Source organism: Sinohyriopsis cumingii, chromosome 12 (assembly GCF_028554795.1).
Source record: "Sinohyriopsis cumingii isolate HCF-2022 chromosome 12, ASM2855479v2, whole genome shotgun sequence".
NCBI lineage: Eukaryota > Metazoa > Mollusca > Bivalvia > Unionida > Unionidae > Sinohyriopsis > Sinohyriopsis cumingii.
In genome coordinates, this window is record NC_142972.1 from 97,990,710 (window position 1) to 98,062,798 (window position 72,089).

General features: G+C 34.1%; 2 protein-coding genes across 2 annotated transcripts; one reads left to right on the plus strand and one right to left on the minus strand.

Annotated features, from left to right (window-relative positions):
- The first annotated feature begins 2,596 nt into the window (after positions 1 to 2,596).
- Positions 2,597 to 12,332, plus strand: LOC149787055 (uncharacterized). The gene is made up of 8 exons (XM_089976030.1): positions 2,597 to 2,799; positions 3,636 to 3,771; positions 5,044 to 5,337; positions 6,162 to 6,823; positions 7,768 to 7,851; positions 8,264 to 8,386; positions 9,486 to 9,568; positions 12,132 to 12,332. Exons 1-8 carry the CDS (start codon positions 2,628 to 2,630, stop codon positions 12,330 to 12,332), a joined length of 1,755 nt encoding a protein of 584 aa, XP_089832156.1. The 5' UTR covers positions 2,597 to 2,627.
- An 8,339-nt stretch (positions 12,333 to 20,671) lies between these two features.
- Positions 20,672 to 36,455, minus strand: LOC149787056 (uncharacterized). Its single transcript, XM_089977596.1, has 7 exons — positions 36,349 to 36,455; positions 34,791 to 34,853; positions 32,542 to 32,623; positions 30,209 to 30,307; positions 29,715 to 29,834; positions 27,949 to 28,032; positions 20,672 to 22,414 (listed from the first exon to the last, which is right to left on the minus strand). The coding sequence occupies exons 1-7, from the start codon at positions 36,364 to 36,366 to the stop codon at positions 22,269 to 22,271; spliced, it is 612 nt and encodes a 203-aa protein (XP_089833722.1). The 5' UTR covers positions 36,367 to 36,455; the 3' UTR covers positions 20,672 to 22,268.
- Between the last annotated feature and the right edge of the window lie 35,634 nt (positions 36,456 to 72,089).

Below are 72,089 nucleotides of genomic sequence, written 5' to 3' on the forward strand. Positions count from 1 at the left end.
GCATTGGATATATAAATGTACCTGCGATGTAACTAGATCCGAATTTATAGAATGCTGTGGAGAAAGGATGCATGTACTATACAGTGGTAAAAAAATAAAAATGATTTCTCTGCAATTTCAATCAAATCATCCACTTTAAAGATGCATATTCCAGTTCTGACATTATCACAAGAAAGTGAGATATAGCAATAACTTTGCCCAATTACATGGTCCATTTTGTTTTTGTTTTTCCCATTTCTGTCTAAACTATTTCTTGAGTTATGCATGCAGTTTCATAGAATTTTACTAAAATAACAATTCACAATTGCAAATAGTGTTATACATCAAAGTCAAGTTCAGTGTGTCACTAGGAATTGTAGCTTTACAATCAAAATAATATTGGGCTATGTAACTTTTGTTCAGCTTTGGAGAAACCTCGTATAAATCAATTCTTTGTGCATTACTGATGCCATTGTTCATGACTTGGAACAATTATGTACCACTACAGTTTGGTTATGTAAGTGGTGTTTCTGCATTTGTTCTTTCTTAATAGGAAGTTTTATCCCATGTACGATGACTCATACTTTACATGGAAAGTTTTATTTGTCCAACACTATTTGTTGTTTCTGAAATATAAAAATTTAATCTAATATTATAATTACCTATTTATGTGATTACAGACAGTTTTTTTTCCTATTATTATTGCCCACTTCAGTGATCATGGTTAAATTGTTTCATCCCTTATTAATTATTCAGCAGCTCAGTGGCTTGGATTATTATAACAAATTATGTTCACTTGTGTAAGGACACGTTTTTTATTTCAGATTTTATTCAGATTTTATGAGGAGAGTGCCTGGATGCATCCACGTAAGCACATTGACAACCATTTTAGACCCTTTCGATGCAGTGAACCAGATTTTTCCGACTCTTTCAACAGGTATATAAATAATATTCCAAGTGCCAATCAGTATTGCAAATTACTGTGAAACCTAAGTTGTAAGGGTACAAAGAGAATGATATTATAAATAAGTCATGTCATGACCAAAATTGACAGTCCATCCTTACTTTGTGTTTATTTTAGTGTTGCACATGTATTTGCATTTCATCTGAGGCATTAGCATTAATAACTGACTGATATAATAACTTCTGGTAATCTGATTTCTGTAAAACAGTGAAGCTTTTAAATTGTTTTCTGTCAGTGGTGATACACATGTACAAAATTAACATTACATCAACGAAACTCACGACAATTACACATTCAGATATGAATAATAAGTAAATAGCCAAAATTTAAAGCTGACAAAATTGACATTTATTCGATAATTACCAACTGCATGAATTTGTAATAAATGGTTCATTTTTCAGCCTAATGTTATTGTTTTATTTAGATATTTAGTAAATCTTGTAATATAAGTTAACCCATTATCAAGACTATTTGCTATATTTACTTTTGAGTTTTCGTTTACAAATTCTTCACTGTAGTATTTTCAGTTTTATGAATATTACATTTCCGGTTAAAATTTCTGTTTGTCACCATGCCCAATTATTGCATCATGGACTGTCTGGTAATATGTAGAAAAATATGAAAATGATTGCATTGTTCAGAGTATGTATTTGCTTTTAAGTCACTTCACATTTTTCAGATGATAATGAAGAAGATACAAATGAGTGTGATACATACGCAGATGTAAGTTTAAATTTTGTTAGGTATTAAATAACCTGCCCAACCCCACCTTAAAGAGTATGGTTTACATTCCAATCTAATACTTAAATTTCCCTCATCATAAAAAGGTATGCATCACTTAAAATTGTTGTCTATAATTGTGTTTCTTTTAGTAAGATTTGAAAATATCTTTGAAAAGTAAATGACAGGAAGTTATGTTTTGAACAATAAACTCATCTAGCCAGTATGAAGTAAATATCGGTAGATAATGCAAAAGACATGTCACAATAAAATATGGGTAATTGGCTATCTTGATCTTCAGGACTTTAAGACAACATTATTGTTTTTAAAAATCAGTTCATACAGTAATGATTTCCTTTCTTTGTAAATTGAACATAATTTCTTTAACTTAGAGATCTGAAAATAATGGCTTGGTTTCTTTTATAACTTGTATATTTACATGATACTTTTATTTTCAGTTGAATAACAAATTTCCATGATTGTGTGTCTGTTACAAACATTGAATTATTCAGTAAACCTTCTGTGATAACATTATTTTCCCATCCTCAGTGCAGATAAGTAGGTACCAAATATTTTTTTATAAAAAAAGACTGAAAAATTATATGAACCAAAATTGTTGAATATTCAAATGCGATGAATTTTAAAAATATATATATATATATATATATATATATATATATATATATATATATATATATATATATTTAATTTTTCATAGAAAATAATAGAAGTGAGGAAGGGGCTGTTCTGTATTGTTATAGAACATTGTCATGGTGTAATCGATGTCTCAAAAGAAACTAAATGCTTGACCTGTGGAACCACCATGAAGGTCAAGTGCATACGCCTTCAGAAATTTTCTTCCCATCATGAAGAACTCTGTCAGACAAGTGGGAGCACACATCCATCATGATATGAGCCCAAATGTTTGTCAAAGAGGAAAATACCATTTCATTCCTCCATCCTAATGCAAGCTGAGTATAAGAAACCATTCACAGAGAGATTCATATACGATGGTGAATATGTCATCTTGGTTTCTGATAACCAGCTCTGTGATGTTTGCTCTGGTAGACTGCAGGAAACCAGCAGCTACATACAGGCCAACATATTTGGTGTCCAGCAGATATTAAGTGCTAAAAGTAAGTAAACTTGAAATTTTAACTGGAAATTTAATTTTACTTTCATGGGACAGTTAAGCTCAAACATTTTGTGCTATCTCAAAAGGTTCTTCTGGGCATATGAGTGATTGATTGTAGGTGCAAGTGCAGTTTGATTATGGTATTTTAAGGCTACATATGAAGAAAGGTCCCAAATGTTTTAAAAGACGAGCTAAAGAGAGACAATCGTTTTTTATATTTTTGCACTATTGAAATAAACAGAATCAGTTACTTTTGTTCCACTTTCTTATTGAATTCAATTTTTATGGCACACTGAGAGGACAAAACTATTACCCAATTCCCCACCTCACCCTTTGTTTTGCTCGTTTCTTTTGATTAGCCCCCATTTTTTTCCTTCTTGACAGTGCCTAAATTAACCCAATCATAAATGTAATCCTGTTGCTTAAATTAACTGCTTTCATTACATCATACTATAAAACTGAATAATTAGCTTGTTACTCAGAACTGGTAGAATGGTTTTTATCTGTTTTGATGAAAAATGCTTTCTTATACACACAAATTAAATTATTACGACTTTTTCATGAGAAAATGAATAGTGTGTCATGTGCAACAGTTCAAATTTTCAGAGAAAGTTTGTAATATAATATGAAATGTTAAGTACAGATATATGGAAAGATAACAGGTACACTTCATTAAGAGTAAACATTGAGAATATGTTATCATTACCTACTGATATAATCCTTAAGCCTGTTATATTATCCAGTACCACTGTAAATAATACATGAACATTTTACATGTCTCTAATGACTCATGTATTTATTGAAATGTAACAGAGTTATGTGATATTTGATTTTCAGTCTTCTCCAAAACATGCATGGAATGTGAGAAAACATTCCATTTGGATGGCCTGGAGCAGTGTGTGCTAAATATGGGTAGATACATCATATGTCATGAAGTCCTTAGAAGATTCATGTATTACTTCTTAACTGGAAAGTAAGCATATCGTATTCTCTGAGTATTAATTAAAATATTCGCTTTATTGGGGTTTTTATCCCTTGTAATTAGGTTCTTCTTTTTCAGCCACAGCAGCTTTGTTAAATAGCTCATGTTACTGTATTAAAGTTTATGAAAGCCCTCTTAATCATTTCCTTTATTGAACTGCATGTGTATGCTTAAGATATTATCATTGCTATTAACTACCTGTTTTCTTGGTCATGTTTGATATAATCTTCAATTGTTTGCATATACATATAATTATATATACAGATCATGCTTTTGGCCAAAAATTGTATTGATTCCATGTTCATTTTTGAAGCAGATGAAGAAGAAATTTTTTTTTTGAAGCATCCAGTTTAAATATTATTCTTGGGGGTGGGGATTTGCCTTTTACTTGCAATTGTCTCAATATTCTGTAGTAATATTTGCAATTATTACAACAATGCAGTACTGCTTCGATGGCCTAGTCATTAGAGTGGCTACCTCGGATGCTGTAGGTCGTATTATTGATCCCTGTCCGAGTCATACCAAAGACATACAAAAATGGTACTAACAGCTGCCTCGCTTGGCTCAGCATTAGGAGGTTAGTATTATGACTGGTCATGATGATGTGACTGCGTGGGACCTAATGCTACATGTCTGCAGCATGATGCCCAGTGCTAGACAGCACTATAAACTGCCACACTGCAGACATTGTAGCGATATGACTGAAAAATTGTTAAAGCTACATTAAAAATCCAAATCACACACACACACACACACACAAATACATTTGAATTCGTACAATATTATAGTTGTAACACTTGGATTCATTTGAGCTAGCCAAGGTTCCTATATGACAGCCCATCTACAACTTGGCATATCGTGCAAATATTTCTGTGCTGCGGGTCTGTAAATTTCATTGGATATGGCAGCAAGCCACTGTATCCAATCAAAATTAAGTTGTTAAAATTTTAACACTGTTCCTACATGACCAAGACAAGGGGAGAACACAACTTGCATGGCTGATAAATAAGCAATTTTCCAGTGCTGGTCCATGTTTGCACAAATGCCTTTCACTCAAATACACCTGGAACTTTGGCTAGCAAAGATCCACATGGATTATTTTTAATATCACAATTGAGTATTTGCAAACTGGACGAAAGTAAAACTATGTGCTAATATCTTGTCCTTTGCTCTCTCCTTATAATTAATGATATCAAAAACTATTTTCATCGTTCCTTTTTAATTGAATACTGGAATATTTGTTTATAATTTTATTTTGCACAGGTCAACAATTTTCACAGAATACACAGTCCTGTGTAAGATGCACACAGATGCTGGACATGACATTCAGGGAAAACTCAGTTATGGTGAATTTAAATCAGCATGGTACAGCTTTTTGGATCTGCTTGAAATAGATTATTCCAGTGCCTTTGTATGCCTACACTGTGGCCCAGATCCAGACACTGTAGTAATGGATGCAACGTCAGTGTCATTCCGAAAGGAACTTATGTCTTGGCAAAATATACTGTCTTCAGTTAACACCGTGGACAAACCATATGATGCTAGAGATGCACACAGGTAATAATATGAGAGTATGTTAACATTTATTGATGTTTATCCATCTGCCAGAAATTTGGAAGGGACATATTGGCTTTTACCCTATCTTTGAAAAATATCTTGCATTGTTATTGGTGAAGTGTGTTATATTAGACCTGGCAAAATGCCATTTGAGGTCATTAGGAAATATAATAGGTCAGTGTGAGTTGATGTCAAAGATTACAGCATTTGAGCACTCATTCACTTATCATTGCTTAACAGTGTCTCCACAAATAATCGTTTGAAAATAATTAACACGTTATTTGTGGCAATTGTCAGAGTAAATTATTGGCATGGTTTGTTGCAACCCAGTATTGATTGATAGTGTCATCTATATATTATAACATACCAAGATTATAATAAATAATGTAACAAATATCCTACATGTGATTTTTAGTCGGTCATTTTCTCCACTTTAGCCAAACGAATGAGTATCATTTCTTATAATTATTTATATATGCAGATTTGTATGGTTTCATGGACACTATTGTTTCAATAGCATTATTGCTTTGCACTGCAAGTTCACAATTATCACTATACAAGACAAATAAAGCTTGATTCTAATTGTGCATGTGTCAGTATATAAGTCAATAAGACATTATGTGGTTGAGAATCATTAAGTACTTCAACTCTAATAGCAAAGTAAGTTTTGTTTTACTAAAATATATTTTAAATCTGATGCTATTATTGGTGATTCTAATTCCTGAGTGACAAATGTTCATTCCTTTTTTGTATCATGTTCTGTGCCCTCACTTTCATTTTATCACAGAAATGGCGCCAATATATTACCGTTTCTTTTTTAACAGAGCCAAGGAGCGGACACTTTTTTCAAGGATAGTGAGATCTTTCCTGCTTGACTTTACATCAAGGGGAATAAGTTTAGAGCAGAAAGGGAAACTCCTTCAAACTGTTCAAGAAGAAAATCAAAGTTGTGAATTGTTGTCTTTCTTAACAGTTATACTAGAAGACTGCATCAACAGAGGAGACAGAATTGTAGCTAAAGGATATTGGAGGGAGCTGATCAAAGCTTTGGCTTCCTCAAACCTTTTGTGTAGTTTTTTAGCTCCATCAGAAGATTTATTTGATTTTCTGAATTGTTCTTTGGCAAAACATGTTTCTATCTTTGAAGATGACACCACTCTTTCCAGAATTCAGAAAGAAATACCAGTGTTTTTCAACCTTCTTTCAAATTTGAAGGAGAAATTTCCATTTGACACGCTACAAAACATCCTTCCCTATCTTAAACAAAAAGTTTTTGATCCATTCGTTAAAAAAACATGCCCATCAGAATTACCAAATGAAGAAGATATCGATGATCTGGCATTTTTTCCTCAGCTTCCACAGATTAGAAAGAGAGGAACATTTGTTGCAGATAAGAAAGGGTCTAGACTGAAGGACATTTGCTCCAAGTTTGCCAAGGGACATCCGCATCTGCTGCCAGGAGTGTTTACACTGTTTTGCCCACATGGTAAGCATAAGTAAGATGTTGTCAGAAAAACAAATTGAATCATGTAACAGAGTATATTTTACCCGAAGATTGTCTTAACACATTAACCCCTAGCGACAACTTTACGGGGCAGGAGGTAGTAGCCTACTGCCGAGCTCTGTAGCGTCATGGTCATGGATGATACACTAAAGTGGGTGGTATCATAGAAAGGTAGACAGATGTAGCTCTACAATGAAACTAAATAATCTGGAATATCTAGTTGCACTTCAAAATACAGATAGAAAAACCTCATTTTTTAGACCCAAATTTTTTTAACCCAAAATTTGCCTGTGGTCGGAATCCGATTTTGTGTCTGGATTTTAGACTTTTTGATATCAGATCTAAGGCAAACCAGTATGAACTGCAAACAGATGAGTTTTGTAAAAGGTAGGATAAGATGGGCATGTGGAATAAAGAGTGGTCTCCATACAAAAATAATGGCTCCGTTTAGCAAAAAAATAAAAATAAAAAGAAATTCCAACTTTTACTCCTCTGCTCATGTGCGAGTCAAATAGCCAACAAATAACGATGTTTTTAACACAACTAGGTAGTATGTTATTGAAAGATGGCTGGGGATTTGGTGTTTTCGAGTCTATTCAGAAATAGCTTTCAAAATGTGTTTCCTACTCGATTTTCAGGCAAAAATGACAAAAAGCTCCAGGGGTTAATGTGTTAATGGCATTAAATTAACTGCACACTGGTATCACCAGACTCCAGTTTAATGAGTTCTTATTTGCTCAAAAGGCTACCAAGTTTATCACTTTCAGTTAATCATTGTTTTTAGCCGACATTTCTTCAGAATTGTTATTGTATTAATAAATATTTTTAAACTAAATCACTTGCATGTACATGTTTTAGTTTGTTTATGTACTGTTACCCCATGATTTTGTCAAGAAAATATTTAAGTGTCTTATTTTAATTTATAGGAATTTGCTACGGGTTCCAGGTAATGAAAGTGCATGAATCACCAGATGTTCCATTCATCCTCCTGAGGACCAGATTTAGGAAAGGTTAGTTGTGTGATTGGCTGTTATAAACTTAGATCTTTTGTTTCTTCTTTGAGCATGTGACAAGATATAAATGTATATTTTCAATCATTATTCAGCTGATGGCTATATCTTAATAATACCTTTAACAACAACCATTCAATAATCTTTTCTTTGTTGACAATATTAATTATAGAATGAAACAAATTTTGCCGTTTGGGAATATAGATGGTGTTGTGGATAAGTTCCTTGAATTTTTATACCATGTAATATGGATAATTGTCAAAGGTTATAATATTCAGCCTTTTTTCTACCATTCATAGTTAAGCAGTTAAGAAAGAAATGCTTGAGATTCATATACTTTATATACAAATTAGCAATGATAGTTTTGAAGGCATCATTCAGAAATAGTATATGAGTGTGATTTTTGTTTCAGCTCCAAAACTGGTAGTTTACGATAATGCCTGCTCTCTCCATGTTTACAGCCTTAATAGGGATCCAGTATTTTTCAAGGACACATCATTCCGAGTGGACAGTTTGCATTTTAGAAATCATACAGGTACATGTATTTAAATGAAGTTTTGTTTATTGAATTCCTATACAACATTCTGTGCTATCCATCCTGTTATAGCATTATTTTTATCTGTACATTGCAAACTACACTTCATACCAAAGACTTGGTACCAGCAGCTGTCTCACTTAGCGCTCAGCAGTAAAAGGTTAGTGTTAGGACTGGTTGGCCTGGTGTCAGGATAATGTGACTGGGTGGGACATCATGCTATGTCTGTGGCATGATGCACCAGTGGCAGACATCACTATAAACTGATACACTATCAACATCATAGCATTCTGACAAATATTGTTAAAGCTACGTTAAATACCCAAATCACACACACACACTCAAACTACTCTTGATTTTGTGGAAAATTCTGTTTATCTTTCTTCTGAAGTTTTACTATTGTTTTGTTATGAAAACAGAGACTGTAATCTTAATTTTGGGGTCCATTCTATATTTTATATTCTGGAGTTTACTTAATTTAAGGATTTGTTTTTTTCTATATTTACAACATGTGGTCCGAGTTACGAGTTGAAGGCATATCCACAGTATTGTAAATTAAATTCCCAAGTGGTCGAACAGTCCAACTCAAGATTGCAGAGGTTAAAGGGATCCCTGTCTTACATGACGCAAAATAATTTCATGAAACACTGTAAATTTTACTTGTGGGGCCAAAATCAAGAGATCCTTTCTAAAAACAGATGAACCTAAAGATTGCAGTTATTGTTGGCATCAAGCAGGACGGTTATTCCATGAAAAATTACCCAGAGATCCCCAGGCTGTGATCTCTGATTATCATGACATTTTCTCCATATGTACATCTGTGTAAATGATGGCAGCATGCACATTTTCAGTACAGAATTTCAAGTTACTTATAAAGTTCTAGCCAGTTGAAATGGCAAGGGGTAGCATAGTGTGTTTACTTGCAAAATCGTCGGCTGACAATGACGGGTTTTCAGTGCCTTTAACTTCTCACATTATCTCAATATTTACTGTACTATGTATTTGTGGTCTTGGGAATTTGAGGCATAGCTCAGACTTTAAACATCTCATATTTATAGAGATAATACACCCCTAAAATTTGGCCTTTTGTTCGTTACAGATTTTTGTCTTCAGATTTTAAGTTATCTTTTGCCTGGCTGTCCATCACAAACATTAGATATGAAGATTACACCTGCATTGGTTGTATCCAATTGATCTCATCTGATCATGTTTATTGTTAAGCTATACCTGGGGTTCAAACACGAGACTAATCACCATGCAAACTGTGTATCCTCTTTACGTATGTGGTTTGACCATGTGGGCAATGACCTAGCATAATGAATTTTTATATGATCGGAATCCATAGCTGTATTTGTACCACTGTTCCAAGCTGGAGCCAATGGATTTTGTTATCATTACTGAAATTTCCACAGGGAACTAATCAGTACAAATAAAAAATTAATCTAAGATACCTTCAGAGATGACTTCACAGTGAAGTTCTTGTGATAAGTTCACCAGAATTTCTTTGAGAGGCTGGATTGTAAACAAACCAATGTGCGATGGAACACAGATTTCACTTCTGGATCATCACCAATTCCTTATTACTCACTGTACACTGTTGACAAAATACACACAGACAAAATGCACACAGACAAAATACACACAGACAACCATTCCCTAAGCTCATATTCTGAAGACTAAACGAATACCTTTTAATCTATGCCAAGAATGACTAAATTTAACTCTTGTAACACCAACAAAATGAGGACAAAATACTCCAAAAATAGACTAGGACTACATTCGTGGGCACTGAACTGGAAGTACTAATTGTGACCTGATTCCTAATAGGGTAAGAAAATTTTAGCTGAATGTAAAAAAAACTTTCATCTGTAATAAAATGTGTCTGAAATAATGCTGCAAAGTTTAAGGAATTTGATCCATGAATATAACATAGGTTTTTATTTGACTCCATTGTAACAGAAACACAAGGAAGTGGAAAATGGCAGACTCAAAAATGCATAAAACTTAAAAGTATAAAAGTGATTTTATTAATCAAGGTAAACACTGGAAATAAACTGTAATTAGTTTTGAGCAATAACAAATATTTGGAAATTGCTAGAAATTAAATTTGTCTGTTAAACTTTACTAAAAAATTCAATTTTAAAAACTGATACACATTTTTGTATGGCAACTTTAATTCAAATTATATTTTCTAGAGAATTTAAAACCTAAAGTTGAAAATTTTTGTTCTTTGACAAAATGTCTCCATTCCTTTATCATGAACATCAGTGGTTTTCCTTATCAGGTGTGAAGTAATTAAACTTGAGCCTGTCAGTAATAGGCAACACCTGAAATCTCTTATCATTGAAATACACTAGTTAGGGGTACTGATCAAGGAAGTGATGTCATTTCCATTGATGAAGGGGAGGAGCTCACAGATGTTAAGCTTCCAATAGTATTGAAGAGTTGGTGGAGTTCTTTGAAAATCAAGGTATCATGCCTCTTCTAGCTATACAAGTGAGAGAAAGGATACTTGTACTTTACATGCGGTTATTGTAACTGAAACCATGAAAGTGTACAACAAGAGGAAGAAGACTTTATTTTAAACCTGGAAATATTCCACATAAAGTGGTCGCATATCTGATTGATAATACTCTACCAAATTCCAGTGCTGCATCAGTTAAGTGACCAGAAGAATAGCAGGGACAAAGCTGACAAATGAGGGTCTTTATTCAGTTGTGGCACCAGACAGTAATGGTTTGGGTCTTCTAGAATTCTATGGCCATCATCCACAACAAAACTGGACCTTAAATAGATGGAAATGAATCATTATAATGGGGCACGTATGATCTGTAGGGGGAAAAAATGTTGAAAAGTTTAACCAAATCATTCATGGACATGGCAATCCAGATAGCATATCTGAGAGACCCAAGTTCCAAATTGTTGATGAAAGAAAACAGAGACTTGCTTGGAAGCATATAATGATGTTTAAGAACTGCAGCTTTAAGTCAGCAGAGTATAAGTTGTACAAGGAGATAAAAACAATAAACCTGGGCCAAATCCTGATGTTGCCAATATGATGCTTCAAGCTGGACTACAAGATACACCAGTGAGCAACACCAGAGCTAGATATTTGCTTGTGGCCATTGCCATTCCACCACGTAGGAGAACATATATGCAAAGGACCTCCAACATTGTAGGCAAGCTACTGTAGAGTTAAATACAAACTTTTTATAGCAGACAAGCTGAAACTAGTCAGACAAGTTAATGTCATGCATGGTGTCCAGGATCCTACACAAATGAAGGTTGCTTTTGATGCAAGATGCAATGCCATGTAGCCTTGAATGTGAAAAGAAACCTGGTCAAAGTTTATCTCAGACTGTTGGAATTGCCTGTGAAAATGTTAAAGAGATAGCAAATTCTCAGCCAAATGATTCAAGTGATTCATCTGAACATGATAGAAAATGATAAGAATATCCTACTAGAAGTCCTGAAAATGTAATGTGTTGTTGTAGAACAGTTGCAACTGAACACAATGACACAGAAATGTGAGGCTGTGAACTGATCAATCAGTGTTAAATTACCTAAAAATGTGAACTATTCAATAAACTTTGAGGCAAGAGTGCACTCAACAAGACATAGACTCAATAACAGACTGGGAAAACCATTGAAAACCAAAGTAAATTACCTGGGAGGTATACTTTCACCAAGGACTATGAGATCAATGGAAACAGTGGATAAAAACTGTTCTTTCCATGAGTTGTAGGAAACCAGGGAACATATTCTGACAAGACAAGTAGATACGATGCAGGCTCATCTGCGGTACAAAACTCAGCAAGGCAAAAGGAAGTCTGACTACTGCAAAGTACTGCTGGATTCCAAGGGTGATGACTCCTGTGCATGTGTTTATCAGGAGCCAGTGGACACTGCAGACAGAAATGAAGATCTTAGTCCATGTGCAAAATGACTGTGCTCAAAGAAATCATGAAAAACATGATACAGAATGGAAAACTGTCGTGGGGAAATCCGTAGGTAACACAATGCATGTTATGTGCACTTTTGTTATTTACTACCACCTGATGAGACCTATGGAGAGGTTGAAACAGTTTTCTCAGAATATAAAGACAATGTAAAGAAATTAAAAAGCAAAATAAATCTATAACAAAAAATTCTAAAGTGAAATGACTCACTGACTGAACAAATAAAGGAATGTATTTAAGACGGAGCTGTCATGCCAGCATGTTCTAATACCTAAAGAACACACTCTTTCTTCTATCCTTGTTATTCAACACAATCATCTATGTTTGCATGCATCATATCAATCAATAATCTCCATTTCATGCATTTAAACAGTAAGTCAGACCTGATTTGATATGGATGTGGGTGGGTGTACAGGACATATCATGATACAGGTAATACCTGTATTATTCTTGTCACAGTTTCAACTTTATCATGCAATCTGGAAAGTCAACATGCCTGGTAACCTTTGCAGCACTGCCTATTGCTGTTGATGGAATTAGGTTTTATATAAACATTCACACCTAAACTATTGTGGTAGAAATGGGATGCATCAAGCTCTTTTGGAATGTTTAGACTTCGCAGCTTTACTTTTAATTATAGTCTCTGGATGGACACACTTTTTCTTCGATATGTTTGTTTATGACAACAGGCCTTATAACCTAGATTATATTACATATATATAGAGAGAGACAGTCAGACAGACAGACAGTCAAATCATTCAATAGCTTGTGAAACAAAGAAAGTTATCACCTAAGGCAGTGTAAAACCATGATTTGTTCAGAAAACTCCTGACATACCTCAGTGGAAGGCAAAGACCTTTAAATACAAGACATTTATATATTTGCTGGGATAAAATTTGAATTGCTGTTGTTACCCAGTGACTACAAAACACGTATTCATTAGTAGTACAGGTTTGACTTTGTGTGTTTGTGTATGTATGTTTAATATATGTATGTTTAATATATGTATATAACAACAAATATTTAAACATATAAATGAACATAGATAGGACATAAAAAAATTATATCAGTCAATCATTATCATCTCATGTTGCCACACATTTGAACAAGAGTTCCCTTACTTTACAAGATTTCTTCTTTCAACTTATTATAGCTGATGCTGAGATGGAACATCCGCTAAAGAAAACCTTTTGGATTCACCGTCTTAATACGGTATATCCAAAAGGTATAAAGTTCAAAACACTATACCACATTCATGAATCAAACTTTTTATGATAATTTTATGTCCCATGTTTATAATTAGTTAAGAATATTTGTATATTTTTCTAATTTTCAGAATAATTTAACCAGTAAAAGTATCCACAAAAATCATACAAATAAGTTTACTAATTCTTTAAAAATGAACAGGCATTTTAAAATTCTCATTATATTATGATTAATTACCTATAAAATATTTATTAATTGATTATAAGTATTATGCACGCCATAATTTTTTATTATATAATTAGAGTTCTGATGAAATATTGAACATTCTTGAATAATGTCAAGATATATATTTTTTAAAATTGTGCATTATACATAATAAAAATATTAATAAAATTGTTTCACTCTATTTATTCATAAATGTTTGAGATAGTTATTAATAGAAATATATGTATCTTTACAATCCAGTTTTATGCATTGAAATACCATCTATTTGTACTGTATATGCATATTTCCATGTCAGTTATTCATTCAAGAATAAAATAATTAGGTTAAAAATGTAATATATTATGTCATCTTGTTTATGTTATAATTGTCTATATCATTGATCACTTAGAAACAGAATATATTTAATGACATAAGCAATGATATTGAATTCAGTGTGATGAAGCAATAAAGCAAAACTGGTTACACATTCTATGTGTTTGTGTTGTCTATTTTATAATATATATATATATATATATATATATATATATATATATATATATATATATATATATAATGGGAGATAACACCTAATCTTATCTTGATACAAAGCTAAAATAGTGCATGTTTTTAAACAGATAATCATTAGAAACCAAATATATACTTTGGTCTCAAAAGATTTCAACTTGGAGACCAGTAAAGAATTGTTCATTATATATCACCAACTTTTGATCATCCTGAGTTGCAGAGGCAATTAAGGCATATACAAATATGCATTGAATGGGGTGAGCTGAAAATTTGACACATTAAATAAAAAAACATTTTAATAGTAAAAGCTGCAGCTTGTGCCAATTAAAAATAAACTTTGATCCAGAACTCTTGACAGATCTCTTACCTCTGCTGTGGAGAAGATGAGTTTTTCTTGCGATGTGTTTCTGACGCTGAATTAAGTTTGGGCATATTGGGTATATGAAGGACAAATGTAGGAAAAGCCTTGGGTTTTGTGCCAATTGTGACCGATTCGAGAGCTGACAGAATCAGTTACTCATTTTAAAACAGTAATAACATCGCCACTTGCTTATGGTTCTATTGTGTACTATTAACAGCGGCAATCTTGCGATGCTGATGTTGACGCATGATCTGATGATATTCAGTCGGCGAATCCGACTTTATGTTGCTTTACTTAGAACTTCCACGTGATAAAACGTCTATACTGAGGCAAATCAATCATCACTTTCTCTCAGACGAATAAAACTGGCTCTTCAGTATACCATCAAAGTATATTCTAATCCATTTATTACCGCATATTACACCTTTCGGTCCAAATACAAAATATCCTTATCTTTCTACTGCTGAAATTAAGCTCTACTCAAATCAAAGAACTATATTGAAACCTATTGATAATTTTAAAAAATGAAACAGTGTCATCAGTCATTCCAGGAAAATGGTTAGAAAATTAAAAACATATAAAGTATCGAATTTAAGATAAACAATCACGTATTCTTAATCATGTACTCATTTTTCTTCATAATTAAAAGTTTTACTCGCAAATTATATTTGGCTATTTGTATGTGCTATGATTAATATAATATATCTGTTATATTAGAGAGGTCATGACCTTGGAAATAATTTTTTAAACCACAATGCATGTGACTGACGAGTGACTTGCGACCTCTTTCATATAACAAGCGTTATATTAAATTTAAAGGGATTGCTTTCTACAATAGGACGAAATTACCTTGTCAACATAGTATTTGAGTAAATTATATTCCTAAGACGTTCGTTAATATCTGTCCGGGGTAAACAACGTTAAGTAGGTTAGGGATCTTGAATACGACAATGGGGAAAATTCGGTAGGTTAGGCGTTTTTTGACATTTAAAAAAAGACTAGACCAAATAAGTATTGACATATTACCATTATCCTTTCTCCTACAAAATTACATCCACTCTTAAATCCACGTTTGTTTCGGAGTAGATTTGGAATAATATTAAATTTCATGATCCTTCAGAAAGTCTATATATGACTGGCGACATGCATGTTTCGTATAATTTATGACACTTTCGGAACTCTAAAAGAAACATAAAAAGTTCAAATCATGGTTGATAAGTTTGTTATGTTGATCTAAAGAAAGTCATTTTGGAAAACACGAGCATTTGACGCTATTAAAAGGAATTTATATTTAGTGAATTGGGTATCAGTTTGTACGAACAGAACTCTTTACATGAAATGTACAAGTGTTTTCCAAAAGGAAAAGGTTGATTTCACCAGGAACAACGGTAGAATATTCACTCCGTTTGGAAAGAAACACACAAAACATTTCAAATCTAGATGAGCGCGCGAAAAAGCATGGCTATCTAAAGGAATATGTTCTGCTAATTTGTTTAGAGATGGACATACAAATTGGTCAATTAGTTCATAATATCAGCAGATTAAAATGCATGTAACAGTGTATGATTCAGCTAATGTACATAACGAAGGAGCTGTATGTCCCAGCTTTGTCACAAAATATATATTCCCAGGAATGAGACATTACACACAAACCGCAACTCACGTATATGCTAATAATCTATAGTATCTGTTTAGAAGGGACGTTCGCGTTTAACTTATGAATAAGGTAATTAAAAAAAAAAGTAATATGAAGTTATGCTTGGTATTTTTCTTCATTGATATACATTTTCCCGTAGGAGTAATTGTTTCTTTTACTTAAAGTAACCCTAAAACTGTCAGATACAATTAGAGGTAATAACAGTCGGCATGGTTTTCAAACGTTTTCTTTTATTCCTGGCTTGCGTATCTGTGTGTACTGCCTATTTATTGAGTACAATTGTTTATAAATTTAAGTACAGAAAACGTAATAATGTTACGAATTTGTATATTTCTTTTTATTTTGGTTTTAATTAAACAAATTTGGACATTTTGGGTATGTACGGCATTTTATCACATCATTCGCTAATCTCCTTTAACAATGACACAGCAAGGCAGCCTACCCCGGCTGTCCTCGGCCGGTATCGATTCTACGACCAACGGATTAAGAGACATACCTTCTTCCAACTGATCGCCGTCATTACAGGAACAATGCATTACAGTGAAAAAATGTATGGTATTGAGTGAACAGGAACTTCATTATTAGAGATTGCATGAAAACATCATAGCACCATTCGCTATATTTTGCTTCAGAAAAGCAGTCAATTTACAAGACTCGATGCATACGTGATAAAATTAAATGAAGTTGTTGTCAGTAATAAAATTCCTACCATTTTTAGTAATTAAATAGCAGAGATCATAATCTAATGTAACACATAACGCTACTGTTACACTTGTTAAGTGAAGACATTCTTTGGGTTGCCGATTTTCTTAGATTCTCATATTACATGGCATAAAAATCAGAAAACAAACAGAGGACCTTCATTTCCAATAAGGCATCTATTGTATGATTTTTTCTTCTTCTTAATTCTTCGGATTACTTGATTGGAAGGTTGTATCAAACACACACGCACACACCAACAAACACAGAGTAGATATTGTCATGAATAACTGGAAGCACGTTTTATTCTGCAACGAATGGGTATTTTGAGGCTCGTACTTGTGTGTATTATGGGAAAAAACACGACGACGGTTAGATGGTGCCGAGGTAAGTAAAGTGCCTATGACCTAGACACAAAACGATATAGGACCATTTTCTTTTAGAAACAACTTGCCATAATAGGTCTTCTGTTGAAAACATAATGTCGAGATAACCGTAAGTTCAGGAGTAGCCAAAACAAGATTTGTTTAAAATAGCTGTCATGACAACCAAATTTGATGTATTGGCACCGTTTTTGTTTTGGATCAATTAGGCATCATTAGAAGTCTTGGTGTAATTATTTGCATAAGCAATCTGTTCAAAATTCTCGAGTCTATGATCCATGCTTGTACTTATCTTACACATTATTCCATTGAAGGGACTATTTCTTCCTTTTGAGTGTCCATTGTTGAAACCATCTCTGATATTGTTTAGTGATAACACGATTTTTAAATTAACTGTTTTGGTAGATGTACTATATGTCAATTTTGCATCATTTTCTGAGTAATGATAAGATTTTCAAGATGTTTGCCATACTGGGTGTCAGATTGACACTATTTTCATTTAGTATCAACTACACATCATAAAAAGTATTTTTGTAAAAGCACAATATCAATATGATCAGTATACCAGGGGAAAGTAGTATTAACAGGATTTTCAATGTGGTGTCCATATTGAATAGATCATAACCATGACCATTTATGACCAATGAGACATCATATGAAGTCTTCTGCTGAAAATAAGCCATGTTAACCTCTCATTTCCGGATGAACGTCAAGATTGCTATTGTGAATGTCAGAGTAGCACCATTTTCATTTAGGACCAACTGGATCACCGAGTGAATATGTGTCATGTCAATCAATGTAGTTTAGTAGTAGTAGCAAAAACAAACTTGGAGAAATGTAAAATAGACAATAGGTTGTAGCAGTCATGTGGTTTGAGGAACATGCAAGGATTTTATGTGCACTCTTGATACAATGCTTTATTGTTTACATCTGGCACATTTTGGGCATACAACTAAATAATATATTTTTGCTTCAAGGTAGTCAACCTTCATTGGCTGTGATTTACATGATAATCCAGCTTGTGCTTTCTGCCTACTGTGTAATGGGTTCAGTGATAACATGTACTTATGATACATCAATGGTGTTTGGTTAAACAGAGCAACCAAATCAAGTCTGGAATTAGTTTTGTGCTGTATTCTTCATTATCAATGCAAAGTGAAAAACTGTAGATGCAAAAATTGTTTACTTAATAATGAAAAGGAGTTCATTATTTACTTTTCCAGTGTCGAGTGAATGAAACTATCTGCTGATGCATGCATCAGAACAGTTGTTGCTGAAGCTGAGAGTGAAGCTGACAATAAATAACACAATATAGAAGAAAGCAGATTTCCGTAAGTATACAAATAGATTCTGCCTATGTATTGTGTTGAATGGCAATGGCATACAAAGTGGCAGGACTCCAGAAGCTGACTGACCTAAAATACACCACTTAGCAGTGTGTAACAGATTGAAAGATAGAACTTAGTAATATATGCACCTTCCACATTTGTGGCAGAGAAAAAACAAAGAGGAAAGAAATATGCCTTTACTGCATTTTATTACTTCTTATTTTCTTTTCTGGAACAAGTAACAAAACATGAAACAGGTTCATGAAGAAAAAAAATCTGAAGTTTATTTGCATCAAGTCTTCATGTAGACACTATACTAAATAGAAAAACAAAAATATAAAGTGAAAATTTTTAAGCACCATACTTGTTACTATAATACTTTTGAAGCATATAAATACAACTGTTGCAAATGTCATATTTCCAGAAAATAAATTCTACATTTTGTCTGTATAAAAAATCATAATGATAGATATCAGTGTAAAATGCATACTAACTGGGCTACATCTTTATTACTATAATATTACACTTAAAATTTATAACACACCAAGCCTACAAATTGATTCAAAAATGCTATACTGTATATACTTGCACATAAGCCGACCCCCAAACTGAACATGTATAAACACCAAAAAGTGCATGACCTTCATATAAGCCGACTTACAACACCGAGGCATCTCAAGATGTATGAGGTAAGTTCTAAATGCATTTATTTTGGCAAACTTGTATTTAAAAAATTACATGTATACTTATCTCGAGGTTATTGCGCATGATTACTAAAAAGAAATTGTAAAATCTTCTTTGAAATGAAATTTATTTAATATTTTGTTTTGTTATAAAGCTGCATAAATAATGCTTCGAAAATTATGCTAATACCATAAAAGCTGAGTTGTACTTTGCTTTGATGTAAGCGACCTTACACCATACCTCTCAACTTTCATGCCGGGAGGGAAAAAAACCTTGATTTTTGGGGTCGCTCAACGTCTACCTCCTCATTTTATAATATCTTCTGATTTTTGTACAGAACTCCTGATTATTACATGTCTTCGATTTTCATTTCTTCTAAACAAGAAAAGTCCTACGTGTTCTGTTGTATCGTCTGTGAATTATTGTTATAACGAAATAATTATTTTAGTATAAAGCATTCGCTTCTTCACTAAATAGAATGTTAAGTTTAAACATTATTCACAAATTAATGATTATTGTTACCTCTACAATAATACAAAAATAAAAAACTAAACTAGAAAAAAAGATAAACCAAAACAATAAAATAGTCCACAATTAATTTCAACTGCAATAATGATTACTAACAATGCTGCAACTCCATATGCTAAAGCTCCTTCCCACGAAAGAAACTTACACAAGTGAAAACCTGGCATTTTAATACTGTATATACCAATGTTAAACTGGAGTTTTAATGATTAAGTGGCCTGTACTGCTGTCACAAAATGAAAGACAAATTCGCAGACTATCAACATAGGAGACGCCAAAACATCAAGCTTTCCACTGTGTGGAAAGGAATGTTTGTTCAGCTAAAACACAAAACTAAAATTGATTTATGTTGATCTTAGTTGATCTCTATGAAAATTTTAGCCTTTATTATTACCACTATTCGTAATCATTTAAAATATGATGGTTATGTGCCTTGTACAAATAAACATGCGTACCTTTTTAAAAATATTAACTCAATTTGTAGGATCGCTTATAACATTGAAAATGAGTAACTTGTGAGCATGTTATTCAACATAAATGAAACAGCTATTAAGGACTAGCTGAAATGTTATCTGGAAGAATGCAATTTGGTTGAAACAATGAATAAAGCGAAATCTGCATCTATGTTTGGGAATAAGCAAGGATTTAAGTGAGGCTATGCACACTTTGCACTGTGTAAATATTGTACATTATAGTTCAGCATGGTCTTCCTGGTAAACTTTACCGGCCTGCAAATTATAAAGTCTTTTGTTCACTTTTATTCAACTTTGTGTTTGAGAAATCAGAAAATATGCACATGCAAAGTAATAACAAAATCAAGCATAGTACTTTAAAACAGTTTAATAATTGTCAGGTCACCGAAAGTTACAATTTTTCTACATGCATATGTCTTAGGACACAGAATAAATTATTGTTCCATGTTCCAAGATTTACAGCCATTATATCAGTAAAAAAAAAGACACAAAAACTGTAAAGTTTACACACTGGCCCATGGATAAGCCGACCCCCCCCCCCCCTCCAGGCCTTTATTTATTCGTAAATTATTCGGCTTATATGTGAGTATATACGGTACACATTTGCTATTGATATAATAAAGAAAGCTTATACCCCATATCCATGTTATGAAACCTGACACTGTGTACATTACAATCAGGTCGATACGAGTATCTTTTCAGTGACAGCTGGTTTTCAACTAACCAATGAAAATGTCCGACAAGGATTCCATTATGAGTGTGTGTGTGATGCAGCTTTAACAATATTTCAGTCATATCACTAAGATGTCTGCAGTATGGCAGTTTATAGTGATGTCTAGCACTGGGGCATCATGCCGCAGACATGTAGCATAATGTCTCACTCAGTCACATTATCCTCGGACCAGGCTGACCAGTCCTAACACTAACCTCTTAATGGTGAGTGCCTAGCGAAGCAGCTGTTAAAAACATTTGTGTAAGTCTATGGTATGACTCGGCTGGGGTTCGAACCCACAAACTCCCGCTTCTGAGGTGGAAGCTTTAACCACTAGGCCACGGTTTGTTGTCAGTCTATTATGAGAACAACGAAGTCAGCAACCAAGCTTTACTTCTTATAGCAAGAGCATTTATCCGTTTTCACAGTAAAGCATAACGTGTATTCAGTTCATCAACTATTATGAATAACTTGGAAATAAACTGTCTTGCACACAATGAAATTAAATCTTAGTTGGCAGTCAATAACAGTGCTTTACTGCTTGTAATAAACTGATTAAGAAACTAGCTTAAAAGCACGAAGCACTGGTTTTGATTTTTCACTGGCATAAAAAATGTCAGCTGCCAAATCACACAGCTTACTCTATGACATCTGGATATTGTTTGCTATGTGATGTTGCCACTGACAGCTTATACCAGAATACACTCAACCTAAAAATTAAATTTTTAAGTCTGTTAAATTAAATCTGACAAAATACACAAACATATCTGCTTGCAGAAACAGCTTTATAAGAATCATTGGTTCTCATGCACTGGTAATGAATCCAGAAGTCTCCACACTGATCACAACCAATCAGTACATATCAAGATTCATAACATTCAGTCCACAAATATTGAAAACATCTTAAAGTCTTGTATTGTTCAAAAAATATCAGTTTTATAAAGGAAATAGCAAATGTGCATTAGACACTATCTGAAAAGATACAGTAAAAATGAAAATTGATATCAATATTAGTTTAGGTAACTGACATATTCTCATTAAACATCCTGAATTCTGTACGCACACAGTTACTAAAGTTTGACAATTCCATTGTCAGATACTAGGACAGAGCATATGATGGTAGCTGAATGACATATTCCACCTGAGGATTCACAACATCAGCTTCTTCATCCTGGTGGCCCTGACAGGTAACTGCTCAACTGGATCTTTCTCCAGGTGGATATGATGGGAGAGAGAGCTGGATGCTCCATCTCTCCATCCTCTTCCACCATGTTACCCTGACACATGGCAGCCTCATTATCATTCATGAACACTATAAATAAAAGAATAGCTGATTGTAAATCTACTATTGAAACAAAATAATACATTCTTAAACTTTGACAACTTATGAGCCATAACCGGAAGTAATTCTGGATTACTTTAATATATAAAAAAATACAATAAAAGTCAATACCCCCGACCTGCCAGCCCTGACAAGTCCGTCTCAGTAAGGCAGTAGATTTTTCCTTAAGTTTGACCAGTTTTCAGTACGGTGTAAAACAGTATCAAAAGCTGTTATTGTAAAGCTCAAAAATGTAATTAAAAGTTAAGTATTCGAATCATGCAGCGAAAATAAACATTATGTTCAACTGAAAAGTTTGTAAAGTAAACAGAGATTAGTTGCTACTAGTACAGTTGCACATACTCAAGTTCCAAACCCTATGCAGCTCAATGGCTTGTGGCTATCTCTCAACTTGACCTAATTCTTATCTTTTTCCATTTCACATGATGACGGCAATCACATCTCTTGCCACAAGTGATACTCAAACTGGCATGTGATGTCCAATCAACGTAATTGTGTCCATTCCAGATTTTTATTAACAATAATCTGAATACAGTAAAACCTGTCATGAGCGACCTCTGCTATGAGCGACCACCTGTCATGTCCGACCGCAATCGTAAAGCACGGATCGATTTTACTATATAAACGCTCTGTTATGAACGACCACCTGCTGAACGCGACCAGCGACCGCGATTTCTTGGCAAAATATGCATTTTGACACTGCTATGAACGACCGCATCGCCAAAAAATCAAAACAGATTGACACCACTGACCTTAACTTAATCCTTTGTAAACATTAGAGCTCGGGATAAATGTAGTATGCAAACAAAGTGCACATTAAATAACACTATAGTTGAACAACCATATATCGGGATAAACACCTCTAACCATCATTTAATCCTTTGTAACAAAGACGGCAAAAATAGCAAAGATTGCTCTAATAAAGTATTTAAAAATAATTTGTCTTGCTACAGTACCAGTTTTGTGAAATTTACAACTCCAGCGTACGGTGTCATTTGTAAACTGCAGTAAACCAGACTAAAGTACATGTCACTAACCGCCATTGTAGTGCCGAAGTCATGTGAATAGCCAGTAAGAGTAACATCAAAGGGAGTAATGATGGATATACGCAGTCAATTTAGAGGTTTGTATTTTTTCTTTATCTGTATGAAAACTCACAAAACGCCGGTAGTCCTTATGTCCAAGTGAGAAATCGTTTAAAAGGGCTTCAGTGTTGGTTTGAGTACGTCGTTTGCTTTCCAGTTAATCCATAATGCCTGGAGGGTGAATGAGCTCATTGTCTTTAATACTAGTAAGTGAGAATCATTTCCGGATTTTTTTAAAATTATTTTTTATTTCTTTTGTTAGTGTTTCACCAAGCCACAATCTGTTTACGTGGGTGCAGATGGTCGGAATATTTGTTTATCGAGCTATAACGCTGTTGATTTAAATAAATGTACAGTATTGTTTCCTGATGAGTTAATTATGTATTTTGGTTTCATTCATTGGTACATAATATATATTTATTCCACAATTCCCCAAAACCTGATCAAAACCTATAGTCTTTATAACGTCAACACTAATAACAACGGCAGAATCTCCGCTGAAAAAAAGAAAAATTTTAACACTGGAAGAAAGGATTAATGTCATTGAAAGAAATGAAAAAGGTGAGACCACTCGCAAAATAGCAGTCAGGATAAAGCGTCGGTAAAACGCAAGTTCAAAATGTAATCAAAGACAAGAAGTCCATTAGAAACGAATGGCAGAAAGGTGCACAAGCACAGAGGAAATATGCCACGGCACGACGGACAGTTTACGGAGATCTGAACGAACGAGTATGGGAGTGGTTTTGTGTTGCAAGGAGTAAAAACATACCAGTAAGTGGAAAGCTGATTCAGGAAAAGGCAATAATTGAGATACATCTTCAGACCAAAGAGCTGAGTAAAACATTTCAACAAAGAAGTATAATGGATTTCTTTTAAAAAAACAGTGAATAAGTGTATAAAATATGATATATACATCATATCTAACTGTTCATTTTTTGTACATATTAATGTGATGTTGAAATATAAATTTTATTCTCGTTGTTTGATAGATGTATATCTTTATTATATAAAGATATTTTGAGAGGAATGCATGCATTATTTAACAAGATTCATGAATAAAGGATATGATACATGTACAGTGAGTATGGGTATTAATTATTTTTCAACAATGCTAACTATTGACCATGAAAACCAGTCCATTTTCACACACCTCTTATGAGAGACCACCTGTCTTGAGAGACCACTTTTGGTTGGCAGAAGGGGCGGTCTCTCATAACAGGTTTTACTGTAATCCTTTTTATTCTTCGGTGTCGATAATTAACACTTTTCAAGAGGCTTATTTCCCCTTTTATCTTAAACATTCATCTCTTTTTTTTTTAAATCGAAAATAAACAGTTTGATCATGGCAACACAGCTTAAAGCATCTGTAAAGTTAGTCAGGTTCGCTGAATAATTTAACTAATTCAAATATGAAACCCAGATCCAAATCAAACACCGATGAACAAATGTTCCACAATTTTTGCCATTGATCATTTCCCATAGTTTTTGCTTTTATAACCTAAATCTGCATGTTATGGGTAATTTTCATAACACTAATGGCAAAATTGTAAGGGCTGGAAGGTGTGATACCCTACATGTCATTTAAATATGTTGTAAACTTTAAAGAAAATGGCTAAAGCGGACTGGTCATCACTAACCTGTCTGATATTACCACAGTAACAAGCAACACACATTCAAATTCATGGAATTCTTTCCGTAAATGCTTTTGATTGAAATTTTTATGTAAATAATTATTTTCCGATAAAGTTGTGTAATGGTCTTTCTATTTTTCTTAATGGTGGTGTTAGTAATATAAATGTGAAGTAACTTAAGCTTTAATAAATTCATAACATACATACAGACAGAGTCCAGTAAGTTACATGGGAAAACGCTTCACCTACCACTAGTATATATAATACTTTTTATGATAGAGACACAATATATATATATATGAAATTATGTCATATATATTCAGCTGTTCCTATTATATTAACACCTGCATATCACATCAAACGTTTAATTAGAAATTCTTTATGAAACCATCATCCTGATGCTGGATTTAATTGACCTTCTTTCTTACACTTTGTACTCTCGTGTATATTATATTTTAAGCTGCCAACATCTTTATTATTTTTATTGTTCATCGTCTATCTATTTAAACATGCTGCAACACATTAGTAAATCTAAGAACTGAAGTATTGGCATGCCAACATTCAAACAGTACTTTGACATAAACTTGTTCCTGCAAGTATTAACAGTAAATGCAAATAATACACTTGAAGACTTTGCTATTCTGAGTACCAGGCAACTCTTAAAATTAATATTTAAAACAGAAATGATATACAAGGTTAACAATTAAATACTGCCCTAGCCTTGATACTGCAATTGGCCATATGACACAGCCAACTGATCATGCTTTGAATCTACATTTCCACTAAAATAAATATAATTTCTTTGAATCTTGTAAAAATTTCTTGCTTGCAAACATCAAATATCATGCAGCTATGTTCTTTCCTACATACTTATTAATCCATTAGCAAAATGGAGGAATAAGTCTCAACAGGTTTTCTTAATTTTCTAAATTTAAAGTTACATTAACCCACTGAGGACTGAAACCTCAGGATATGTCCACTAATCAACACAACTAGGTAGACACATATATACCAATATGATGAAAATTCTCAAGTGTTATCATGCACATGCAATCTTATGTCATTGCAATTAACATGCATTCATTCATGATGTCATTTTTAAATCTGATATTGTGCGAGCTAAGGAGACCTGAACATTTCTATAATAGATTATATAGATACACTTTTGACATTGCTTTCTCAATATAATATAAAAATTCAATGAAGAGTCTGTACAGTTAAGTTGAATTACTATTGTTGTGGGTTTAATGCCATTTTTCAGCATATGATATGCTATACATGACAAGCAGTATTTATTGATTATTAGTTGTTATTATGAATCAGAAACTACTGAAACTTTATTTGTACATACATACAATGTTAAATTAAACTTTCTTATCATAACTACTTGGTAAGTACTGTCTCCAGAGAAGTAATTTGATCACAATTTACTCACTTAATTGTGAAAAGTCCCTTCTGAACTTGAAACAGGAAATAAGCACTATTTATCATGGACTTGAACACATATCTTTCAATAACAGGATAAAATATAAACTTTAGACAATTATTATAAAAACTCGCCATCTTTAGGCAAATTAACCGACTGGAACCACTCGGTATTAAAAATCTCCAAGCTGCTTGGGACGAAAAATTTCAATAGCTGTAACTATTTCAACTTTGAGCTATTAATTATAAAGATATTTGTTTATAACCAGTTCATGAGGTGGCAACCATTTAACGAAAAAAAAAAAAAAACCAACAAGATAATGACAACTTTTGCAATGCATACTGACTGGACAAAATTACATTTCTATATTTAATGGGTCTATTCAACGTGAAGACAAAATTCAATTGGATAATAGCTGTCAATCATTGGCTTTAGAAAATTAAGACATTATACATACTTCTGAATAAATAAATACTGCTTGGATACGAATGGTTAAGTGAATTTTAATAAAAATTGAAATATTGCCTTTCTCTTGTAAAAATTTAAAATTTATCACTATATAATAAATTTATCAATAAAACCAAAACAATATCAATAAATGAAATAATTAATAAAACAGAAAAATATTTCCATTACAAAAGAATGAGTCTAATTCGGACTATGGCTTGTTAATCATGCTTGTGTTGGCATTCAAAATCAACTAATACTAAGGAACAAGAAATAAAAGAAAAAAAGTAAACAAACATAGTGTATTCATTTCTGCATTGTTCTAAAAATGAATTCAGAACCATTCGCATCTCTCCAACACTAAGTCGCTTATTCTCTAGAAACAGCAACATGTTTATTTGAAATACACTATAACAACATACTGACACAATGTATATGCATAGTGTAAACACGAAGCACGATAACTGTAATAGATAAATTACAGACAATACCATTACAGAATGCCAGCTACAGTCATTGATAAAGGAACAGAACTTTTTTTCTTGCATGTAGGCAAAATAAAATGCATTTTTCAACCAATTCTGGAAATTCAAGAAGGTGGTCATGGTTTGATACCCATGTTTGCAATATGACAATGTACACATTTAAATAAAAAATGTTTATTGCATCTTTTTCTCTTAAAACAAATTTTTTTTAAGGCTTTAATGATATGGTGATGCAAAACAAATTGCTCTCACCTACAGAACAATAGGAAATCTCTAAAGTAAGAGGATGATACATCTACAATGAAATTTAAAACATTGAAATCTATCTTTAACATGTGCTTGACTGATAGGTACAATTGAGAAAGGCAAATAAATGAAGAAATTCTTGAACAAAGCAATGGTGGCAATGCAATAGGAAAATCAGGATTACCCTGGGTATTGCTGTTTGGAGAGGAAAAGCGGACATTTCTTGGCCACCATGAAGGTTGATTTTCTGGCCTATATGCTGCTTTTCCTGTAAAAATTTAAGACAAAAACATTACCATAAAACATAAATTTTGCACAAATCATAATACATGTATTTTGTTTGTGGGTACTCAATTAACATAAACTTTCATGTACATAAAAATCACCATGATGACTTGTTTTAAAGGCAGTGCTAAAAAATCTCATAGTCAGATGCCTGGGGCCCCTCTTATGTCAGATCAGGCCTGTCCAGTGTTATAAAAGAGGTGCACATTTGAGTTGTAATCAAATTTTCAAAGAAAAATTTGACTTAAATGATGAAATGCAGAAATGTATTTTCAAGATGCTGACATACCTGCCACAAAGATTAAAATCAGACTGCTGCTGTCCTATGTGGAGTCTAAATCTGATTTTAATCAAATTGTTACATGACATGTCATGCTAAAAACATGATTTGTAGTCCCAAACCCCCCAACACTGATGTGTTTCGAGAAAACAATTTTCAGAAGTCTTTGGAAATAAAATATGGAGAAAAAAACTACAACTCTCAGTAGATGCCCATTACAAGTAGCATACAGAAACAGTAAACAGTCATAATTGGAGCTGATGTAAAACTATCCTTTGGGAAACTTAAAAGCGGTAATTAAAAGGCTAAGAGATCAGGTTATACACCACCATTTCATATATTACTTAACTGGCTGACAATAGCTTGTGAGATGTGTTTGAACACTGCACTGGGTGAGACCACTGTGCGGTCTGCATAGGTATGCTCATTGCTCAGGACATGGAACAGCGCAATAGGTAAATCTATGAGATGCTAGACGCATGTAATATAAAAAAAGGTAATGTGTATCATTCCTTTAAATGAAAATGTTTAAGCCATATGTATTACAGGTTCTTGATATGTTTGTGAATAGTGGCAACATTTAAAGTCAGATTTTAATGCACATATAAAATGAATAGCATGATCATTTCAACTGTCAGAATAGTATTCAAGTGTGATTCATATCTGAAGTTGATTTAAAAAGAAATTTGTTATCAAAAGTATGAACAAAGCCAAACAAAAATAAATTTAAGAATTCATAGATGGAGTTTTAACTTGTGAAACATGCTATTAAATAAAAGCAAAAAAACAATTAAGCCAGGAGGGTGACAATGAATTCTTTGCACATACTTTAAACAATATATTGACATATGTCAACTTGATTCTGACCCTGATTGTCTGAGACACCAAAAGAGAAGTTTGAACACCAGGACAATCCAGTCTCAAGTGAGTGTAGTGGGGAACACTAAATACACCGGTATTACCTTCAAACCCCCTACGAATTGCAATTTTGTGTGACAAATAATATTAAAATAAGGGAAAATATTGGGTATATGGAAATTGGAGTTCAGGCTTGTGGAATGTTGGTCAGGGCTTGTGATCTTTTAAAGTTACAAGCCTTGGGTCTGTGTCCAATTTTTTTTTTCTTTGAGCACTGCTGGGTTGATTATAATCAATTTTTATCACCATATCCCCTCCAAAAATGTCAATATCTCACCAACTAATGGTATGCATATATGTCATTAATAACTTCTGAATGACAGAAAAAATACTTTCTTATGGCCAAAAAGAGGACCAATTGCACACATAAAACACATCTATGTTGTGCACATCTGGGCTTTCCCTCTATTCTTTGATCACCACACAAATGTATTCCAGGATGTTGAAATACATATCCTGATACTCACCATAAATTCCATTTCTTCTAAGTATTGCTGGTATTAAGAACACAAGCATATCCCAAGTGTACATTGACGACTCTGCATATGGCAATGCAAGAGGCTCCTCCTCAGTTTCTCTTGCAACATCTATGAACATATATTTAAAACGTTTCATAAGCGCTGTACCAGACAATTCTTACGGTATGAAATACTATTAACATGACAGAACAAAAGGAAAGTTTAAGCGCTGTTAAACTTGTTCAGCATCAATCTTTGTACTCGGCTTTGACAATAACCTTTAACATTAAAAAAAAAATTTGAAACTCTCAACCTACCGATTACAAAAATAGTTATATCTCTATCAAGGATTAAATGGCAGTCATGCCTAGCGCAGAGCAATCAAGTTTCTAAAATTATTTTGAAGAAAACTAAATTACAACCAACATATAAAACATCATTTTCATAATTTTCTTATATCTTTAAAGTAACTGTGCATGGTAAAAGTATGTATGATTACTAACCATTTCGTTGACTGGGCATGTACAGCCGTCCCAGAGCAACCTCCTTGAATTTGTCCAATACGGTTTGGCTATCAACAAAAGCACTCATGTGATCAGGTGCTGAAATAAAATTTATCATCAATTTAAAAAAAAATAATGATTATATAAATCTCAAACTAAATTTTGTATTGAAGTACTTTTAGCATCATTTCTAAATTGAAAACAATGCCTTGCAACTTGTATTTTAAATCAAAGCCTAATAAAATTTAATGTCCTTTATCAGACCTGCCAACACTGAAAAACTTAAATCAGGATTTTGCCTCCAAAACACCATTAAAAATCAGGAGACAGGGTAAAAAAGGAGGGGGTAAAATAGTAAGGTGTACATTTCATGATAAAGATGTTTACTGGTATCATTTCAGTCTACTGTATGTTGCAGATCTGCATTTCTGCAAAAGTTTATCATTTTTTGTCTTTGGGTGACAAATTTGCTGATAAGAATAGCTTTCAGTGTTGATGCTGACAGGCTGGCTCTTTGGCTGTTCTGTTGTTTTGTGGCTATTGAGAATGCTCCCTCAGCATTGCTGCAGCTGTGTGGTGTTGAAAGTATTGATAGCAGTACTGCCCCAAGGGTTGAAAAGAACAGTTGGCCAGATTCATCCTTTTTTTCATGAGAGCAACCCACTAAAGGATGACTTACTAATTCATGCGAGCATTGCAGATGTGTCTAAACAATCTGTAGTATCATTTAAGGACCTGGCCTTTTTCTCCAACTGAATGGAAGAATCAATACTGATGATCTGCACTGATAATTTTAGCTTCACCAAATCTACATTTCTGACGCAGAATTGAATGTGGAAAGAGCAGATCTTCAGTGGCAGAATGTATGATAGGCCCCACAAGTCGATGGACGAATGAAAACAAACTGCTTCTCCCAAACACTCCTATATTTTTATCATATTTCTTTTTTTTCTTACCTGTTACTTCCTTTCCATCTTTTTTTCACTCCTTGCTGAGAAACGTATCCATTATGCTGCTGTGATTTGCTGATGGGATCAGATAAAGAGAACCATCTCTTTGTGAGAAAATCTCTTTGTATTGGCGGATGAAAACCGAAATCAAGCCAGATATGGTAAAGTACTAAGAAACATACCAGACCAAGAAAGTCAGGAAAAAAACCAGGAAAATGATGTTTTTGTATAAACAAATAAATTTTTTTTCTTTTTCGGGGAGTTTAAAAATAAGGATTTCATCTTAAAAATTGGGGATTCAGGAGATCCATAAATCAGAATTTTCTTGATTTTTTCAGTATGCTTGGCAGGTCTGCTTTATATAAAATAACTTTTTGACAATTTATTATAACAAAATTATTTCATGAATGGTTTATAAAAGTGATATGCAAATTCAACAGTTACAGTTAGATTGATAAAAAAGCAAGAAATGGTACACTACATTTGATAAAGTAGGCAAAATGGATGATACATGTGCCAAAATTAAAATAAAATGGGATATCATTGATTGGAACCATTTTCAAATGATAATTTCATGACAATCCAAATAAACAGACAAATTAACCATAGGAATAGTCTCTCTACGATGCTGCCAATCATTAGTCTTTCCCAAGTTTCAGCTTTCACTGGACACCTTGAAGGTGTGATAATGTTTTGTACAATTCTTTGTTGGAAGATTTACATAGGTTTTACCTTTTTCTCAGTTATTGTAGTTTTATCTACCATCTGGTGCAATAGTTATGATGTCTACAATTATTTTTACTGGGGTAAAAAAATGTCATCAGTTGTTCTGTATCTATCTTTTTGTAAAACTTTACAGATTTTACCAATGATAAATGGAGCTACATATGTAATTGGAACCTATGGACATTTTAGTCAAATATGAAAACAGAACTGGAGTTGATGTTATGGAAAAGTGTTAAATTATTCTTAACCTCACAATCAAGAAATATATACTGGGTATAGGACTATTTTCAGTTCCAATGCTTGCTGTATATGGTATTAGGAAAATAGGAAAATAGTCAGAACATGGCAACCAGTGCAAATTTTTTTTTTTAAATTGCATGATGGATTGTGTTTATATGCACAAAAACAACAATTGAGCATATGGAGATTAAACGATTGCTTGCTGCACCTATATTTGATTTAAGGTAATGACACACATCCTTGGTGTTTACTTTATGTAAACTCAAATGGGACATGAAAGCAATTCACTTAAGAGAAGCCAAACAAGTATAAATAGAAGCAGTTTTATTGAATAAAGGTGTTTATTAATAGTGAATTTTTCTGACAGAAATGGCTTATTAAGGAGGGATGCCTATGAAAAGCATGAAATAAAATCACCTTTCCATTCCACTCGATCTCCTCGCAAAACCATCATGGCAAAATTTGGTGGCTGTTCAGACTCTTTGAACCATGCATCAGCCTAGGTAATGAAAAAATAAAAAATAGATCAGATAAAAGCATTTCTTGTTTCAATTTCATTGGCATCATTTATTATTACCATTCATGTTCTGAAACACTTAAAAGGAATTACGTAAATCCACTTTCAAAAGTCTACAAAATGCTCAGACAGCTCCAGTGGCCAAGTGGTTAGAGCATCTGCCCCGGATTGGTGAGGTCATGGGTTCGAACCACAGTTGTCCTATAAGACTTATACAAATGGTACTGACAGCTGCCTCGCTAGGCACTCAACATTAAGAGGTTAGTGTTAGGACTAGTTGACCTAGTTTCAGGATAATGTGACTGGGTGGGACTTTATGCTACATGTCTGCCTCATGATGCCCCAGTGCTAGACATCACATTAAAATGCCACACTGCAGATATCGTAACAATATGACTGGAAAAATGTTAAAGCTACTTTAAAAATCTAAATCACACACACAAAATGCTCTCGAGATTATATGCCACAAAAGCTTAAAATAATTGGGCCAAAAGTACTTCCTTGCTGATGTATTTGCCATATATCCTTGGACACGATAAAATAAATTTTTTTTTCCTGTCTCAGAACTTTTTTTTAACTAGGTCATATATCCCCAGAATTAAGAAACAAAATAAATTTGTGTTGAAATTTTTGCCTGCCCCACTCACCACATGTTACGATAAAATAGATACACAAAATGCTTATTCGTTAAGAAAAGTAAAGAAACTTACCTTGTACTGTTAAAATGTATTATTCATCAATGATTTATTAAAGACAAACTATGTCCACGAACTCTGGTTATGTAATATATGCACCCATACCATAATGTATATAGATTTGGAGAATATAAAATCGTTTGATTAGTTCGTGAAGGACGGAAGAGAACAAACTGACAATTTGATCAAAAACATTGATGAAACAACAGTGTACTTTGTTCATATTCACACAAAACAGTGGATCATATATGTGGACGGGGTGCATAGGAAGGGTTTTGTTGATGAGATGCAGTGGATTAAAGAGTTTTATCTTGAGTACTTAGTTTAATATTTTTTTAAAAATATATTTAAGTTTGCTTGCAACTCACAAATTAAAAAAACTAGCAAAAACAATGGGTCCAGAATGTACAGTGCCAAATGAAAAATGTGTTTCCGGTAAGTCGATCACCAGTGTTTCTTACCAAACCTAACACTTTCCCCTCCATGGAAAAAAAAAATCCCAAAAATAACATTTAATATATATATAATATTGAGGGGAAAAAATGACCAGCCTAAACCAATATAATGTTATGTTTGTCATTACATTGTTTCTAATGTAACATTTACAGGTAGTATATGAAACTAAGCTGTTCACCTAGTAATTCTTTAAACCTTATTAAATAAGGCAAATGGTTAGAATGTCAATGAAGTAAATATTTTATATAGCAGATTAAATTTTAACTGCACTGATACTGATTGTCAGGTGTCATATTAAAATAAAAATTTGAAGATGATTCTTTCCAAAGTTCAAAACAAAAAACTTGGAGTTTTATCCATTGAATGTCAGCTTATTATACGACCCCATGGCAGATGATCTGGAAAAATCAAAAACTGATTTCTGCCTAGTTAAAGCAAAATCGAACAACAAAAACCACTTTTTACCCGTTGTCCTGAACTGTCACTGCTCAAAGGTTTAAAATCTTGTCTAATTATAAAGCCAATTTTATTGTGCTTGTGTTTTAATAAAAGTCATACAAGTGCACTTAATCATCTTTCAATTAGGATATAATCTGATTACACCTTTAGTTTGATCTTGTCCACATATGGTGACGTACTTGAACATTGATATTACCATATGTACTTCTCAGGGTGTTAAATAATGCCCTTTCAAAGGAATATGGTTGTAACAGGATCCAAATATAGTGAATAACTGTCATTTAAATGTACTTGAACATTGATATTACCATATGTACTTCTCAGGGTGTTAAATAATGACCTTTCAAAGGAATATGGTTGTAACAGGATCCAAATATAGTGAATAACTGTCATTTAAATGTACTTTAATACAATTTATGAAATAATTACACTCACTACTGAAATGTTTGGTGTTGAACGCCTACATGACCAGTATGACTTTTACTATAAATGAAAATACAGTAATAAAATGGCAGCGACTGTGCAAAAGAAATAAATACCCTTTTCACCAACAGATCCCACTGTCTCCTCAATCGCTTCTTCTTACTTTCTTCTTTAATTTCCTGCAAAAGGTGTGATGCATTAAAAATGTGTGTGAAATTCACTGTGCAGTAGTCTAACAATGTAAGACTTATCACATGATATTTATAATAATAATAATAATGATAATAATGAGGACTTTGTATAATGCCCAATCTTTAGAAGCTCTAAGAGCTTTACAATATTAGACAACACTAGTAAGATAAAAAACATCTAATGATTACAAAAACAAGCACCATGAAATTAGAAAAAAAATAAAAATAAATGCTGAGAATATTTAAGTTAGGAAACATTATTAGGTCTTTAAGTTTGTTCCTGCAGTCGAAATAAGTGAGTTTTGAGAGCCCTCTTGAATGTAATCACTGTGTCTTTGTGTCTAAGTTCAGTGAGCAATTCATTCCACAATGCATGGGCACTGGTATGCAAAAGAACGCTGTATGTATGACTTTGTTTTCATACTTGGAATAATGAGCATACGATTGTCAGAAGAGGAGCGTAAGTAACTTGCTGGTGTGTACACATGGGTGAGGTCAGATAGGTATGTTGGACTAGAGTCTGACAGTGAAACGTAGCACAGAGAACAAATTTTGTGTTTGATTCTGGAACGAATGGATAGCCAGTGTAGGGTACAGAGCAGCGGAGAGGTGTGCTCTGATCATGGTACTCTAAGTATGATCCGAGCAGCTTTGTTTTGAACTTTTTGAAGTTTCTGGAGTAGATATTGAGATGAACCAGACAGAATTGAGTCACAATAGTCCAGTCTTGAAAGTACTAATGAACACACAAGTGTTTTAGTGGCATCAACTGAAAGATATTTGCGAATTGAGCTGATGCGTCTCAGCTCAAGATATGTAGCCTTGCATATGTTCATGACATGTGAGAGTACCGTCCAGAGTAACACCTAGGTTTCGTACTGATTGTGTGAATTTAATGTTGGTGTTGCTGACATTTATTGTTTGAGGTAAAGGATGTGAATGAGAAAATCTTTGTGTTGTGATCAGAATGGCCTTAGTTTTATCATTCATCTGCAGCTTGTTACATGTCATCCATGATTTCACATGAGAAATGCACGTCTCTACACCTTGGATGTTAGCATCAACTTCAGTTGGGTGGCTAGATTTGTATATTTGGGTGTCATCAGCGTACAATTGGTGAGACACTGGATGATGAAGTATGACACTTGACACATTTATGGTTCGGTAACACCAAAACAAAATTATGTGATGCGTCTTACGTTTTAGAACTGTGCAGCAACTTTAAATGGGTTAACAAGTAACATTTTTACACTGGCAAAGAAGCCTAATACATAAGCGAGAATTGCAGATTTGGGTTCGATACGTTGAAAACGTCTACAGTTGTAAATAAACTTGAGCTTTTCATCTGAAGGTTCCACTTAAAATAACATAATCACTAATGTTTGAATAGATCACTGGGGACTCTGCCCCACTTATGTGTTCTTAAATAATGAACTAAGCAACAATGTAAACATGTCTAGAATTTACTTATAAATATAAGTACCGTCATGGAAGCCGCCATTTTTGTTGTAACTAAAATTTGCGCATGCTCAAAATTAAGAATCAGTTTTGACGTCACTGTTCTGTGCGTTCCGTTCTAAGACATTTTTTTGTCCACTAATATACCTCCATGGGTATTGTTAGTTTTAGCTTCTAGTGTTTAAAAGCCTTGTAGTTGCAATTGTAATCATGTACCTCTGTTTTACTTTGCAGGCTCACATTATGAAGTGAGATAACAATGATTATTTTATTAAAAGGTTCATTTAACATGAGGCATGGTCGAAACATGTCATTTCAGACAAACTATGAAGAAATTAAGAAGAAAAGTTATCGACTTGATTTCTGCACTTTTTACATTATGCAAAAATATCTTACCACAAATATGTGGCTGCTACATCAATTTATTTGTTTTCAGATGCAGAATCTTCGTACATACAAACTGGTGGAAGTCTGTCACCAAAGACGCAACGAAGACTGCAGAGTATTATGCAGAGCATCAGTAAGATGGAGGGTAAGATAATTTTATGATGGAATTTTTAATAAAAATTTATTTCAGTTAATTTAGTGTTATAATGGAAGGCAAGTTCTAACTGCTCAATTTCTCCATTTGTCTCAACCCTTGAGAATGTCTTGTAAATAATATACTACCTCATTAAGTCCCTTTGTTATAATAAGGATCTTTCTACAAGTCAGTGATTGGTATGGATCCCATTTGATTTAGTCTTAGTAAAATTGTCTCATTTACTACAAGGTACATGTCTACATACTTGCCAACCCTTACGATTTCGCCGTAAGTCTTACGAAATTAATTTCCTTTAAAATACGGACTTAAGGAATAAAAGCATAAACTATGAAAAATGATTGTTGCTGAAAACTCCAGATAATTGGTTCATCTGTATTCGATTTGGATCTGGGTTTCATATTAGAATTAGTGGAATTAGTCAGGGAACCAGACTAACTTTACATTAATACTTCAGATGTTTTAAACAACAAATTTTTTTCTTGCGTAGCGTCTGCATGATCAAACTGTTGATCATAGAATTTTTTAAAATGGCATCCAGTATGCAGTGCACATTGAAGACGAAATGGAAATTAAGCCTCTTAAAAATTGTTAATAATCAATACAGAGGAACAAAAAACGAACATTCAGATTCTTGTGAATAAAAGCTGGAAGGGATACAATTACATGTATTTGACATCACATGTCAATTTGAGATATGATTGTCATTTGAAATGGAGAAAACAAATACAAGACTTACGTCAAGTTTAGTCCTACCATGTAAGACATAGCACATGTTGTTTTTGTTTTAATACTATGTCTTACTATCCAAATAATGGCCTTGTATTGCGTGTTCCGATGTCATTGACATCAGAATGAGTAGTCAAACTTTCAGGAACATCTCACACACTTGGCAGCCTATATCGACACTCTTCCACTAATTTATGTGTAATTAATATACTTACTGTGCTCTCTTTATCCTGGTGGAATGAAAATATGATACTAGCAAATAGATGCATTTTCACGGTCAGTTAACATACATTTGAATTTGTTGCAATGCGATGGTAGCCTGGGTATGCCGAAGTAAGTTCTGTAGGTTCATGTTGGGGATATGTTTCTTGAACGAAACGAAACGTTGCTTACAATTCCAATAGGCATGATATATTTTTATTAGTTTTGTTAAAGAATAATATTTCAACTTAACCCGATTTCAGCATTCCTGGCTTTCATCGCTTTCCAACCAACTGAAATGTAGGCCAATGAAACTTGAAAACAGGTCCATTTCTTTTGTGAAAATTTCAATTTATTAGAGAAAAGACATGAGTAAGTAAAGTCTGACTAAAACATTATGGCTTTACTTTGTAGAAAAGCGTCATTATTTTAGTTGTCAGTTGTTTGAGATATTCCTGAAAATTTTACTTTCATAATGATGTTAGTTGACATCAAAACACACTACACAATGGCGTTAGTTAGGCTGTAAGATCTTGACGCCCACAACATAAATATCAGTGTTGAGGTCTTACATGTAGGACTAATGCTGAGTTGACAAATAGCAACAAACTATTGAGCTGCATAGGGTTTGGAAGTGAAGTTTGTGCTCCCGTACTAGTGGTAAATAAGGTCTACGTGTACTTTAAATTACAAACTTTTCAGTTGAATATAATGTTTACCATCGCTGCAGGTTTAGAATAATGAATATTTAAAGACATATTTACAGTTTTATAATAGCAGTTTATGAGATTTTGTTACACCTTACTGAAAACTAGTAAAACATATGGAAAAGGAGAGGAGGTTTAATAACCAATTGCTTCAACATTCACAAACAGGAAACTGCATCTTAACATCTGCATCAAAATAATTATAAGAAACATGAATAATTTGATTAGTTAGAGCATCTGCCTCGGATGCGGGACGTCGTGGGTTTGAACCCTGACCGAGACATAGCAAAGAAGCAAAGACTTAAAAATGGTGCTAGCAGCTGCCTCGCTTGGCACTTAGGAGCAAGAGGTTAGTGTTAGGACTTGTCGACCTGGTGTCAAGATAATACATACCTGCCAAGCCTTACAATTTTGCCGTCTTATGAAACTGACCCTTAAAATATGGACTTACGGAGTAAAAGTGAAAACTACGGAAAAAATGATTGTTGCCAAAAAATCGGGATAACTGATTCATCCATGTTTGATTTGCATCCAAGTTTCATATTAGAAATAGTGCAATTGGTCAGGGAACCAGGCTAACTTTACAGCAGAACATTAGATGCCTTAAATTGCATGAAGTTTTTCATCACAAGGTGTCTACATGGTCGGATTTTTGATTTTTGAATTGTTAAAAGTTGGCATGCAGCTATCGGTTCATGTTGAAGACAAAAGGAAAATAAGCCTCTTAAAAAGTGTTAATAATCAACATATAAGAATAAAAATGAATATTCAGATAATTGTGAATAAAAGCAGGAAAGGACACTATTGCGTTTATTGGACATCACAGGCCAGTTTGAGTATGTCTTATAGTGAGAGATATGATTGCCATCATCATCATCATGTGAAATCGAAACAAAATTCTAAGAATTACATCAAGTTGAGAGATAGCAACAAGCATTGAGCTGCATAGGGTTTGGAACTGAAGTTTGTGCAACTGTACTAGTGGTAAATAAGGTCTTCTTGTACTTTAATAACTTTCCAGTTGAACATAATGTTTACTGTTGCTCTATGTATCGAATAGACAACTTTTAAATATGTTTTCCAGCATTACATAGCAGTTAATCATATTTTGTTATACCTTACAGAAAACTGATCATATGTACGGGGGAAAAAACAGTTGCCTTACTGAGACAGTTTCATTAGGGTTGTCAGGTCTGGATAATGTGACTGGGTGAGACATGATGTTATATGTCTGCAGCATGATGCCCCAGTGCTAGACATTATAAACTGCCACACTGTATGCATCATCATGACATGGCTAGAAAATTGTTAAAGCTACATTAAAATTCCAAAACACATACACAATATTATGATCGGCTTGTTGACATATCTATGATTTATTGTTATTTATTGTTTTTTTTTAATCTTTTCCCATTACAGAAATAAGAAATACATGTGGAAACAATGAATACACGCTTAATGCCCTTTTTAAAAAAAAAAATTAATATCTGAGATTTTACACTTTTCCACGTTTTTTATTTCTGTAATAGGTTAAGTGTGATCAATTATGAACAATTATAAATAATCCGTTGTTAATGGAGCAAACATAATTGATTCTGTTGAGTACAATGCACCAACCTGATTGGCTTTTTGTGATGGAAACACACCCTTTCCAAGCTGAAATTGACAACATCTTTTAATGATAACCTATATTCTATAGCAGTCTTGATAATGGTCACTGCCTTGATTTCTGTGGACAGGTCTTCATTAGGGAGAGGCAGTTTAATTTTCTAAAGAAGGGGTCAATGCTTGAAAATGATTGCCTTGCTCAGATGTGTAGCATAATGAAAGATGTTATTTAATTTCTTATTTTACTTGAAACAAATGAAACTTCTGATGAAAGAAAAAACTTTTGGTCAGAAAGAACATTTTAGCCCTATCACTTAAATAATAAGTCCCATACAGTACACATGGAGTCAGAATTGAACTAGCTCAAAGGTGTGTATTATCAGCTTGAGACTGTGCTATTACTGCTTTATGACTGCGCACGTGGTTTGCATTTCAGAGTAAATTCAGTGTTATCTGTTTGTTTGGATTTGTTTTTGAAACAGAATAATTTTTCATTTGGAATTTAATTGTACATGTATCAGAGACTTACCTTTCCTTTATAACAGTAAGAAAAATGTATGCTGTTCAGAGTATGTTCAAGATGGTGCTCCTCTTCACTCTTGTCAGATCAGTGCGTAAGTTTGTACAGATTACTTTGAAAGAAGTAAAAGCATAAACTTAATGCAAAAGAAGTCCGTTTTTAAATATACATATACTGACTATAAAAGAGTTTTGATTTTTTTTTTGTTTTGTCCAAGTGTATGACTAAAATAAAGATGACTGATTATTCAAATGGTATCTGATTGTGAATCACTCTTGATGTCTTACTCTTTCCTTGAGAGGCTTCATTCAGTGGCTGTTTAAATGTCAATCATGTTGAACAGCCCCTCCAAGGTGGAGTTGCCATTCGAATGCCTGCCAAGTCACGATGTTGATTTCTCGGTGTTTATCCCTCTTATACTGAGCATTATCACTGAGTGAAGAATGTGGAATAAAAACAATCCTCTTGGCTGTACTGTACACTGCCATGTTGATGTAAAATTTAATCAATATCTGCATGCCACTGACTCTCAATGTGCAAGGTACATTTTTGCAAATGGAAATTTCTTTATATGTTAGTATCCATTTTATTCTACTAAACATTTATTTATTTTAGAGCTTTTTATTTTTTTTATTATATTTGTCTGACTGCATAATTGTTCGATATTTGTAGGTGCGAGTTGACTTTTTGAGTCATAAATACAGATACCTTAAATAACTCTAGTCATCAAATTATTTTATATAAAATAATTGAGTACTGTACTGGCATCAGAACTATTTCAGAAGCTTATTACTTTTTTGGGATTTAGTGCTTTTATTTTTCAAATGCAATCTAGTAAGTTTAAACTTTTTTTAAAAGTTATATACCTTGAATCTCAAAATATAGAGTGGATGTTAGAGCTAGCATCATGCTTTAGAACTTGTTCGCATACTCAGTTTTCTTTTGTGTACTTCACTTGTTTAAAATATTAAGTGACTTTCATGGTTGTATTTGGATTAATAGGTGAGTTTTGTTTGAATCAGTTGCTCTGCTTTTTCAGTGGAACTAAATAATCAATGATCTTTACAACTTAGGATAAGATGAAAGAATGTTTTCTCATTGAACATCTTATTTTCCATTTTTTCATACCAATAGTTAAACATGGTAAATCATTTTTAATAAAAGTTGGTGAGAGTCATATGGTGAGTGATCTTTTTATCCAGAAACAAAAAACATGCATTTCTTGTCATGTCTTAGTAAGCCAGTATTTTTTTCAGAATAAAGTAGTAATCATAACAGGAAGAAAATTTAATTTGTCTCCCTTTTGCCCTTTCTTTCACAGTAATTTGAAAACTTGTTAGTTAACTTGGATAACTTATTTAAAAGTCCTCTTAAATCATAAACCTTAAAGTCTGAGCACTAGCTACACATTGCATTATTTAATGCCCAGTCAGTAGGATAACAAGTAAGGTGCACAGAAATTGCTAACCTTATGGTTGGTCAGGATATTGTAAGGATGTAACACCCTCCGGTTACTCCATTAAGTCATTCCCAATTCACTCCCATGGAGCTAGAATTGCTGTGGTCGCAGGAAACTCCACAATCCAACATCTTAACCACACTTCAACTTTCTGTTTCAATCACACATCATTTGAACTTGTCCAAAGCTCACTCATAACAGAGACAAAGGCAGTTAAATTTTCCTGCCTCTACTACCCTTCTCCTAGTTGAGAAAACAAGCTGACTTAATCTCTCTTTTCAGAGTGGTCTAAAGCACTCACCGTTATGGATCATTGCCATCTCTCCTCTGTCTGCATGGGTTCGAGTCTCAGGCTGGGCTAACGTGGGTACGTGAGAAGGCTTGCCAGTAGCTTCTCATGGGTTCGTGGTTCTTCCCGGGGTTTTGCAGGGTTCTTCCTCCACCATTAATACCGGCCGCCATGTATAGCCTATCTTGTGCTGAAAAATGGCGTTAAACCCTACAACAACAACAACAACAACTTTCTTGGATTGGTACTATTTGTACCCTGTAGGTTTCTAAAATGGGAGTACACTTGTGCAATACAAATATTGAAGAAAATGAAATAGCATCATTGGACATAATGATGAAGAAATAAAAATAAAAAATCAGCAAGCAAAAAGGATCTCATAAATTGTTTGCATTTGGTACTTCAGTAAATGTACAGATGGATTCAGTATGCCAAAGATATACCATTACTTCCAGTTATTTGTCAGTCACGAATTCCACATGTCACTAAAAAGTTGAATTATCTCCTTTTATCTGTCTGGATTTGTCCTGTGCACTGAAAGCATATTAGTACCGTAGAGAAAAGGAAAGATGTAGTACCACACTTAGCTAATATGGTGACTGTAAAAGAGTTGACCACTCATGTGTCTTAAAAAGTGAACACATTGGATATAGTTAGTAAGATTTTCTTTGCCTTCATTGAGAAATCTGTAGAAATTGAGTAATATTCGTACTCAGCTGCAAATACTGTTCTTAAAGTTTAAATTTAGTGCATGCTTCAGGTTTTATTTTCTCTACATGAAGAGCAGTTGTCTTGCCAACATTTTGCATGTGCCAAGTGCCTTTCATGCATAATTTACCTTCATTGTGAATGGGAACAGTGATCATGTACTTTATTTTAGAGATGGTCTAATATAAAGCAATACACTCAATAGTTTCCATGGACAGCATTATAATGAGGGAATACTGTATCATGTACTTCATTATAAGGCAGTCTCACTATAAGACAGTATACTTTATACATACCCTTTTAATCTTACATTCTTGATCCAGTGTTCATTTAAGCAGTTCAGTCTATTTCTGTATCATACACCCAAGTTCTGTTATGTAGGTTTCTTCTTTAACATCCATGCTGAGACATTTTTAGACATGGTGAATTGAACTTTTTATAAATATCAATTCATTTTGAATTATATGCATATAGCAAAGCTAAAACTATTTAGAAAGTGAAAGAGAGGGGTTATGTAATGAATAAAACATTTGTGACTTGTTCTCATTCAGGAAAGAAATCATTTGATATGGCTTAGTAATACATCTCACCCAGTGCCATATCAAATTCTTTCAGTATGCAGCTATGAAATACTCAAAGTTTGACTATACTGTAAGGGACTAGCCATTTAATTTATAGGGCTAAATTGTTCTTTCGGACTGGAGTATTTTATATTCTTTCCTTCATTACTAGATACAAGTTTTTTCAGGTAAATCAAGGAATGGGATAGTGTCTTTTTTATAATACAAATCAGAACAAGACAATTGTTTTCAAGTATTTACCCTTCCCTTCCTTAGAAACTTAAATGGTCTCTCTCTATTAAAATCTTGATTTCAGCGGATGTTCAGCAGAAATAAACTCATTGACCATAGTATACAGAGTTACAGAATGTTAGCATCAGAAGATGATGACAATTTCACCTTGGGAAAGGTGCATTTCTAACACACGAAACCATCCAGTTTGGTGCATTATACATTACAGTTCATATTATGGTCCCATCATTAACAATGGAGGTTTGGTAAATGTTCCTAATTAATCTGACCTCTACATATTGCTGAAATGGACAATTGTCAAAACTTAGCTCTTCAGAGATTTTAATTTCCAACAAATGTATGGCATTCTGCATGGATGTCTTTGCATGTATCGTACGGTATGTTAATGTGAATTTGTGTTTCTGGTAACTATCAAAACTTGTGTGATATTGTTTCACTTCATTCTGGTATTAATGCAGTTCTCTTTAGAAAATCATTTGTTCTCATTCTTGTTTCTGCAGGGAGTGTAATAGCTCTTTCATATCATAATTAACAAAGTATATTGTACAAAACTGCAGCAGAAATATGGAAATGAATATATTTGTACATTCTGGTAACATAGTATTGAGAAACAATAATAAGATTAATTGCATAAAATGTACTTGAAATAGATATATTAGTGGTTTCATTAGTTTTTCTTTCATTTTAATTGGAGGATTCTGCAGGATCTATACCAGTATTGCAATTCGGGATAAATTTATGGACCAAACTCAATTTCATCATCTAATTTATACTACTACACACAAAATGTGATCAGTGTTATCCAAAAAATTGTTTCCACTCTGATTGATTCATTATTGTATTATACATTGATTCAAACAATCACCGAAAAATAAAACTTTATTGCTTTATGGCTAAAGGAAATGATAAAGTAAATGGTTTCACTGCTATTGATAGGTCTTGTTTGCATGAAGTTATTGCATCATGTTAGAAAAATGTTAATTTGACATCTGCCATTGTATCCACAAAGGGGTGGGGGTGGAGCAATAATAGGCATCCACATCTTTGTGTAGAGAGAGTTCTACAGGTACATACAGCCGTTAACATGTGAGAGAGAGAGAGCAGGACATATGGAATTAAGCCCTTGTCTTACTTGTATTGATTGCAAATGACTTCTTTTCTCTCTCTCTCTCTCTCTCCATCACACATAAATAAAATATGGAATCCAAAATGACTACTGTGCAAATTATCGTAATCAATTGCACTTATTGCATAAAACATTGTTGTACATGCTTTGGTAACAGTTGAAGTATTTCTTGATTGCAAAATTTCTTCAGTTAGCGGCCTCATTTTCCACACCTTCCCAAAAAGACATTTCTGTCATTAAAGTTTTTCATGATTCTGAGAAGAAATTTTCACCAATGTTAGGTTCAGAAACGAGGCCGACATGATTATTAATGCTTACTAAACTGTACTTTTTATGCATGGCATGTTGACATTTTTAAACATTCTTCCGATATAAATTTTTAAAAATTTTACCAATTACAAATTATAAAAAGTGCAATTTGGCAAAGTTCACAGAGTGGTAAGAATATTAATACCATACTATACATTATATAGTCATGGAGTAAAAGGAATGAATAAGTATTTCTGCTTGAAAATATTGATTTATAGTTCTGATTTATAGTATAAAAAGGGACACGATGCCATCCCTTGCTTTACTTGAACAAACTTATCTTGTGATGAATGAAAGAATAAAAAATACCCCAGCTGGAAAGAACCATTTAGCCCCATAAATTAAATGGCTAGTCCCTTATAGCAGTCAGAATTGAACTAGTAACTAGTGGTGTACATATATATTCAGTCTCTTAAATAGGCCATTACTGCTTGAGGAATAAACATGTGGTTTGCATTTAAGTGTAAATTAAATGTTTTCTCATTTGTTGCTTGTATTTTTAAACAGAAGCTGCTGTTATCTGGAATTAAATTGCCCATACTTCTGAGGATTACTTTTCATGTTTAACAGCAGGATAAATTTATTCTGATCAACATAAATTCAACAAGGTCTTGTTAAGCCGGTGCATATAGTAAAAGCATTAGCTTATTGCAAATGATAACAATAATAATGACTTTATTTAAAGAGGGTAACATTATGTCATCCAGAATTGCCCTACCCAACAGAATCAAGAAATATTTACCTATGGAAACCCGCAATCTATACTACAAGTCATATATTCTTCCAACAATGGATTATTGTTCAGATGTATGTGGAAACTGCTAAATCTGAGCTTGACAGGATTTATGAACTTCCGAAACAAGCAGCACCCGTAATTTTAGATGCATCTATTGATCATCCCTCAAAAGCATTATTTACAGAACTCAAATGGTTCACAATATATGACAGGATATATTTCCACAAGGCAGTTCTTTTATGTAAATGTCTGCATGGAACTGCACCATAGTATCTTCAGGACTTATTCAGGCCTTTGTCAACACAATACCAGTTGAGATCAATATCACATGGAAACCTTCTAATACCAAAACCAAGAACAGAGCAATTTAAAAAGATCTTCCAATACTCTGGTACAGTTCTGTGGAACAAGCTTCCACTGCATGTAAAATCTGCTGAAAATATTAGAGTATTTAAGAAGAGATATCATGAGCATGTTTGTATTTGTAATAGATAATGGAATTTAGTATTTTAATACTAAACATGTTAAAATAAACTGTAATTATTGCTATCTTCATATAATGTGTATTGTTATACTCTCCTTAATAGGGCCTCAAGGGAGAATAGTCCTTGACTAATGAGTCGCCCTCTATAGATAAAACATTATTATTATTATTAGTTAAGAACTAATCTACATTGAGGCCCTCATACAAAGGAATTTGTTTATTTTAGCTGCATCTCTGAAGCAACTGGATATATTGGGTCTGGAAGAAGGAAATAGAGTGGGCATTTCTAATCTTAACCTGGAATACTATTCCAGAGTATTGGAAACATTTTTTAAATAATTCCTTATTTGGTTTGGGAATTTTATACTGTTTGGTAGACATGGACCACAGGTGGGGAGTATTACCATCTAGCCTATACTGGAATAGTGATTGTAAATATTCAGGAGCACTATTATTGGATATCCTGTACATTAATTTGGCTTTTCTCAAGTGGATTCGGTCTTTAATAGTAATGTTTTTAACTTACCAGCTAAATTTTCCTTGCTTTCTTTCTGGATTGATATTAGCCCAAATGCTCTTTTTGAAGATGTGCCAGCTTTGCTATGTTTTTATCATTTGAATTGCCCCATACTGTATTACAGTAGTCTAAATAGGGCTGTATGTAACTGTTATAAAATAGTTTTATGTGCCTCTCAGGGAGAACATGTCTTATCCTACTGAGAAGCCGTAAACTTGAATTGACTTTTTCCACAGAAGTATGGACAGTTAAATTCCAGATAACAGCAGCTTCTGTTCAAAAATAAAAGCAACAAAAAAGAAAAGACTTAATTTACACTTAATGAAGTTGATCAACATACAAGACTTTGGAAATTATATTTTATTGTCCATATATATGATTGAAATAAAGATAACTGGTTCTAGAAATGTTAAATGATTGTAGATCACCCCTCATGTCTTGGTCTTTCTATGGGTGCACATGGCATTTGGGGTTTTGAAAAATCATGTCAGCTGTACTGGAGTAAACATCAGGCTAATAATTTGGTCTTAAAAAAGATAAACTGCATCCACAAAATGTATGAAATGTATCTTTTCATGATTAATATGTATGCTTAAATACTTGTGTCTAGATGCGGACAGTTCAGGAGAGAAAGTAGTACTGTTAGAATAGGAACTCATGTTTAAAATTTGGACTTGGCCTCCTGACTGTAATTTCTTCCATAACCTGCAAAAAAATCAATTCAGCCTATTTTCAAACTGTATGTGAAACATAGTTTAATTCCTGAACTTATTTGCTTTTCAGCCAGTATTGTTGAAGATGAGATGGGGCGGCCAATAATACAATATAAACAGAAGAGGTAATATAATTATTTTTTTTAATAAAACAAAACATACTTAGTGCAAGTCAGACAATGATAGTCACATAAAACTTTTAATTTAAGGTGTGTTCTGACATTAATATCAACATTGTCTTTTATGTCAAAATTTAGTATTTTGTATTTAGTTACACTTGTTGGAACTCTGACCCACAGTATCTTCTAGCTTCGGTGAGAGGGTAACTGACTGAATAATAACGTACAACTATAGAACTGAATATATATATTACTTTATTCCTATCTCCATATAAGAGACTTTTTTTTAAGTGTTTGTGTTGAGTAGAGTATGAACAATATTGTTTGTTACAGACTTTTTGTGTTGTTTAAAAATAGCAATTTTTAATGTAAATAATTGGACTCAGGGTGAAAAGAATGAAATGGCTCAAATATATATAAATAAGAAGGATGCAGTCAAACCAAATTACAATTTGCTATTCATGGTGTTAAAAAAAAGTTATTTTGTGTTCTTTTATGAAACCTTTGATATTATCAGATTGGTAAAAGGAATGGTAAACGAAAAAAGCAGAAACAGTTTCCTTGCAGTGACTAAGAAAGCTTTTGAGTCTGGCTGTCATTTATGTGAAGTATGTCTTTTTTATTGCTTATATATTGTCAAGTTTCTGTTTTGCAATCATTGATTTATATCATTATTATGATTATTTTATTCTCTATGCAAATGACTTTGGTGCACTCTTCATCAGGATTGTATGTACGAAATCCATAGAGACAGGTTCAAATGCTGCTAATGGTTGCCGCTCAAATTCTGTATCCCAACTGTATGGTGACGATGAGTCAGTTGAAATTGTGGTGTCAAGCTTATCTCTAATGGTTTGTACTTTGTCGCGGAAGAAATGTGCAAACATATCCGGAAGGTCGACTGTAGAGAAGGTAGTTGGAAGTGGTTAGATTTGTTCCTTGACATTAGCTTGTTAGTAATCTCGAAGAGCTCTTTGCAGCTGGAACTTTCCATGATCTTAGTAGTATAGTGGGCTGATTTCGCTGCATGGACTATATTTGTGACATTCTTCTTAGTGGCTTCATAGATTTGCTTATGAATAGTGAGTCTGGTGGAAAGCCAAAGCCTCTCAGCTTTACGGCGGTCGCAAAGGATTTTCATAATGTGATCAGGATTTATTTAAAACCCAATGTATTGAACGATGGATGGCATCGTATATACTTCGAGCATATTCTTTGACTGGTTCCCCGCTTTGTTTGTTCCTTGCCTTGCGCTCCTCTATTCGTATAGCTGAGTGCAACGCAGGGTACATTCTAAACAATGAACTAGACTAGCATAGGCAATGTTATGACAGAGTAGCTTCCCCTAATCTTGTGAGCTTTCGCGCAATTTCCATCGAGCTCAGCAAGATGTCTTCTAGATGTTTAATCTCAATGCATGTTGCACTAGAAAGTGATCTCCAGATTAAAACGCCATGCACTAAAAGTCATTAATGAAGAAAGTGAAAGAAGCAGAACACAAAAGAGTAACTGTGGATCTAACTTTAATGAAAAATGGAGAAAATAATGCCCTTGACTGGAATACGGTATTCATACATTAGGATTACCGGTGTGACTTATGATCTTGTGATTGCAAAGACTGCAAAAGTTAATAATCCTTTCTTGACAGGGTTTTAGAATTTTAGAAAATCTGCCCTCGTTCGCTACAAGATATCTGGAGAACCCAAGACATTCTTTCACAACAAAGAAATCAGTAAACTTGCAGAGACAAATGCGTTATTTGGATTACAAAGTCAGCATGTCATTGCAGATTTTATTGGTTTTTAACTTTTCTGCAATAAAAGGTAGATCTTAAAGTTCAAGTGTAACTTATTAGAAAGAAAATGAATCATTATCCTCCTTGATATTTGGATAATTATGTTCTAGGACAAAGTACAATGGAACCGATGATAGTACACATTTTATGAAATACAGTAATTTGACTGCTATTTTGTTCAAAAGATTTATTTGGCTTTTTGTATTAGCTTGTATGTAATGTATTGAGCTATAATATTGCTTCATACTGATTATAAGGAGACTGTTAAAAGTACGACTTTAAAAGAAAAATGAACTAATAAAATTATTCTTTGAATGGACAATGCATTTGTTTGTTAATTGTTCATGTTGATTTGTTTGTATGTTTAGAGGGAGAGAGAGAGTATGTTGTGGAAGTTGCAATATCCTATTTCAAGCTGAAAAGTAAGAGTCATATGAAAATTTGTCAGTACATTTTTGACCCCCACATTTTTTATTTGATCCCCAGTTCTGACAACAAGGTTTTTTTTTAACCCTCAATTGTACACCCCTGGGGGATACACTGTAAAAACTTTTGACTACATTTTAAAACTTTCATATTTGTTACCTTTATTGTTTATTTTATGTACCTTTTACATATCTGCTTCTATTTTATCTTGTATTTTGTCTTTACATTTTTAGGAATCATTTATCTTCCTAAAATTACTGTTCTATATTTTATTCTTACACATTTCCAACTTTACTTGTAGTTAGTAATAAAGTACTGTTCATAGGTAGCATAAAACACTTCATCATACATTAGTATGAGATTGAGTCTTTTACAAATGGAGAGATCAACAGACAGAGGGTATTGTAATATATCACCCCACTGCAGCATATGGATAAATATGTGACCAGTACGATACCTTAAATATGAAATTGTATTGACAAATATTATTATTTCAGAGTGGTAACAAGGGATGTCTCACAGGCAAACAAGATTGTATGCCCAACAACTGATAATGGTATCAAAGACAGTTTAGAGGCCTTCTATCAACATATTGATTTCTTAAAAACTAAGATTCCACCAAGCGGAGTTGGCCTAAATAAAATACAGGTAAAGGAAGATGAAAGTTGTTTATTTTTCACCTATGGTGGAGAGTTAGTTTGCATTTGTGGCATACGTGTGAAAATTCCATTAGTTACCCCATTAAAAATGATAATAAGCAGTATTTATTTTATGTCAGGCTCTCATTTATAACAATTATTTACTTGCAGCAGTTCAGATGTTGAAATAATGTTGGGTAGTGGAAACTAGAAAACTTGGAGGAAACAACTGACCTTGATGGGGAATCACTTTTATTTCATTCCTTTATATTTTACCACACATTATAATGTTGTCTTTGTAGACATTGCTTAATAGTAAGACTACCTTATAATGAAGTACATTATACTTGTACAGTACTCCCTCATTATAATGCTATCCATGGGGGCCACAGGGTCTGTCACCTTACAGTGATGAAATACTACCACTTAATGACTGGAATATATAATCATACTTCCCTAATAATGAGGGATTCCATGCAGGATAGTGCATTCATTGAGACTAGATGATGTCATTGTGCTGATGGTGTCATAAATATTTTTAATGCCTCTTATGGTTTTAGATGTGAAAGAAAAAATGTCTAGCCTATCAACAATAGCTCCTATTATGACTTTTTAAATGTACCATGTTCATATATTTCTAAAGCCACTTGTATTTCCAGATTAATTATGTGCCATATTTGTTAACACTATCTCCTGTGAGAACTGAGAAAAAAAGAATCACTTGAATTATATGGAAATTTCATGCCAGGGGATCAGAATTTGAGAGTATTTAATTTGTTTCTGCCTTCAGATTTCCTATTCCACACCAGCGCATGTACTAAAATCTATTAATCTTGCACATGTTAAAACTGTGGATTGGATCTATGCCCAGAGTGGTACAAAGCCATTGTGTTACTTCCATGCCTTCCAGGCCTATTAATCCAGATGAATACAAAAATATTTGTACCAGATTAGTCAATAATTTATTATATTTCTAACAAAAGACTATATTGAATAAAGGCGGTTTTCTGTCCTCATTTTAATGAAAAATTCATATTGGTAACTCTTTATCTCAGTATGTTATTTTTTTGACACAAAATAAAACGCTTCTTCATTCACTATGTTACATATTTCTATTTCAAACCACAAAATGGTATTTGAACATTGGCTGTTGTTGGAAATTGCAGAATAAATGCAGCATTTAGCAAATTCATACTCTAGACAAGATATAAGCTCAATGTTGCTCCACAAAATATTTCAGCAGACCTAGGGGCCCCAAGTGGCCCAGTGGTCTAAAGCGCTTACCATTACAGATCACTGCCATCTCACCTCTGTCTGCGTGGGTTCGAGTCCAAGGCTCGGCTAGCGTGGGTACGTGGGAAAGCCTGCCAGTAGCTTCTCGTTGGTCGGTGGTTCTTCCCTGGGTTTTCCAGGGTTCTTCCTCCACCATTAATACTGGCCACCATGTATAGCCTATCTTGTGCTGAAAAATGGCGTTAAACCCTAGAATAACAACAACAACATCAGCAGATCTATTTATTTCTTGTCAGGAAAACTTGTCTTTCAAAATATCACCTTGTTGGAAAGTTGTGTTGGTACCTAAAAGCTTAAAATTCACAAGTTTTACTATGTGGCATTGACATTTTGTTGATATCACACTTTACCATGGTCTCCACTTTACATAAAGAAATATAGTGGCAATTTCTGCTGCATTTTATTTTATTCCTACCAGGATTGTACTCTAAATATTCTTTTTCATTTCTGAATTTTGATTTGGCTGATTTTACGGCATAATTGTTTTTTTTAAATTAGTGTGAATCCTGTGATCTCATATCCTAGAATAGACCTGTAAGAGTTGGAATTTACTTGTACTATAGATACAAAACAACTATGGCGCTGTTGGTGACAACTGCCTTAAAACTTTAAATGTTAACAGTATCTTGCTATATAACATATCGTTTCTCATTTTTGCAAGTTTTTAAGTGAGTTAGTAAAACAATAAAACCTTGTGTGTACAGAGTTAAACCAAGTATCAGATAAGTAACAAGTAAAATCCTGGTCTATTACTTAAAAGGTTTAATAAATTCTTGGCCTGAAAACTCGGCCACTACTAGTTTTGGAAGGAGAAAGATATACACAACCGCTCTGGTGGCCTAGTGGTTAGAGTGTCCGCCTCGGATGCGGGAGGTCATGGGTTCGATCCCAGGCCAAGTCATACCAAAGACTTACACAAATGGTACTAACAGCTGACTCGCATGGCGGTCAGCATTAAGAGGTTAGTGTTAGGACTGGTCGGCCTGGTGTCAGGATAATGTGACTGGCTAGGACATCATGCTACATGTCTGCAGCATGATGCCCCAGTGCTAGACATCACTATAAACTGCCACACTGCAGACATCGTAGCGATATGACTGAAAAATTATTAAAGCCACATCAAAAATCCAAATCACACACAAATCACACACACACACAGAAAGATATACATGGTATAACTCTATTACTGAAACCTTTGGCATCATTGTGAATTCACTATCATACACATATTTGTTATCCGTGCTGGGAATTTGCACCACATGCAGATGTTGTTATTAGCTAATGGAATTTGTTGAATGTGTCATATAACTACTTTTGGATTACTCCCAAAAAAGAATGGAATTATGAATGACTTCATTAACTGAATTAAGGGGTAGCATGTTTTAATTCTAAATTGAATATTTGAATCCTAACATCTAGATTTTTTCAAAGAACAGGCTTATGTCAGATAGCTTTTTTTCATTTCCAAACTTTAGTTAGATTGGTAATGGCAGATAAATATGATATAATAGCAGCATTTAATAGTACGTCAGCACAGTAGTGACACTATGGTCCCTAAGAAATGTAAAGTTCAGAAAATTTTAAAATAAAGACGTAGACATTTAGAGGATGAATTATGAAGTGGCTAGTTTATAATGAACTGTGAATGCTAATTCAAATTCCTGTGATTGCATCATAAAACAGTGCAAGTTATGAAATGAGTAATTTTAGTCTTAAGTTTTGCATTTGCTTTTTATCTTTGATACTAATTTAAACCCCCCAAAATACTTTGTGGTAAACACAAATATTTATATCTGGTTTGGTATCATATTAATGTACAAACCAATATGCAGAAACAAAAGTTGTAAAACTGTAGAGACTATTTTCTTTTTGTTTTAAAAGAAGCTAATGAAAGTTGGCATTCATTTTCAAGATTGAGGAGACAGAACATTATGTTACCTTGTGAAAGTGTGTGTTTGTATGTGTACATTTCCACAAAAATAAGGAACAAATTATCAGGTGTGTTGTGTCTTATTTTTTCAATGAAGCTTAGAACAGTTTCATGTTAACTTTAAGTTAGATTTATTAATCATGGTTTTTTAGGGTTTATCTTTTGTTTTTGTTTTAAAGAAGTTAAAACCTTTTCTTATTCAACTTGATACCAGAGAAATAATAAAACTACATACTTGTAAATTCAGTGTGAATAGTTTATGTATAGATTGTGTAAATGAGAAATACATGGAAAAGGTGAAAAATGTGTGTATCTTTGATATTTTTTGACACAGTTTCCATGGCAACTAGCACATGAACACAAAACTTAGATTAGAACCCAAATCGAATCACTTCATGCTTGTAACGTACATAGTATGAAGAAAATTGGAGCAGGATCAGAAAACAGCCTTTATTCAATATTGACCTTTGAAAATAATCCACAGATTAGAGAATATACCCCTAAAATAAATTTTTAATTTGGTACAGTGATCCATTGCTTTAGGGTCCCTTATTATCAAGCTGTCCATCTTATAATATGACTTTTCTACATTTCTTGTTTAGATTATCTTCTCTTCCTGTCGAGTTCTTTTCAATCCCTCTCTCTATTCTCTTTCCTTGCCTGATGATTTATGTATACATAGATCTTGTGTTGCCATTATTCATTCTTTTGTTTGTTCAGTGCATTTTTAATCTGTATGCATTGTATTAACTGTATGCATTGCTTTGCAATTGTTAAATCAAGAAAGTTCTGTTCTGTTTATATTATATATAAAGTACAATTATTTTATGTAATCAGTTCTTGTATTGCCAAGGTGCATTCAGTTATTTATTCAGTGCATTGCTTATGCATTATATATTTTATTGACTGTGCTTTTTGTCAAACCAGTAATACTCTGTTCTGGTCATATCATTGATGACAATTATTTTTGTTTTATGCATAAAGTTAGAGCAAACATACCTCAGTATAATGTTCCCTCACATATAAGATTAGTCTCGTGCTTGAATGACATTATAAAGAAGGGTACAACATGTAAGTCTGTAACAATCAGCAAACAGTTTAAAAGCTTTTTGTTGCAGTGGTCTCTCTTGAGAGACTTTTTCTGCAAGTCAATGAACATCTGACACTCTGGAGCAAAAATGTTATTTGTTTATGGGGATCCTTTATATAAAAGTTTCATACTGAAGAAAATGGATTAAAAGTTGCCACTCATGAAGAGAAACTGTTGTACTATGTGTGAAGATGTTCACTAAGGCAATATTTGTAAAGCCTGCCTTGGTGGAAGTATTTTTTAGTAGATTAAGTTTAGTGTAGAAGATTTTGACTTTATTGAAATAAAAGGTAGGCTCTGCAGAAAGGGAGGTTTTTATACTGCATTCATACTGTGGTGACAAAATCATAAAAGCTGTTGAAACAGAATGGATTGTTTGTTTTCGTCAGGTCTGTCCAGTTTGGGGTAGGTACAGAGAGGGTCCTGAATTTGAAAGAACTCCAGTGATGTTGGATTCACGGCCAAATAGTGCTGTTTCTGTCATTAGAGACCTGACAACAGGAATGAAAAGTGCCGAAAAAAAAGTAAGTCTTCTAAAAAAAGTAAGTCTTCTAAAAAGAGCATATGATATTTTACTGACTTTCAGAAGAATTACATTGCTATCCGTGTATTCAACACATTAATTCATGTGTAAAAACAACGTTAAAGATCTTTTTTCCATTCCATAAATTTAAACCCTTGAAAATAATTAAAATTTTAATTTTACAGTGTGACCCCGCTATAACACGATGGTTGGGGTCTATAGAACCTGACCATGTTATAGACTGAAGTTTATTATAATCAACCAAGTCAGCTGAAGAAAATGATGCATTTACTTAAAATATGGGTAGGTGTGTGTAATCAAAGTGGGTGCAAAGATATGTGCTTTTGGTTAAATAAAGACTGTAGTCAGAAAAACACTTGTATACTGACTACTTACATTTGTGTAGTATAATCCATAATCTGTTAAGTATCTTACATGTATATAATAAATCCATGAATTTGAGTATAGATCACGTTATAAACTTCATGTATGACTCACATCCCATTAGAAAATACAAATAACACATGTATATAAACAAATGGTAGTCCTCATTTTGATCTATATCGCTAAACAATTCCCACCACTTGTCGAAAGTAGCACAAGGCTATAGTTGTTTACATGCTACATGTACATGCACTTAAATTGGCCCAGATTTGGTCAGCTGGAGACAGCTATCATCATGCCAAAGCTACCCAGGGGATGAGGCTATTCATAGGGAAGTGAAAACATGTGAACAAATTAACACGTTTAACAAACATCATTTCAAGATAAACTTCAATTAATTTGATGGCCAGATACCTGTTTTCAAAAGATTGGAAATTTATTTGCATTTTATAACACCATTGGTAGCAACCATAAGCATAATTTTTTTCCCTTTAAAAATAAAATTTTCATGGCACAATAAACGTGTTCCAGTCGCTTTGGAAATGCAACAGTCCATTTGATTATATTGCTTTTATTTAAGTTTATGCATTATTGCACTGGACATTTTATATCAGTGCACCAGTAATTACATTTTTACTTTGCCTTGAAATTGTAATTACCTAACTCATTAAAATGGGATCCCAGTATGACAACACAATAAACAACTATACGGTTTGATTCAGTGCTCGCAATTAGTCCTCTGAACATATTTACATAATGGTGCCACTGCATGTACATTGTAGGTTTGAACAAATGCTAAATGAAGTACATCCCTTGAAGTCAAATCATTGGCACCACTGCACTAAACTTTAATGATATCTCCAAAATACAATAATGAAGTTTCAGAAATAATGCTTCGAAAATTATGCTAATACTTTAAAAGCTGAGTTGTAGTTTGCTTTGATGTAAGTGATCTAACACCATATCTGTAAACTCTTACACTGGGAGAATAAATAAAAAAAATCCTGACTTTTGGGTTCGCTCCATGCCTACCTCCCACTTTCATAATATCTCCTGATTTTTGCAGAGAATTCCCGATTATTACATTATGTTTTAGATTTTCTTTTCTCCTAAAAAAGAAAAGTCCTAATTAAATAGATGTATCATATGCAATCCATAGAAGTAATATTCTTTTTGTATCATCTGTGAATATTGTGGTGACAAAATAATTATTTTACTAGAAAGAATTCACTTCTTCACTAAATAGAATGTTGAGTTTAAACATTATTCATGTAAATTTATGTTTTTGTTTTCTTTCCCCTCTACAACAATTTGAAATATATTTAAAAAATAAACTGGAACAAAACATAAACCACAGCAATAAAATTGTTGACAGTTAATTTCAATCCCAAGAATGATCACTATGAATGCTGTAATTCCATATGATATAGTGACATTCCCACAAAGAAACTTACACGAGTGAACACCTGGCATTTTTATACCGTATATAGGAACGTTAATTACTATTGCTAAATTAAAAGAAGGAATGAAAATACATACTTTGCAGCATATATGTCTCAAAATAATTTAGAATGCATAATTTATAGTAAACAATACTAAATGCCTTACGAGTTGACAATTAGGGAATAAGATATATGAAGGGAAAATAGTTGCCACATGTATGGTACTGTGAGGCTGCCTATTTATGTACCTTTAGTTTAAACCAACAAGGTCTCTGCATTTTTTCTGACAGAAAAAAAAGCAGAGTCCTACTTGTTGGTCTACCTTTAGTTCAACAGAATTGGGAATCCTTTATTTGCCAATCAGTTGCTGGTGCTTGCATAACACACATTAGTGTAAACATGGTTTCTTTGAATTATGACTGAAGGCTGGTCATTTTCACAAAATAGTTGCATCGATAAGGATTAACCTTTAATTAGTCGCGCTGGCTTTAAGACTAAGCTTTAGCTATTGTGCAGTTTGGCCACAGCTGACCAGAATATGAAAATAGGGCATGTCCTGGGGGAAAATAAGGCATGTCACATTGAGAAACAGCACGTCCTTTGTGAATTTCATGCATATTGGACCCGGAAGATTGATCAGTATTTAGTGAAAAAAATGCTTTAAAAATGCAACAAAAAAACTCCAGATTTTAGGTCCCAATCTCTGTTTTTTTTATTCAGTCTCCCTATTTGGCTTTTGAAAAATTGACAGGTATGCTTTACAGAACTTCGGTAATCATGCTAATATTATTGAATGAAAGGAGATTACACATCAATGTACTGGTATAGATTCTGGTCAAAATTCCCTCTTAACACAAGCCAGTTTCAGGGTTTTAATGATTAACTGGCCTGTATTAGTGTCGCAAAAAGAAAGACAAATCCTCCAACTATCAACAGTGGAGATGCCGAAACATCAAGCTTTCTGTTGTGTGTAAAGTTATGATGTTATTCAGCTAAAACACAAAACTAAAATAGATTGATGATGATCTTAGTTGATTATAATGAGAATTTTAGCCTTGTTGTTACCACTCTTTGTGAACATGTAAGTTATGCTGGTTATGTGCCTTGAACAATTAAATGTGTGTACCTTCTCATAAATATTACCTCATTTTGTAAGATCACTTATATCATTGAAAATGAGTAACCTGTGAGCACATGATTCATCGTAAAAGAAATAAAAGAAACAACTATTAAGGACTAGCTGAAATGTTATCTGGAAGAATGCAATTTGGTTGAAACAATAAAGCAAAATATGCATCTAATATGTTTGGGAATGGCAGGGGTGATGGGCAAAACTGTATTTGGGAATGGCAGGGGTGACGGGCAAAACTGTGTTTGGGAATGGCAGGGGTGACGGGCAAATCTATGTTTGGGAATGGCAGGGGTGACGGGCAAAACTATGTTTGGGAATGGCAGGGGTGACAGGGGTGACGGGCAAAACTATGTTTGGGAATGGCAGGGGTGACGGGCAAAACTATGTTTGGGAATGGCAGGGGTGACGGGCAAAACTATGTTTGGGAATGGCAGGGGTGACGGGCAGAACTATGTTTGGGAATGGCAGGGATGACGGGCAAAACTATGTTTGGAAATGGCAGGGGTGACGGGCAAAACTATTTTTGGGAATGGCAGGGGTGACGGGCAAAACTATGTTCGGGAATAAATAGGATTTAAGAGCCGCTATGCACGCTTTGCACTGTGTAAATGTTGTACATTATAGTTCAGCCTGGTCTCCTGGGTAAACTCAACTGGCCAGTGAATTATGAAGTCTGTATTTTACCTTTATTTAATTTTGTATTGGAGAAACCAGAAAATATGCACATGCAAAATCAATCATAGTACTTTATAACAGTTTAATATGTGTCGGGTAACCGAAAATGATTTCTATTAGTATGCATATGTCTTAGGACACAGAATTTTGTCATGTCCCAGGATTTACAGCCATTACAGTAGTCAACAAAAAGACTTAAAAATTGTAAAGTTTAGACACTGGCCTGCAGATAAGCCACCCCCACCCCCCCTTCTTCCAGACCTTTATTTTTTTCCTAAATTATTCGGTTTATATGTGAGGATTACAGTACATCCATGAATAAGGCAGTCCACACCTTCAGAGCTTTATCTGTGTCATCCAAATTTTGGATCATATGACATGGAACTATATACAAGTCATTGAGAAATTGTTCTTCGTTAAAAGTTTTGAACGATCTGTAAGTGATAGTTTTGTGTGTATTTTTCTTATTTCTCTTGCATTTAACATTTCTTGTCAAAAAGGTAGGAAAATGGTCACTAAGACCAACATTCGGGACATTAACACAAGCCACATTGTCTGGTAGGTTGGTATAAATGTGATTAATAAGAGTGCTTGATTTTTCTGTTACCCTTGTGGGTTCATTTACCAGCTGGACATGGCCTAATGATTCAATAAATTCCATCCAATTGTTCCTTATGTGAGTATTGAGAAGGTCCTTATTTATATCGCAGAGTATATATGTTTCTTTCTGCTGTGCAAGAACATTTTCCATATGTTGCAAAAAGTTATCATTCCAAATTGCTTTGGAGGAAGGTGGCCTATAAATGTCACCAACTAGGAATGATTTTTCATTATTTTGAGAAATTTCCACCCAGATACTCTCAATTTCATGTGACTCCAAGTCAAGTCACCTTTCTAAATTTACATCTTCCCTGATGTATACAACAAGACCTCCCCCCAGCTGTCTCTCCATGCATAATGGTTTATTGCAGCCTTGATAGTGAAATAGATCATCATTGTGGTTAGCATTTAATTTGGTTTCAGTGAGTCCTAAAACATGTATACTATTTTCCTTGGAAGACAACATTAACTTAATCAGGTCTATTTTTCCCACTATACCTTGTACATTTAAGTGACCTATGTTAAAACCTTTTGTATTTAGTTTCATATCAATTATATGTATGTCATCATGCAATGGGGTACTCACTGAGATTGTCTACATACTACTTTTATCATTCTGACATCCTATTTCCATATTTAAATGTTCATATATATTAGCATCTTCAAAATCACATATAGACCCTGAAATTCCGTTAACTTTTGCATTTACATTGGTGTTCATTGAATAGTTAGAGTCAAGAGTCTCACTAGGTACATTTAGATTTATTATAAATGAAGCACTGGCATTCTCCTCTTTGCCAGCTTCCTAGTATGTATAATACATTGATTGACAGAGTCTTGTTTGTGTCCATATTTATGGCATCTGAAGCACTCAGTCTGTTTGCCATGATGGCATACCTGTGTCATGTGCCCAGTTTCTCCACAGTAGAGACAGTACTCTTCATTATAGTGCACGAAAATGGGGGCATACATGTTAATATTTCTCGGTAGTTGAAAGGTTCCTTTTCTACTTAAATGAATTTTGTCTCTGTGGTAGAGGCTTAGGTTGACATCCTGGTTCTGAAGAAAGAAAGATGTGTATTGTGGAATGTACTGTAGGTTGAAGTCTTCACATAGGTCAATTATCAGATAATTGATTTCTTTCACCCTGGTGTCCACATGAGGAGGTAGTACTGATATTGTTTTGCATGTATTTGGGCTGCAATACCTAGCAGCATACAGTAAATTTGCAAAATCTGTTCTGATTTGATATAGTAACCTTCTTCCATCACAGGCATAATTTCCACCTACTAAAATAATAATTGGGTTGTATTTGATTAGGTCAGTATGTATTATTCTGTCCATGATTTTGTTGATTTTTGCACCTCTTAAAAGTCTGTACATCTGTTTTAAGAAGTGTACAGTTTGTTCTTCATTGAGAGAGACACAGAATTCTGGCATGCCTTTTCTTTATTTATTGTTAAAGCAGTCTTGCAAGATCTCATTTACATTTCAGATTATGCTTTCGGACTTTAGGAGGGAAGCGATTGAGTGCTGGCTGGATGTAATACCGACAGGGTATGCACCTGTTTTGTACCTATTGCGAGTGGAGGGCAATGACATCTTCATTGTCATGGAAGTCATTTCCGATGGTGGGTGTGTTAGAATGAAATGTTAAATAGTTAGTTATTTCACCCATCCAGTGGCAGTATCTATTAGTGGCATCAGTCATGTTGTTTATTCTATTGGTTTTTTAAAGCTGTCATGCTTTTGCTGAAGACTGTAAATAGTGCCATCAGAAACCTATTTCTTTCTAATAATTTTTAGACAATCCTTCAAAATGCTTGAGATGTATAGTAAAGGTTGTGATACCTTAAATATACAAGTTTCAATTTTTCAATAAATGTTTTCATATTTTCAGTTGGTTGTTAGTTTCCATTCTCAGATCTTTTTGACTAAAAAAGATTCATGAATGAATATGCTTATTATCATAATAATCTCCTACAGTAGTTCTGATAATATAATGTGTAATGTAAGTGAATTCTTGTGTGCATATGTGTAATGTATATCACTATTCATATTTAACCATCTCTTATAGTACATAGCACAGTAAAACCTGTCTTGTGAGACCACCTCTTCTGCCAACAAAATGTGGTATCTTAAAACAGGTTTTTGCTAGAGTAACTCTTTTGTCAAGGTCAAAATGCAGCAGGTTTAAGAAGGTTAGATATCTAAACTGATATACATGTATTTTATTTGTTATTTATAGTTCCTGTCAAATTATTGCAATCATTTCATCTCAAAGTAATTTTTGTAAAGCATCAAAGATATACATCTATCATATAGCATTTAGATTTTAAGATCATGCATGCGTATATGATAGCATATGAATTGCACAATGTATAAGGTAATATTTATTTATCCTGTTCATAAGTTAACTTGACATGTCCATATTTCAGACTTGCTTGAAAGGTAGCATTAGAACTGCACAATTAACTATGAAATAGCTACTCAAAATTCTTCATTAACTGATGACATAAAGATATTAACTGAATAAAAAAGTATAACAGGCCTGCACTACCGTGAATAGATTGTTTAGTATGCATTTTAATAATTGTTACAGCCAAAAATCACCTATCAACATGCACCTTTAAAAGTAACAATCAGATTTGAAAAAATATAATCTTGTATTAAATACAAAGGCAAAGACCTCATTCACTTCAGGCATTATGGATTCACTCCAAAGACAAACGACATAGTCAACAGCTAAGGTGAAGCCCTTTCAAATGACTTGTCATTCGGCATCATTCAGGTTTTGTGGTTTTTCACAAAATATAACTAATACAAACATTTGAATTGAATATGTACATCAGTGATGGCTCCTAGTAAAGAAGCAGTGGTTAATCATAATGACGATATACAGGACTTTGGCATGACAATGGTGGTTAGTGATATGTACTTTAGTTGGGTGTATTAAAGACACCAGGCTTGCTTTTCATCTACAGAACAGCTCGCACGTAGTTTTGGAAGCCCATGAATCATGGTGGGGGCAAAGCAGATTAACAGAAAAGAACCTATACCATCCCTTTGCATGTCCAGATGGAGTTGTCGCAGAGGCTTGCAGAGAATTGCTCTGTACACCATGTTTTCTTGCAGAGTCATTGACAACTACCAACACAGAGTGGATGTGGGTTATATCAAATGCGCATGGTTTACTGTGTAGGACCCCTGCAAGCATGATCTTTAGAGGTTTATGGAGAGAGGCGCCAATCTGTCTACATCGTTAACAGATGATGATACACATATCCTAGTTCTAATGAAGACTATGTAATAGATATGATGCCAAATCAAATTTTAGATCATATTAGCATGGTTGCAATGCCTCGAAAACTGTACTAATGATGCTATACTTTTTCATTTACGAAAGGCTGATTGATTGACACCTTTTGCAACAAGTTTACACTTTTACCTTATTCAAAGAAATCTGAGCAAACCTAACACACTGACTGAACAAGACCATGTTAATCTTCTCTTGAACAGTGCAAATCTATCTTACTGTTTAGACATGAAAAGTAATCCTCTGAGACATGTACATTTAAAATCCTGATGACAGCTGCTTCTGTTTAAATGCAAAAACAGATAACAAAACAGAAAACATTAAATTTCCACTTAAATGCGAACTACGTGTTTAGTCCCTGAAAAGTAATTACCCAGTCACAAGGCTGAATATACATGTACACAGCTATAAACTTTCGTTTATACCTGACTGCATTTATACTTTATGGGACTGGCCACTTAATTTATTCTTTCTGTTTGGGGTAATTACTTTTTTATTTTTTCATTCGTCGCAAGATAAAGTAGTTTCAAATAAAATAACCTCTTAGGAACTTAAATGGTCTCTCCCAAATAAAGAATTGGTTTGAGCAGATGTTCTGCAGAAATAAAGACAGGGACCATTGTAAACACTTATAAAAATTTAGCATCAAAAGATGATGTCAGCTTAAGCTTAGGAAAGCCACATTTCTCGCACGAAGCCATCTGACTTGGCTTGTTGTACTTTACGGCTTAAAGTATGGTCCCGTTACTAACAGTGAAGGTTTGTTAATTGTTCATAATTAATCTGACCTCAGTGCATTGTTGAAATGAGTAATATTATGGAAAATTTTCAAATCATAAATGTTAACAAATTTAAGGCATTCTGTGTGGTTGTATCTACATGTCCAGTTATTTGTTTGTTCTTGTAAGGAAAATATTTACGGTATTTTTATCATGATGGACTGATACAGCTAAAATGATGGATTAAGTGGAAGACTTGGGATTGATTCCTCATCTCTCTCACTCTCTCTCTCTCTCTCTCTCTCTCTCAACAAATAATCAATGTTAAATTTATATTTCTCTAACATGATGTAATGACTTTATGCAAATAAAGGACCTATCTGTAGCAGTAATACAAAGTTTGGTCTCTACATTTATCTCAAATTGGTTTAGTGTTTTCTACTGTATATTATGGATTCTTCTACTTAAAATGAAACAAAAACTTACTAATGGACCTATTTCGAGTATATTTAGCAAAGTGAATTATATTTTTTAAATTTCTCAATACTTTGTTATTGGAACATACATAAGCATTCACTTCCTTATTTCTTTTGAAGTTCGTGCAGTATGCTTTTTTAAGTATGACATGAAATTCAGTAATATTGCAATCCCTGCAGTAAAAAGAACAATACCAAATGATAGACGTCAAATGTATTACCACAAAATTGCACTCAAACTGATATGAAACAATATTTTAGAAGTTCCGATAGTTACCCCATGCACCAGAAGGGCTAGATCAGGTTGGATGGGTGTGTTCCAAAATTTCAAAAGGGCCCTAACATTCCTCGATAGAGCACCAAAGTGGTTAGAGTGTCCGCCTCGGATGCGGGAGGTCGTGGGTTCGATTCCCGGCCGAGTCATACCAAAGACTTACAAAAAAGGTACTAACAGCTGCCTCGCTTGGCGCTCAGCATTAAGAGGTTAGTGTTAGGACTGGTCGGCCGGTGTCAGGATAATGTGACTGGGTGGGACATCATGCCACATGTCTGCGGCATGATGCCCCAGTGCTAGACATCGCTAAAAACTGCCACACTGCAGACATCGTAGTGATATGACTGAAAAATTGTTAAAGCTACGTTAAAAATCCACATCACACACACACACACACGAAATATTCATGTGAGCTGTATTGTATCACTGTGGTTATTAATGACACCGATATAGTTACAGCTAGACCTAATAACAGACTGGGACTGCGACAGGAAGTATCAGTCATCATCACGTTGAATTACATTAAATGTTATTTACTTGTTAGAAAGGAAAATAAGACATTGGCAAGCATATAATGAGACCTGTCATAAATTCAATGCAATGAAATATATCAATGATTAGTGTAGTTTCTGTTAGGATGCATGCTGAAGCAAAGTTTGCTTGTACATGTACACCTATTTTGGTTTCTATCATTGATCATTTTGCTTGGCTAAGTCCCAATTTTGCTTGATTAAGTCCCAATTTAATCCCAGACTTACAGTTGTCAACACTTCAAAATGCACCCTGAACACAATTTTTGCTACAAGTTGTTTGATTATTTCAGGATTGACATTGAGAGAAATAATTGATGTCAAGATGAGGAATATGGTCCCAATGTTAGCCTGGCAATTTTCTTTGCATGTTTTGAATGAACTTCTGGTGGCAATAAGAAAATTCCATCAAACTGGATGGGAACACAGAGACCTACATGGTAAGATATAAGCTTACACAGTTTATTTGTAACAGTGACAAATGCAGTTAGAAGTAGGAATCACTGGGCTACCTTTCATATTTTAGCTAAAGCTAAGTTTTTTCTGTTTTGATTATGACCACATAGGCCTTCTTGTAAATCATTTGTACATTTGATTATTTCTGGAATCATGACACTACCTCAGGGGATGAATATTGATCAATACTACACTCCCATCACAAAAGTAGGTAACTGTAACCTATATTTCACACTTTGCTATGTTAAAGTTTGTGTTATAACTCCTCATGCCTGAATCATGAAACTAGGTGAGTGTATATTACTCTTTGTACTTTACCCATGTAGAAAAATTATCAGTAATCTACATTTTGCATTTTGCTGGATTAGCTCATGGTCCATTACTCTTCTGTCTATATTCCATCTCTTTCCGCCAAGCAAGTGGTGATCCAAATTGTCACAGAGGGTCTTCATCCTCCCTTTTCATCGTCTCTATTCCTGATGGAAGTAATGTCGGACTTGGTAAAGGACACATTTCTGTTGCAGGATATCTAGACCCTCATTGAGAAGTGGGCATTGGAATTTGTTCAGAATTCACAATCTCCAGATTTTTCTGCCAAGCCTTTTTTGGTTAGGATGACCAGTGGCTTTCAAGATGGAGATGGCATGATCAGTTTTCATCTCCATTTTTTGTCTGAATGAATTTGACATCTGTCTCAATCTGATAGATGCATTTTCTCATGTTCCTGTCCATCCATCTATATTGAAATTCCTGTGGTTCACATACAGAGGAAATTTTTATCAGTTTGGCTCTCTCACCTGGTTTGAACACAAGTCCATTGACCTTTATGAACTACTCCACTGTATTGTTCCATATGACTTCATATATTTGCTTGGTGGCTTGTTTGGATGGCATCCTCTAGAAACATGACCAGTTCCATTCTAGTCAAAGGAAAGAACAGTCTTGTTTCCCATTTACATCATCTAGGTTTTCTGTTTAATTGGGACTTTGTCCATCCCATCAGTTCGTCCATCTAGATATGGATTTTCTCACCCACCTTAACCTGGAATGTCTTCCCACCTTCAGTTGATCTGAAGTGTCATTCTTGCAGAATCCATTTCCATTATAAAATGGAGTTTCTGTAATTCCTCAAATTGTTTTATGCAGCAGTGGATTTTATGAGCCCGTTGCAGATGACCTTTGTATCTCAAGGTTGTCCCTCTTCCATGCCATTCAATTACAGGATCAGCATAACAAGTGAGATAGTATCATTCCAAGGTTGGCTCGTGATATTAATAGCTCTCAAACATCCACTACCAGACGTGACCATGTGTACAATTGCAAATACCTGTGGTTAAGGTACCCATCTTTTATTGGACTTTGACACTGTCAATGACCAGTGGATTCCATATCGGTCTCTTGGAGAAGAAAGCTATTAGCAAAATCTTTAATTATTGGAGTGACCTTCTTCAGAACAAGATGGTCCTCATCATGCCTGACAACTCTGCAGTGGTAATGACTCTCCTTAAACAGGGCATTACCAGATCACCGCGATTCTACATTCCGCTGTTGGTCTACACAATGCAACATTGACATCCACATATTCCCAGCAGACTTGATACCCTAGCAGATTATTTGTCAAAGAAGGAACAGAGTCTCATTCCGGAATTGTCCCTTTATATGTTCGTCTTTCGCAAGATTTGCTGGCAGTGGGGGCATCTAATAATTGATCCTTTTACAACCAGGTGGAATCACAAACTGTCCGCCTTCAGTTCGTCAGTACTGGATTCTGAGGCTTGGATCATTGATGCTCTTTCTCACAGTTGGAATGGTTTGTAGTCCTTTGCCTCCCTCACCCCCAGGATCTTTGTTCCCAAGAACAAGGGCTAGAAGTGCCAAATGATTCTGATTGTCCCTGTCCACTGGAGAAAACCTGATAAATGATATTCTCAGTCTAGTGATAGATCTATGCAGGATGAGCCAGTCCAGGCCAAATCTTAAGAAACAGATTCAGACCCACATGTTTCATTTTTGCCTGGACCATCTCCGTCACATTTAGCTCTTGTACAGAGAACCTGCAGCTGAAACAATTCAACACAGGGTTCCCACACTACCGGTAAATTGGGGAAAAGTTGGGAGAAATGATAATCTTTTTCCCAACCATGAAAAGTCCTTGAATTTTGCAAATATTGACGGAAGTCAGGAATAAAACGGAAATTTTCCAGCACAACTTGACACCTGTAACAATTATATAATTGAGTCATAACTGAACTGATCAGAGTTAAATTTATCTTGTTCGAACCAGAATATTAGGAGGTTACAGTATGGATCATTTGGGTGCTTGCCATAAATATGTTTGTTGAGACATTTCAAACGCTCAGTGAATTTGATTCGTCTAGTCGACTTTTTGTTTCACAGACAGCACGATATCCGTATCTTTTTTTAATGGAAAGTATGAAAACCAGTCTAGCATCACAAGAGGCCAGCATGGTTGGGTTTAAACATAGCCGCTTAGGGGATGGGCTAACAAACTTAACCATTGTTAAATCGCGTTATACCTGCATGAAATCGATATTAAAGTTATTTAATTTCTCAGAAATTGCGAATATTAAAATCATCTGCTAAAAGACGATCAAACTAATCCATTGATGAAATTTGAACTGGTACTAGCTATTTCGATTGCTAGTGGCATGAGCGCACAGAATCTTAACAACCGTCATTTTCAAATATTGTAGAAAAAAATATTCAGTGAAAGTCGTATACTGGTTTTAGTAAAAATACAAAAACGAAAGAGCACAAAATTCTCTATATTTATTCCAGGACCAACTTCCGGAGTTTTGTTGTGTCATGTGACTACCATGTTGACATGTGCTTGTCTTAGGCAGGAGCATGCGAAGCAGGGAACCAGACTAATCTGCTTGTTGAATCAGACTGGCCAAGTTTCTTGTAGTTGTTCTCGAAATAAATATGTTGAGAATTATAGGAATATAGTCCGATTTCTTTTGTGTGACTCATTTTGTGGTTTTGTACATGACCATTTTTTCTGATATATGTTTTGGAGTCTTGAAAGAGAAACATCTTCAGATTTGGAAAATGCATGCTTTATAATCCAAAATGTTCTTTAATTCCATTCAGTAATGGTCATATATTAACCTTGAGAAAATTCATTTCATCCTGGAAAAAAAGCGTGGGAACCATGTCAACGCTTCAGTCATGGAAGGAAATGCTTGAGTTGAAGGAGCTCAACTTTAAAGGCTTATGAAGGGAATTGGTGCATTTTTTAGGGAGTTACTGTGTAAGGTCCTTTTGAGTGCCTCTATCCCACAAGTAGCTGACTTTTTCTTTGCCTGTTCAAGGAGAAAAAGTTGGCTCCGAATACTATTAACTCATTAACCCCTGAAGGTTTTTGTCATTTTTGCCTGAAATAGGAGTACAAAAAGCATTTGGAGGGTTACTCTGAGGGTTACTCTGAATACATCTGATTTCAAGTGATCTTGATTTAGCCAGATGCCTAGTGGTATTAGGAACATCGTTTTTCATTTGCTATTTTGCTCACTCAAATGCAAAAGGGTAAAATTGGAGAAAGTGTCAAATCTGGACACAAAATCTGATTCCAACAAATGGTGAATTTTTTGTGTAAAAAAGTTGGGTCCCAAAAAATTGTTTTTCCCTCAGTAGAAAGTCATTGGTATCATTGTAGAGCTACATCTGCTACTTTTCTGTAATACAACCAACATTGGGACCACTCCGTGGCCAAGTGGTTAAAACATCTGCCTTGGATGCAGGAGGTCGTGGGTTCAGTCCCCAGCAGAGTCATGCCAAAGACTTACAAAAACGTACTAACAGCTGCCTCACTTGACGCTCAGCATTAAGAGGTTAGTGTTAGGACTGGTTGGCCTGGTGTCAGGATAATGTGACTGGGTGGGACATCATGCTACATGTCTGCGGCATGATGCCCCAGTGCTAGACATCACTATAAACTGTCACAATGCAGACATTGTAGCGATATGACTTTAACATTGTTAACGTTCCGTTAAAAATCCAAATCACACACACACCAACTTTGGTGCAACTTAAATGACCGTGACACTACATTTCTCAGAAGTAGGGTGCAACCTTATGATGCATAAATGTGATGTCAGGCGTTAATGAGTTCAGGACATGTTCCTTCATCATGGCTGGGAGGATCTTGGTCATAACAAAGACCTCTGTGGCTTGTCCAGCTTTGACTTGCATAGGCCTAAATCACTCACATTGCTGTCCTAAGTGGAATCTTTCCTGGATTATGACTTGTTCAAACCTTTACCCAGGACCTCACTGAAGCATCTTTCATACAAAACCTGTTTCCTGATAGTGTTAGCTTTGGCAATGTAGTGTCTGTAAAAAAACCTCTGTTTACCAAGCTACCTTCAGTTCCAATCAGATTTCTCTGCAGTCCTTGTGACACAACCCAGTGGGCATTCAAACAGTCATACAACCTCTCACCTAGAATGACACAGCCCAAGAGACTTTCAAATGTTTGCTCAGACTTTAAACCCTCTCATTGTGGTTGAAGTAGGTAATACCATACTCTGACATATCACTAGAATTGAGTAGCCTTACAAAGATTTCTGCTAATGGGATAAGTGCAAGCATTGCATTCACGGTCTCTATCAAAGATCTCATCACGGTCATTGTTTGGCATGCACACTCAACCAGACTGTGCACCCCACTGACAAACTCTGGATCTAGTAGATCCAGTTTCAGCCACGAAAGTGGTAACCTGACCCAATTGATGTCAGCACCACCTCTGAACTGGCATCATATGTAGCTTTCTCTGGAATCATCCAAAATATTTTATGTGGTAAGAAGATCTTTATTTATTCTTCCCAGACTTAACCATGTCACCTATAATTTTGCTGCTCACAATTAGGAGAGTGGGTTAACGTTCATATGGGGAATCCAGTATTCTCTCCTCAGATGTTAAATATGGGTAGGATTTTTAACATTCCCTCTTTCTATTACTTATACACCTAAAGTAAATGCGATTGAGGAATGTACTTGAAAGAGAAAGCTAATTTTTCAGTAAATTATGTTTCTATTTACCAATCACAATACTTTAAGACCCTCTCTGCAAAGCGATCATCCTGTTAAACTTGTTCCTCTCAGCTTAAAACTACCACCAGCTGTAGCCAGCAAGCGGAAACAACGGACAAGAGTATTGCCCTTTGTCTGTGGAGGGCTGGATTAGGGAGGTAGTCAATGTTCCCTCTAAGGTGCAAGGCTGCATGGCCGTGCAGCTGATTAGAAAATGCCACACAGCAGTTTCAAAATTCCGCACACAGGTTTTGGTAGCAAATACATGTGCCATGCTGCAGTTTCAAACTTCCGCGCACACAGGAAAAATATTAGAAGGAACGTTGGAGGTAGTAGGGCTTATATTCTTAACATTAATGTTTTCGGCTATGTATTCTGAGAAACATAATTTACAGAAAATTTGGCTTTCTCAAGCACTATTCATGCTAGAATTGTGAAATTTATGATGATATGCATCTGTTATTGCCACACCCTTATAATAAAATGGGTTGATTATGATTTTTGCTTCTTCTTGTATTGGTAAAGGTTTTGCATTTAGCTGATGACCACATGTAGTTTTTGGCAGACTGAATACATATAAGCATAACCAGAATCATGCAACTTTGTGGGGATATTTTGACAATATCAACATCCCTATAGCAAATATAGGTGTCTGTGACCTGTGTATCTTGCTTCATTGAAATTAGTTTTGTATTTGAAATTCATTTATTCAGTGCTGTTTATTTTGGAATCCTGAAACTTGTTGGATGCAGCTCTGTTAGTACTTGTAATCCATGGGCCATATTCTGCCTCATCCTGTTGCTGGGAAAGCCAGTTAGATCTCATTTCCTAGGCATGCTATAAATAAAAATGTTGAAATTGCTGTTAAAAGCAAACCACCCAATCCATTGTTAGCACTACAACCACACAACCAAAGAAGTTTGAACGTGACCTATATATCGTGCTTTGCTAACATAAATTAAGTTGACGTTTAGCTTATGACCTCATAGATTCTTCCATGCTAGCCTTTCTAACCAGTAAAGCTGGAAGTAGGAACAAAATGTTTATTCAATTTACAAAATTTCCATATTAATAACTATACCTTTTTTATTTTGATAGGTTACTCTCAACAGGGTTAGTGTCTATTTTTCATTTGAATAAGTATAGGAATTAGACGTTTGGCTAGTGTTTAATTTTGGTGTATCAACTATGTTTATAATACTGGTTGTCACTCCTAGGTTTCTTAAGTTAGTGATTTTCACTCAGTAAAATCTAGCCTTTAGTGACTGATAAGACAAATGTAAGGAGACTTTAAGAATGATTTATAAGACCAAGTATTTTGGCATCTTGTAAAAGTTATCTTTTTTTTAATGTCTCCACTTGTCAGAGATCAGATCTTACTCTACTGGTCATAGTCCAGAATAGCATATGGGCTGTCCTCCATCCATCTGTTAG

What these genes read in the sequence shown, in the direction of transcription:
- LOC149787055 (XM_089976030.1), top strand. Translation starts at nt 2,628, where the DNA reads ATGCAAGCTGAGTATAAGAAACCATTCACAGAGAGATTCATATACGAT. An exon ending in GATGCTAGAGATGCACACAG is followed by an intron (nt 5,338 to 6,161) that starts GTAATAATATGA and finishes CTTTTTTAACAG; the next exon opens with AGCCAAGGAGCGGACACTTT. An exon ending in AGATTACACCTGCATTGGTT is followed by an intron (nt 9,569 to 12,131) that starts GTATCCAATTGA and finishes CATGAGTTGTAG; the next exon opens with GAAACCAGGGAACATATTCT.
- LOC149787056 (XM_089977596.1), bottom strand. An exon ending in AGATCGAGTGGAATGGAAAG is followed by an intron (nt 30,308 to 32,541) that starts GTGATTTTATTT and finishes ATTTTATTTCAG; the next exon opens with CACCTGATCACATGAGTGCT. An exon ending in TAGAAGAAATGGAATTTATG is followed by an intron (nt 28,033 to 29,714) that starts GTGAGTATCAGG and finishes AAATTTTTACAG; the next exon opens with GAAAAGCAGCATATAGGCCA.